This window comes from Mercurialis annua, linkage group LG1-X (assembly GCF_937616625.2).
Source record: "Mercurialis annua linkage group LG1-X, ddMerAnnu1.2, whole genome shotgun sequence".
NCBI classification, from domain to species: domain Eukaryota; kingdom Viridiplantae; phylum Streptophyta; class Magnoliopsida; order Malpighiales; family Euphorbiaceae; genus Mercurialis; species Mercurialis annua.
In genome coordinates this window covers 17984314-18049363 of record NC_065570.1, presented here as the reverse complement: position 1 = coordinate 18049363, position 65050 = coordinate 17984314, and the positions used below count along the sequence as shown (strand labels likewise).

At 36.7% G+C, this 65050-nt stretch overlaps 2 protein-coding genes across 2 annotated transcripts; both read left to right on the top strand.

Moving 5' to 3' along the window:
• Window positions 1-23245: 23245 nt before the first annotated feature.
• LOC126665354 (zinc finger BED domain-containing protein RICESLEEPER 2-like) lies at window positions 23246-26528 on the top strand. The gene is made up of 4 exons (XM_050358127.2): window positions 23246-23346; window positions 23892-26013; window positions 26119-26167; window positions 26336-26528. Exons 2-3 carry the CDS (start codon window positions 24846-24848, stop codon window positions 26157-26159), a joined length of 1209 nt encoding a protein of 402 aa, XP_050214084.1. The 5' UTR covers window positions 23246-23346; window positions 23892-24845; the 3' UTR covers window positions 26160-26167; window positions 26336-26528.
• A 2838-nt stretch (window positions 26529-29366) lies between these two features.
• On the top strand, window positions 29367-35823 carry LOC126666369 (protein SHORT ROOT IN SALT MEDIUM 1-like). The gene is made up of 2 exons (XM_050359391.1): window positions 29367-29395; window positions 35424-35823. The coding sequence occupies exons 1-2, from the start codon at window positions 29367-29369 to the stop codon at window positions 35821-35823; spliced, it is 429 nt and encodes a 142-aa protein (XP_050215348.1).
• Window positions 35824-65050: the final 29227 nt, after the last annotated feature.

Here is a 65050-nt window from a genome sequence, read left to right as displayed (position 1 = left end):
GCTTAAAAGTGCTAAAAAGGGCTACTAAAGTCCTATGGGTTTGGTCAGGATCAATTCCAGTCCGTAAAACTTGCAAATTGGCCCATAAACTTCTAAGATATGGCAATTAGTCCAATTTCTAGACATAGATTACAATCTCTTTGGATTTTTATGGGCTATTCACTCCTAATTATGTTTTAGTCCTCCAAGTTTGCAGCTGTGCACAGATTACACCTGCTTATATTCCAGCAAGCAAATCAAAAGCTCGTGACCCGGACAGATTTCTCTGGAAATCATCATTGGACGCTTCAGTTCCTTATCTCGTTTTACATGTCCGAAAAATAGGTGTCTACAGTTTTCCCCATCTTTAACGAGAATTGATGAAGTAGGTCAAATTTTGTTAAAGAAGAGACTTGTTGTTAGACGAGCGATAAGGATACTGCCCACCATCGGAGGCTCTCGCTCGCCTGGTGGTATGTTAATGCCCTAGCCTTAGCATTACCTGCTGTGGTGCATGTCTCTGGCCTCATGAACCTCTGGTTCTGGCCTACTCCGCATCTGGCTGGCAGTGGTTTTCTCAGTTGCCGTTGAGCCCGGGCTGCCTGAGTGCGTGCTCCGTGGAATGGAGCTACAAACTCTCGGCCGTCCCGAGAGTGGTTCGGTGGCTCGAACCCTGGTAATTGTCCTGTTCGAGGCTTTCTTATAGACAGACAAGATCCCTTGGTCGTCCCAAAAGCCACCTATATTGCATAGGCGTCTGGATTCCGTTAATTATTCCATGCTTAACGGATGTTGGTGTCTTTCTACCAAGCTTCAGTGTCTTTCTATCGTATGCTGATGTTTTCCATCAAGCTTTGGCGTCTTTCTGCCACTTATGGTGTCTCCCTACCATGTTTCGGTGTTTTTTTACCGTGGTTCGGTGTCTTTATGCCATATCTTGGTGTCTCTCTACCGTTCTTTGGCATCTTTAGGCCGTATCTTGGTGTCTCTCTACCGTTCTTTGGCGTCTTTATGCCGTATCTTGGTGTCTCTCTACCGTTCCTTGGTGTCTTTATGCCATATATTTGTGTCTCTCTACCGTTCTTTGGCGCCTTTATGCAGTATCTAGGTGTCTCTCTACCATTCTTCGGTGTCTTTATGCAATATGAAGAGTCTGACTCTTTTGGATCCCGTCTTCTGGGCCATTTCCCTAATTCTTTATGTTTATTCAAAAGGCTCTAGTTCTTATCTGAAGGCTCTGGGTGTTGTCTAAAGGCTCTGGGACTTGTCTGAAGGCTCTGGGTCTTTGACTGAAGGCTCTGGGTCTTGTCTGAAGGTTCTGGGTCTTGTCTGAAGATTCTAAGACTTGTACGAATCGTCTGGGTTGGCTGTATTTTTGACTTTTATCTGGGGTAATTCCGGTCCTCTATATGGGGTTTCTGTATTGCTGAATTCTACCTATTCATCCTCTGGGATTACTGTATATCTATCTTTTGTATGTTCATCCTTCGGGGGGCTTCTGTTCTTCCGGTCTCTGACTTCCGTTTTCTGGAACTTGTTTAATCCTCTGTTACTCGTTTTGAAAGCTCTGAGGCTTTTTTTGAAGGCTCTGGGGCTTGTTTTGAATTTTTTGTGAAGCCTTTTGGTTCTGGGTTTATTAGAAGAAAAATGGCCCTAAGTAGCCTGTCCATGGAAGGCATGTGCTTATAAATACCTCAGGGGAAAGTGGATACATCCTTATTCAATTTAATCCGTCCTTTCTTAGATTTGGGTGATTCGGTCTGGCACTCATTAAGGATTTCAATCTTTTATCTGAGATAGATTTTCTGCTGTTAAGATTTTGGGATATGTTTTGTACTCTGACCCAGAGTCTAGGAGTTTCTTGTAAAGCGTAGTTGAATGAGCTGGCATGTATTGGGGTACACAACATACAATAAAATAGTTAGTGTTTAAACTGTATTTGACTTATATACTTACTTGGAGTATTTTGCGGATCACTTCGTCGCGGAATATCCCTCCTGGGGAGATTTGACCTCGCTGGCTGCAGGGTGCTACTGAGAGATTTGGCATGCGATATCTGATGCATGGCCCGAATTGTTGGTCCTAGCTTCTTGGTGAGCGCGTCTTTCGCTGGTGGATCCGGCCTAGTTCTCCTATGATTCCCGTAGGACTGCCATTGTCTATGCTGTGCGGGAGAGACGTCGTGCCCTCTGCTCTTTGTCCTTGTCTTTTAGGTAAGTTGCCTCCGGTTGGCGTGCCAGGGTTCCATATTCCGTACGGTGCTGATGCACTCCTTTCTTGTATTCGTTTAACATTCTAGATGTTTTACTACCTTGATAGTATTCTTTTGTTTTTGTTTCTGTCTGGTGGGAAACCTCTGTTTATTGACTTCTGGCTGGTGGAGACCTGATGCCCCCGGTTCTCTAGCTGGTGGAGACCTAATGCCCTTGGTTCTGGTTGGTGGAGACCTGATGCCCCCGGTTCTCTGGCTGGTAGAGACCTGATGCCCCCTGTCTTCTGATTGGTGGAGACCCGATGACCCCATGTCTTCTGCTTTTGAAGCTAATATATTATACTTGTTCTGGTGTTAGAGTAGGGTTGGCGCCTTGTCCTTATTCGGAGCCTGGTGTTTCTGGGGAGTGATTCCTTGTACGCTGACCAGCTGTCTGACCTGTAGGTTGTCTGATATATGCGTTTGTGGGCTTGGCGCCTGCTGATTCTGGTGGTGGTTTTTGAAGGTAGAGGGATGACACTTGTTGGTTCTAGAATGGGATGAAGGCTGTGACCCGTTGTTCCTGGAGAGATCGGCTATGTACCGTATCTGCACAGATGAGGATAAAAATGCCAAAATGCAATATGGTCTATTCTATATGTATGCATATATGCAATTTTGTTTCTCTGACTGCTCTCTGTTTTTTTTTTGCAGTATTACATGGATGATTTGGGCCGTAGGTTGCAGCGGGCGGAGCTGGATCATGCTGACAGTGGAGCTGATATTCCCCTTGGGTTTGCTGGTGGTAGCTGATGTGACTTCTGTGTCGGCGATCGTGGACTTGGAGCTCGTGGTGGTCGTAGAGACCCTGCTTCTTCTTCTAACGGTGTGCAGGCTGGGCGCGATGACGATAATGACGATGAGTTCTCCGGTGGCGATGATGGAGATTTGGAGACCCTGGTGTAGGGCTGGGATTCTGACAACTAGAATTTTGTCCTTTGTAATGCCTTCTTATATGTCAGTACATCATTTCCTATGCGTGGACACTTTGCTCGCTGAACTTCATCGTCACTTTGCGTTCTGGATGTCTTGTTTAAATTTCTGGTTCCAAAAAGTGATCTGAGTATTCGTCTTTTGTTGTGTTTAGGAGCCCGTAGTCCCGTCATGACCAAATTGAGGGAAGCCTCGGTCCTGCGATGTTGCCATAATAGGAAACCCGTAGTCCCGCGATGATTGAATTGTGAGAAGCCTTGATCCCGAGATGTTTCCATGATTGGGAACCCGTAGTCTCTGGACGATTGTGAGAAGCCTTAGTCCTGAGATGTTTTCATAATTGGGAGCCTGTAGTCCCTGAGTATATGAATAGTGGGAACCCGTAGTCCCACGATGTTTGGATTGTGGGAGGTCGTAGTCCCACACTGTTTGATTGAGTAAATCTTTTGCCCTTCCTATTGTCTTGCTGGTGGGAAATCATAGTCCCATGATCCTTTGGTTTGTGGGAAGCCGTAGTCCCGGAGTACTTGAATAATGGGAATCCGTAGTCCCGAGATTTTAAACTAATGGAAAGCCATAATACTGTGATGTTGCTGTAATTGGGAGCTCGTAGTCCTTTAAGTGCTTGAGTCTTAGGAGGCCTTAGTCCCATGAACGATGCCCCTTGTTGTGTAGTAGCAGAGGTTTGTTAACTTTCGTAGAGAGGGGTCTGATGCCCATTGTTATCCGTATTTTTGTCTCAGGATAGTAGAGGCATCGTGCCTGTGTTTAGATACTCTCGTCTTGATTCTAGGGAAGAGGCCCAACGTCTGTCTCGGGTACTTTTGGAGGTAGGAGGTCGGCAACCTGTTTTATCTCTTGGAGGAAGGCCCGATGCCTTTTCTGCATGCTTATGGGGGAAGGGGGCTAGAAGCCTGTCTTGATTTCTCCTGGGGTAGGAGGCTCGACGCCTTTCTCGAGGTATTTGATGCCCTGTTCTATCCGGATGTTTTCTGTAGGACAGTAGAGGCATAATGCTTTTAGATGAGTAGAAGGCATGACACATGTGACGAGGGTTTCGATGCCCCTAGCTATCCGGATCTTCCACCTCGAGATAGTAATGGCATGGCGCATATTCCGAGTTGTAAAGGCTTGTAACCCGTGGCTCTTGAGGATCTTCTTGGAGTAATGGGGTTAATCCTCCTACTATATAGGATGAGGGATTTGGTACCCCCTGTCATCTAGGAGTTCGTCTCAAGATAGCAATGGCATGGCTATTCTGACTCTGCAAGAGAGTACTTTGACGTTTGCATCCAGATTTCCTTTTCCGGGTAGTAGAGGCATGTTGCATGTGGTTTTCGAGGCGTATCTTTCTTAAGGTGTTTCTAGGTCTATGCTGATTTTGTAGGAGGTTGATGGCTTGTGCTTGATTCTGTAAGAGGCCGGAAGCCTGCTGTGGAGATTCCGATGGTCCCTTGCTATCCATATTTCCTTCACTGGATTGTGGCGGCATGGTCCCTGTTCTGCTGTACTAGTAGAGTGGTGGGGACTTTAAGTCTCTAGAATTTGGATAGAAAAGAGTTCTTCCGTCCTCTACTGTTATCTGTCTAAGAAAGTCTTTTGCCCCCTACTGTCTAGTTGAGGAAGTTTTCTGCCCCCTATTGTCTGGCAAAGGAAGTCTAATGCCCCCTGCTGTCTAATTGAGTAAGTTTTCTGCCCCCTACAGTCTAGCTGAGGAAGTCTTCTGCTTCATGCTGTCCGGCTGAGGAAGTCTTCCGCCCCCTGCTGTCTGGCTGAGGAAATCTTCTGCCCCCTGATTGTCTAGCTGAGGAAGTCTTCGGCCCCTACTGTTTGGCTGAGGAAGTCTTCGGCCCCTTGATTGTCTGGCTGAGGAATTCTTCTGCCCCCCTGCTGTCCGGCTGTGGAAGTCTTCGACCCCTTGATTGTTTGGCGGAGGAATTCTTCTGCCCCCTGTTGTCCGGCTGAGGAAGTCTTCCGCCCCTGCTGTCTGGCTGAAGAAATCTTCTGCCCCCGCTGTTTGGCTGAGAAAATCTTCTGCCTCATGATTGTCTTGCTGTCTGTTAATGAAGGAGTTTGTTTCCCATCAAGTTTCTGGTACTCTCTAATTATGGAGATTTATGAGCCTTTTCGGGGTGTCCAAATTTGCGAAAACTGGCCCTATTTTTCATTTTTCTGTTCTTGTCCATTCTAGACTCGGTATTCTAGGCCTTGAAGGGAGTTCAAATTTGCGAAAATTGGCCCCATTTTTCATTTTATGAGCTTTTCTATTGTAGACTCAGTATTGCCCCCTCATTGAAGCATTCATTTTTTTGGTGGGGAACTGGGTGGTTCAATGAAGAGTCTTGCTCTCATTTTTTTCATTCTGGACTTCGTAGTTTAGTTTCGAACGGGAACGATATGTAGTTCTTATGACAATTAATGTGCGTTCACAGTGTTATTCAAGAAGAGATATATAAAAATTTTGAATTTCAAATTTAACATAAAGGTTTTGTTCCATTGTCTCCAAAATCTATGCTTTTAGATTTATGGTCATTTGAATGTCCTTTCTGAGAATATGTGATGGTCAATAAGCGATGTGCATGTTTGATTGAAGATCTGCATTGTCGGCTCATTCAATGTCTGGTACATTACTTGAGATATTTTCTGTTTCAAGCGGTCATACTCCTGTCGTCAATTTAGTCCTTTTGAAATTCCATGATTGACTATTTTTCCTCTCTTGAAATAATCCCTAGGAGGACTTTTATATTTGTTTGGCGCTCGGGTGCTTTACACCATTGGTAGGAAAAATCCTTTTCTCTTTTTTTGTATTTGATTTTGATTTTGAATTTTAATTTGATTTCGAGCACCGCCTTTTTCTTTTGCCCTATTTTTTGGCCAAGAGGTTCTTGTGGATTCTCTTTTGGCAGGCTATTACTCCCTCTCCTTTCAAGGGTAGAACCTATTGAAAGAGAATTATCTCTGGACTTCGATTTTATCGTTTCCCTGTACCGGACATTGAATATGCTGGTTTATATACAGCTCGATTCTATCACTCATGCACGTATGGTGATTGAAGAGAATATTCCTATTGATCAAGACATCACATAAATGCATATGATAGATTTCACTATTGACTCTGGAACTTGAATGCATTAAATAAAATTATTCAAAAATCTTCAAATGCGGAAAATGAATAAAACCGGAACGATAAATTGTTTTGGAAAAACAGATCTCCGAGAGCCTGAGACTTGGGGTGGATCCCTGTGCTCGTCTTGCTGGAGATGTCATGGACGTCGAGTTTGATGCGGGATGCCAATTCTTCTTGCTTCTAACGTCGTTGTAGGACACTGAGTATATAACAGGAAAATATGGGGCCAATTTTTCGGGGATGGTTTCTTGGGACTTGAGCAGGTGGTCGATGGGCGGTCCTTTGATGGTGGAGTCTTCTATTACTCCGTCTGGCTTTACCGAGATTTCTCCTATCCCATTCGGTTACTTTGGGAAGATGAGACCTCCATTGTTTTGTCCGGTGGAAACATTTGGTTTTCTTTTTAGCTGTTATGGGTTACTGATTCTGGAGTCGTGGAAGACCCATTCTAATTTTGTCGGAGGCCGGAAGCATGTTCTGACTCTGTAGTAGACCGAAAGCCCGTTCTGATTCTTTAGAAGGCGGGAAGCCCGTTCTGACTCTGTAGTAGGCCGGAAGCCCGTTTTGATTCTTTAGGAGGCCGGAAGCCCGTTCTAATTCTTTAGGAGGCCAGAAGCCCGTTCTGACTCTCTAAGAGGCCGGAAGCCCGTTCTGACTGTATTCTAGGGTTGTGGACGGCCTGGTAAAAATCTCCTTCTGCTCTGTCGACTGTTTGGGTTGCTGCTTCTGGAGTCATAGTAGAGCCATTTGTCTGGTCTGTTGGATGTCTGGGTTGCCGATGTTGGGGTCGTGGTAGGACCGTTCCAATTTGTCGGACTCGATTTGCTTGACATTCTGGATGTTGACTGGGTACTGGATAGAGCAGTCATTAGAATGGCTGCAAGACAATGGGTTAGTTCATGATGCATGTCGCTGCATCCACAAGGGGTTAGTATGATGCATGAGATGCATGATATGCAGATGCGTGAGATTCAGGGTTAGTTTTGAACACATAGCACGTAGCAAGTTTGACACATAGAACAGTTTAATATCACAGAGACATGTTGTTCCTTCCAACCTTATTTCTCCCACACGTGTTCCGGACGAGGTTTATTCCTAGGTAGTTTGGTCTAGACCCTCGCATTGCAATGCAAGAGTCGGCGTCCTGCAAAAAGCTCTCTTCTAGCGATTCTAATGCAGATAGACAACATTTATCGATGTAATGACTCTAAATCCCTTTCTGGAAGGAGTTTGAAAACATGTAAGGTGGACGTGGAAGTCCGTTTTGAAATCTGGAATTTGATTTAGCCTGGCGGCTGTATCTAGCGAAATGAGTTTTCACTAGACTGGTTATTGGAGGTTCGATTAAGCAAAGGTGTATCACTTAATCAGATTTGTTTTAGGTCTGGCCTAACTGGAAGTTTTGAAAATCTGGTTTTGAAACTGGAAAATTTGTTAGGTCATACCTAAGATTAAGATTGAAATTGTAGTTTTTGAAATATTGGATTTAGAATCATTACATTGACAGTCATGCCTCAAGTACAATCATTATATCGAGTATTTTCCTAGAGGGACGTGTCTAAGCTAGAATGCATGTGGGCTGAGTCATTGGGTTTTGGTAGTAACCAATTTAAGGCTCCAACAAACAGATATACCTTAGATAGGTCTCCTCAATCACAAGTACAAACGACCGAGATACTGGGCTATGAGTGATACTGCTCCGCATAAGACGTTACGGGCAGTGGATTGCAAAGCCAGAGCGTGAGAGCGGCTATGAGTATAGAGGCTGGATAGGGACTCCTAAAGAGTAGGTGAGAAGAGAAATATCTAATACAATGCAACATGTGCGAATATGTCTGGAAAATAAAGACGGTGATCGATAGGGCGCAAACCGTGCGGTTTAGGTCCATGGCAACCATTTTTAAAAACAATTCCGAAAACGTTTTTATGTTTATGTTTTAAAAATAGTTGATTTTAATCCCCAGTGGAGTCGACACAGTGAGCGGAGCGGGGTTCGGGGGCCGCTCGCCCAAGGCTTATGGCTGACTTCTCGATTTGGAAATGGTTTGAAATATGGAGTCGCCACCTAGTTCAAATAGGAAATGCCTTTTAACCGGCTAGATAGCCTTACTCGCCTCCGGTAAGACTATCGTGCATCGGACCAAAGACTAGGATTCGTGGACCTCCCCGAGACTCTTGTGCTTGGTTTATCTGTTACCGGCTTTATTTTCTGGACATATTCATTTTATATCTCATCTCAACAGTGTATGCAATTCACAGGATATGAAAGCTGTAAAAAACAAGTATGAAAGCAGTGAACACGTTTGACGTGCATATGACTCGATCTGGACTGGCATTTGAGGCAAGTAGCAGGTACTCCTAAGCATACATCTAACCTTAGAGGTTTCTAGAAAACAGTCATAAGTCTGGCTGGTCTGGATTGATTACATGCACAAAGCCTAAAACCGGATGTATAAGTGTGATTGATTGACTTTATTAGGTGAGTCTTGAAAAACCTATACAACCGTTACTACTTTTTCGTATTAGTCCTACGATGTCTGAGTGATGGGCTGAATTTGCATTAATGGGCCAATTTTAGATGATTAGCCCTTTAATCGGTTCATTATTAGATTTGGATGCTTTTGGAAAGCAGTAAACAGTATCTGCATGCTGAAGGGCAGTTGGATATACATACAAGGTTAGAAATACTTTTAAACCTTGTTGACTTTGAGTGCCTGGCACTCGTGCGGGTTTTGACCATCGGTCTGGTCAGAATTGGCTCTTGGTCAGTTCACGGGAGTCGTGCGTCTCCTCGATTCGGTTTTACTAGTTTGATCCGGAGTCGATTCCGAGTTCGGTTTGGCCCGCAATCGGCTCTGGAAGTTGCTGGTTTGCTGGGCCTCGGGCTCGTGGGCCCAGTATATACACTATGTTACATTTTGGGTCTTTTGATTCTGTTTTACACTGGGCTTAGCCCATTATAAAGCAGAAACATAAAGTACACGAAAAATAATATATGTGGATCAAAACAGAATCTAATTCTGAGCTCAAACGAGCCCGGAAACCTAATTTGAAGATCTGGGAGTCAATCTGGAAACTGGATTCATCAAGAACACGGCGCCAAGAGGAGTTGGCGGCACCGGCAAGTTGGAGTGGTGGTGGCGCCAACTTATTCAGGCGGCGGCGCCGGTTTCAGTGGCGGCGGCGCCGGTTCGTCGGCAGGTTTAGAACTCGTTTTGTTTTGCATCGTTCTCACTCGTTTTAGGTCAGTTTTTCATGAAAAAGTAGTCAAAACTACATAAAATCGAACAAGGAATTCAAAAAACATATAATCAGAGTGTTTAGAGCACATCCAGTCAAATTTAGTTTTTTGGGCAGCAACTCGTTTTTAGAGTTTACTTAAGGCAAAATTAGCTAAAATCTACCTAAAGACATGCATTCTAAGGTGTTCAATCGATTATTTTCTGGTTTTGAGCATTAAAAACAGCTAACTATAGTTATTAACATGCTTTTTCATCGAATTTTATGGCGGTTATTGAAAGCATCAAATTAATTATTGTGGTAATTTTTAATAGTAAAATTAACAAAATAATCTAAACATGCAACCTAAGATAAATTACAGCAATTATGGAAATCATATGTACAATGAAAAAATCAAAGGAATTATGATAGAGGGTCCTCAGAAGTACCATTCTGAGTTCTTGGCTCGTTTGCCAACGAAGTGGATGTGGAATTTGGCTTCGAATCTGGTGCTTGCGTAGCGTTCTTGGAGAATTAACACGTACTAAGGTGTTTCAGGACTGGATTTTTGTGTGTGTGTGTGTGTGAATCCCGGGTTTGCTACACTAATGATGGCCGAATTTGATGTCTGATTTTCTAGGATTTGTGTGCCACCTTTAGCCTGGATGGATTAAGGCTGTATTTATAGGGATTAGGGGTGACCTATGGTTTGATTAGAGTCTTATAGGGTCTAAACTGTTAAGTGATAAGTCATTAGGTGTTAAAATTAGCTTTAAACTCTATTTATTTAATATTTCCTTTTACTTTTTGGATTTTGACTTGCTAGCTAAGTAAAAAGATGTTAAATGTCTATTTTGGTGCTAAAAAAGGCTACTAAATTCCTATAGGTTTGGTCAGGGTCAATTCCAGTCCGTAAAACTTGCAAATTGACCTATAAACTTCTAAGATGTGGCTATTAGTTCAATTTTTAGACTTAGATTACAATCTCTTTGAATTTTTATGGGCTATTCACGTCTAATTACGTTTTAATCCTTCAAGTTTGCAGCTATGCACAAATTACGTCTGCTTAGATTCCAGCAAGCAAATCAAAAGCTCGTAACCCAGACAGATTTCCCTGAAAATCATTATTGGACGCTTCAGTTCCTTGTCTCTTTTTACCTGTCCGAAAAATAGGTGTCTACAGTTTGTAATTGAATTTATTTCACCATTTTTTATTTAAATTTTTTAAATTTTTTTAAATAAATATTAGTTTGATTTCACCATTTTTTATTTAATTTATTTATATTTTTTTATTCCCTTCACATTTTTATTTTTTTTATATGGTCCATGTATTTTCAAAAATAATTTTATGAAATTCTTCTATTTGTTTACTTGGACCTTCTACTTTTGAAAGCACTATTACTTGATCATTGAGAGCGCACCACACTTACCGCACTTTTGTTAACAAAAGCACTTCATAAAACAGTTTTCGTAAGTACAAGAATAAAGTAAAAAAAAGATATCTCTTTGAGACAAAGTAAAAAAATGAAAAATATAAGGCTTACTATATAATTTGTTCCATTTTAATTACTAAATTTTAGTTTTATTTCGGTTAGAAATGTATATGTGGCAGTTAGATATTTTGTTTACTTGAATGATTGTCATGTATGCATAATTTTGCCTAAACACTCTCCCTTTTATATGAAATTATGCATACGTAATAAGTTTTTAAGGTAAAGGTAAAGGACAAATTTAATTGTCACGTGTTAGAATCTGAATGCCATGTATGCATTTGGCCAGAAAAACTTCATTTCAAATAAAATTAAAATTTAGGAAATAAAAAAAAGAAATCAATGTTTGATCATAAAAAAAAAAGCTAAATCCCCTCGAGATCATTTCATGGGGGGTCGTTGTGGCCTCCAAAACTGCTAATTTGATTATTGTTTCATATAGTTAAGATATTTTCGTTGTGAAATAACAATTTTTCAAGAAAAAAAATGAATATCGCAACATCAACTTGCATTAATACAATCAAAATTATAAGAATAATTTAACAAATCAAAGGTGAATTCATTGGAGTCACCTTGGTTGATGAATAATAAAATACTAGTTGAGCTACTGAAGTAGAAATTATATTTTACTTGGTTTGACATTACTAAAATTTCTATCTCAGCGCAAAGGTGATTCTCAACGACAGCCCCAGATCTTTAAACTTATAATCGAGAATGTCCATCATCTTTAAATTTTGATCATTTGCATTCTTTTTGGACATTTATGTCAATACTTTCACATAAATATTACTATAAAAGACAAGTTTGGTTCCTAGATATTTTAGTATCAATACTGACCAGTATAAAAAGAAATAACATTTTCAGCTAGTCCACTTTTTTTTAAATGCTCAAATAGTTAAAAAATAAACATCCAAAAGGATATGAAAATTACTAATTGAATAATAATTAATTAAATTAAGATTAATAAAGATAGTTTAATGGGTGATCCAATAGAGAGTTCGAACTCTAATAATAGTGATTGACCTCTTTGCATAACGTGAAAAATGAAGTGCACCAACTCCTTAAGCAATTCCATACAAAATGAATTTAGGTGAGTCATCATAAGAAAAATATAATTTAGCAAACAAAGTAGAAAAACTGGAAAATGAAAAGTTAGATATAATTAAAAGGTAAAAGGAGTTAAAACGATAAAAGGACACATCATTGGAAAAAAATTGTTCAACTTAGAAAAGAAAAATTATACCTTTTATTGCAGATCCTATAACGAAAAAACCTAATAAAACTAATATTAATATGGCCCAGGACCGCTTAAAATCCTTAGATATGGTAGATGAAACTCGTTTGTATATAAATGACGAAACTTTTAATAAGCTAGTATCTACAAAAAGAACTATATACAAACCTAATTATCTTCATTGGAAAAAAGAAGAATTTGTCCTTGAGGGTAACCCTAAGAGATTGGTAATTAGTGCGGCGACATTTTTCGATTTAGATTATGTAACACCCCGTACTTTTGCGGCTAGTTCTGATGAACTTTCCGATGTGTTTTTGTTCGTTTTCTTTGTTGTTGTTTGATTCCCTGGAATTATGGTATGGTTTGCATAACCTTTAGTGTGTTGATTTGATTGGTTTTCGAGCTTACTCGAATCAGTGTTTGTGTGAATTCTAAATCTGTCATGCTTAAATAAAACGTTCATATCTCCCAATTTCACTTTTGGATCAGGCCACCCTTCGGATGTGTTTTTCCTTAGAGGATTTGATAAAATTTGGTCGGTGGGATCATTTTTTTATTGAGTTCGCAGGCGTGAACTATAGTTAGCTGGCGCGAACCCACACTGTCAGTTTTGTAGAGTCTATAAATATAGCCCTGACTCGACGTAACCCGCCTCCTTTAGACCTCAAAACCCTAAAAACGACTTGTTTCACTCAGAGAACATATTTTATTCATTCTAACAAGCCCGGGTGGGTTTCCTTTCCATTAATGGGTGATTTTACATCCTCATTATAAGATCTATGCATATTCCACGTTTGTGTTCTTCGTTGGAATGTTGGTGGCATTGTATATTTCGGTTCAACCTTATTCCTTGGGTTTAATCTTAATGTTACCCTATCGTTTACCAGTATTAGGTAATTTTTTCATGTCCTTATGATTTATGATTAATTTATTTTATAGTTTTGTGTAATATCCCAAGAGATTTTAATTATCTAATTGGACCACGTGTCCAGCTCTGGGTGGCCGGAGTGACGATATCGGAAGGATTTCCAAGAGATTAAAGTGAACACAAATCTAAGTAGGTCGGTTTCGAGAAGTTAACGATGAAGTATTTAATATTATATCCTAGCTGGAAAGATGGAATTGGAATTAACAGGAAAAATGTCAAGAAAAGTCACAGAATGAAGTTCAGGGACTAAAGTGGTGATTTAGCCACTACGTCTCAAAAATGGAAATTTATAATTGTTGTTTATTGGATATAAATAATACATATAAGTTATGATGAAAGAGTTAATCTATTTAGTTATGGACTAAATTGAACAAAAAAAAAGTTTAAAGGATAGTTAATAACAAAAAAATAAAACAAGGATCAAAGAGGCCTTTTAGTCATGATACATAAGGAATTGATTATGAAAGAAAAGGATCAGGATGAGAAGAGAAGAGAAAGATCGAGAGATTGAGTTCATTTCGCCGATTCACTTCGTCACTTCGCCGTTTCGCCGTTCGGCGTCCGTTTCAGACGATTTTCATGTCGATCTCTTCGGAATTCAAGCCTCTATCTCTCCGAAGCATCAAAACAAGGTGAGTTACACGTTTTTACCACAAAAAATGAAGATTAAGGGGTTGTTTTACCGTTTATATCGTAATTATATTAAATTCGACGTTTTGAGGCATTTATGGTTTATTTCGAAGTGATAAAAGTGTTTATGATATGTTTAAATGATCTCGGTATGTTTTGGAGTAATATGGGGTTTTGGAAATGGTCCAGGAGCCTCAAAAACGTTGCTCCCAAAGTGTGCACGACGTTCTGCATTTCAGCACGTCGTGCTGGTGCGCGACGTGCACCGCAAGGGTGCACGACGTGCACCATAGGGGTGCACGACGTGCACTAGTGAAGGGCACGTCGTGCCCTTCATGAAAAAGGAAGGGCACGATGTGCTAAGCTGGCACGACGTGCCCTACTTCGACACCGATCGTCGGGGACTTCCGTGAGCGAAAAATGGCATCCGGTAGCTTGATTTGGGAATGAAACTCAGTCAAATGTTTTGAAATGGATATAGAAAATTATAGAAATGAATGTTAATATGATAAGTAAGAATTCGGTTAAGAAAGTTATATAATTCTCGAGTACGAGGAGTAGTACTCGATAAGTCGTAAGTACGACTAAGGATTATCGAATACGTGAATAACATTAAGAACGAAACCAAAACCTAAGATATAAAAGTATTATACATATAAACATGAGGTCCACATCTAGTTATTAAACGTTAAATAATTTGTGTCAGACACGTCAACGAGAAGTGAGGGCATCAGACGTGGAGTAGCAAGAGCATAGCATTTCATCAAACACATCATAGATTGGATTGCAGTTTCTGTGAGTGGCACTTTACTTTTGTGTATTGTTATTTAAAAGTTATTATTTTGATATATTACGAATAACTACATCGCATAGTACATGATTTGATATATCGCTTATCGAATTGCTTTTATTGATTATCGTTTATCGTTATTATCGATTATTATGTCGTTTATCGAATTATTATAGTTATGAAACCAATGTGTGATCCGAGGAAACGTGCTACCTATTGGGAGTCAATAGGACTATGTGATCACCGGTAAGTGTGTCAGTCTAGCGTGTTTAGATTGTTATCGTGTCATGAAATTATATCGAATATCGAATATCGAACATCGTTTATCGAATTGTATCGCATCGTATCGAAGTTGGAATGTGTATATCGAATGGGATAGGAGGTTTAACTCGGTTGAACTTTCTCGGGACCCGTATCCCGTGGGTTTAACTCGGTTGAACTATCTCGGGACCCACACCTTAAGATTAAGAGACGTTAGTGGTTCAACTCGGTTGAACTATCTCGGGACCCTACCAATCGGATCGATCGAATTAATTATTATCATTATGAGTCGTATATAAGTTATAGATCGTATTGAGTATCGTGAATAGTGTTTCAATCGGATCTAATACTTGGATTATATAATAGCATGTTATATTATTTTAATATTGAATATTGATTTTATTGATACGTTTTATCTTATGCGATGTTATATTTTAGCAATACTATTAGTAATGTGCTTACTCACTCAGTATTTTCCCAAATACTGACCCCCCCACTTTTGATGTCTTTCAGGTACTTATTGTCTGGACTGAACTAGAAGCCAGTTTTGGAATCCGGAAGTCAGCTATGTATGTATATTTCTCTGACTTCTGTGCTGCTGCAGTAGTGGTCCTACGTCAATAGAGTCGTAGCCTAGACAGCAGTAGATTTTGGTTATATATATTATTTGTTGTCTTGTGTATATCTTTTTTGTAGGCTACGTACATTATATTTTGTTCACGACACTAGGTGCCAATGATAAGTTTAATACACTAACTCATGCCGCGAGGCCAATTTGTACAGAGTACGGTAACGAGAGCCTGCGAGGTTAATAGATTAGTTAGTGTTAATATTTGTGTATATATGTTATATATGTTTTCTTTCGTCGTGTTGATGTTATTTATTTATTATTTGCGAAAAATAGATAGTGGTTTTAGGCTTGCTACGGGTTCCGGAGCTACCACTCTCGTTCCCTAGCGCCGGTCTCGGCTCAATATTTTGGGTCGTGACAATGTTGGTATCAGAGCAGTTGGTCTAGTTACCACTACAAGTTTGTTTCAGTGTTTGTTTGAGAGCAGTTGGTCCAGTTACCACTGCCAGTTTGTCGGAATGTCTGTTTGACTTGGGATACTCTGTCAGTAAGTAAACCTAGGAACTACTGCAGCAAGAGAGTCGGATCTTAGTTGCTTGAATTTGTTTGATGTGTGCATTAGTGGTATGTTATAGAATGCGCGCGAACCAAGTTATTAAGCTAATAAGTGAATAATATCTTCGTATACGAACAGTTTAGGCAACTAAGTGTTTGATAATAGCGCAAGGAGTGTTAAGTGATTATATGCTTGTGAACTACGTGCGGCGGGATTGAATGTCAAATGTTTACATCCATTTATAAGGTGATATTGGTATATTGCGTGGAAATGGGCTCCGATGGTCTCTTACGCTTGAAATTGTTTCTTTTCAGCATGTCTGGGCAGAACGGAGCTCAGTCACATGCTGCAGAAGAACGGGAGGAAGCGCCTCCTATATTTCAAAATGGGTTTCACAACGAAGTAGGCGGACCATCTGAAGTCCATCAGAATGGATTCCACGCAGATATTAGGAGGTCGCCAGAAATCTATCAGAATGGCTATATGTCTGTATCAGAGATTGGTAGTTCTTCTGGAATCAGAGCTAGAACACACTCGCCAGAGATAGAGAATAGTGAAGAGGATGAGAATGATTATGAGGAAGATCCAGAGGAGGATCTTGAGGAAGATCTTGAGGAGGATCCAGAGGAGGACCCAGAAAGAGGTTCTAGAGGAAGAATTATAAGAAGATCCTCAAGAGGAGGACTTTGAAGAAGAGGAGCTGTTAGATCAGTTAGACATTGAGAAGTATAGAAGTGAGAGTTTCTGGTCTAGTGTGCTGAGATACCGCAATTTGAGAGAAGATGCAGAAATAGCAAACGGTCAGGCACAGATAGCTCTGAACCAAGTTAGGAGGCAAATGCGCTCCTTCTGTAAAGGAATATTACCAGTGGGACAGTATTCCACTAACTTTTTGCGCATGGTCGAAGGAGTCCCAGATCTAAATGAAGATAAACGAACAATCAACCGTAGATATGTCAGGGGCTTAGGACCTGAGTTTGCAGACATGTATGATCACGTTGGTCAGCACTTTGGGACGCTCACTACGATGGCCCGTAGGATCGAGACTGACCGAGAGTGGGATGGCAATCCCGTTCAACCCTACTTCTTCAGACGTGAGTTCCACCATGACTATGTTAGTCCTGCTATCAGAACCAACCCCTATTTTGTGCATAGAGGCGGAGGCAACTCCGATAGAAGAGTTAGGGGCCGACACACTGGCGTAGTTATTAGGGAACCTAGCGTTCCACATCAGGCACCCCCAGGTATCAAGTAATTTATATGTTCTCTGTATTTGTGTTTATATGTTTTGTATATTGTGTATATATGTTGCATTGCATAATAAAGTATAGCAATTAGGATATGCCTATAGGATAATACCTCGGATAGCTAGTACCTATAGGAGGCGATTTCGACAAACAAGCGCCGATCAAAAGAACATTGTTGGAATATGCGGAAATTAATTAGGATCGTTCTTGACATACCTTTTGTCGATTCCACAAGTTTGATTGAACTTTATGCACTAAGTCTCAAGTATTTTTCACAATGGAAAATACCTATGTTTCACAACCTAATGTACCTATTAATTGTGTATATTTTGGTAGAGAATTGATTTATGATTCATTAGTTTGTTATGTGGTATCACTACGTATATATATATATATATATATATATATATATATATATATATATATATATATATATATATATAAACATATAATGGGTGCCATGAATAGGTGTAACTTTCCATTAAGTTACCACCTTTCATGGAGTTGCAACTTTTCATTAAAGGTTGCAACCCTATTCCATGCAAACCCATGCAAACCCAAATATGTAATTGAATTCGGGTCAATCCGTCATGGGCGACCCGACCCAAATACCAACATCTCCCACTCGCATATGACGGGTTAGACCTCATTGCGAGATTCTCTATTATCAAAATATAAATATAATTTCATACTAGTATATAGGTCGTGCGACCTAGAGAGTATACCTGCACTCGAGAGCTTATAGTTATGCATCTGTTAGGAATGACATAACAGCTTCTACCCTTTAAAAAATAAATCATTGTTATTCTCGCAGTACCCTAGATTTATCCTTTTGAAATGATAAACTCTATTCCCTCCCAGAGTATGTTAAAAAACATATATACTTGTCTATTCATAATCAAGTCACATTTCTTAAAAAATTGACAAGATTGGCCGACCAATGAAAACACTGAATCAAATCTTCCTTTCTTACTCGAAATTTACAATTTTATACACAGCTGCTTTTCTAGACATGGTCCATAGGCCGAATCATCCATAACCATAGGTAGCAAGCTAAGATAGCAAACACCATGAATAAAACATAAATAGCAGTAAAAAGTCTGAGGGTACAATCATAAGGATATATACTTATCCTATATGGTCTCACACAGTGGAGAAGCATGGAATCATTCTCCCACTATCCATGTGGTCGTCCTAGCACACATGGTATGAATCATGTGCTACAGTATTCTTTATATCTTTGATGTCAAATAAAAATACTGTACGGATCTTAGTTCAGTCATTTCTTAACGCCTAACTTGAATTCTCAAAACTCTTACTCTTAACAGGTAATAATGAGAACTCACATCCGGCTATCACAGATCACTTGGATTCGGGCAATCCAAAACGGTTATAAATATAGTATATAACCTCATCTCATTCTCTTGAGGCGATAAACATAACATCATATCTCATCTCCACTCGCTCATCTAGCGCTAGAGGCGACCGCTCGTGTAAGTGAGCCGATCTAAAATCTGTGTGACATCTTTGTTGAGCCTTTAACAAATAATATTTGTGATGTGATGATATGACAAAAAAATAATATAATATTCATTTTTGCATACTTATGATTAGTACAATATAAGCTCAACAGTATATTTATAGATAAATATAATTATCTAAATTATACGCAATTCAAGAGATTTCACATGTGCAAGAAATACATCTCTTGGAGATCAACTACCACTTCAATGCGTAGAAATATATTGTACTACTACTTCTGTTTAGGCAATTATGTCTCTAACGTAGTTATACTAGCTAACTTTCCCATAAACAATATATATGTTTGGGTGAGTACATATCATAGCATACATTAGACTTTCTATAGCACTAGCATATGGTATAATGGACGTTTCTTTTTATTCTTGTCGATTCTTAGAACATATTACTGGACTTAAAACTTCATATTTCAACACTGGAGTATCCACTGGCTTGCAAGTACTCATATTGGAGTATTCTAGAACCTTTTGGATATAACCCTCTTGTGACAGAGCCAAAAGTTTCTTAGAACGATCTCTTTTCAGTTTAACTCCCAATATGAAGTTTGCCTCACCTATATCTTTCATATCAAAGTTTATGGATAACCATCTATGGTGTCATGACATACTCTTTGTCATTTCCAGTAATCAAAATATCATTAGCATAAAGAGATAGAATCGCAAATTTATCATTCGATCCTTTTATGTAGAAAACAGTGATCTTCATCAATCATCTTAAAAATCACAAGTCAATATGGCCTTATAAAATTTAAGTTACCACTGTGTGGATGCAATTCTAAATCTAAATTCGCCAAAATAGATTTTATTTCTTCTTCCATTGCAACTTTTCATTCTTTCTTTGCAAGACACTCAAAATGTCTCTTTCATTGTTTTGGATTTATTATCATTAGTGAGAGTAACAACTAGAGTTTTTGAATGCACACTCTGATGCAAGTGATAACATTCATCTTCACCAATTGAAATTGGTTTGGATTCCTTAACTCTCCCACTCAATTGAAATATGTGAAGCAACCAATGTGTGCTCCCACTATCAAAAATAGGATTAGATACCTCACTTTTGAGGTTCAAATATTAGTTTATTTAGATCAACTTATCCTTCTTCTTGAATCTTATAAAGATGATAATAACTATCCAAATTTCACTTTGTAAGAAAAATTATCTTCAATGAAAATGACATATTTAGACTCAATTTCTGTTTTCCTTTTAGCATTATCCTTACCAATAAAAGCATAACCTTTTGAGTTTTCAGAGTATCGAATATAGATACATTTCTTCCCTTTTGGTTTTGATTTACCAAATTTGTGGGAAGAATCAAGAATGTATGTTGCAGATCTTCAAGGACGCAACTCACTCAAATCGGGTTTTCTTTTAGCCCATAACTCTCATAAGGTGTTGAGGATACTGATTTTAAAGATACACAGTTAAGTATATAGGCCGCTATCAACAATATATCACCTTAAAAATGAACTAGGAGATCAGCTTGAGCCATCATGCACCTAACCAATTTAAGAAAAGTTCCATTCCTACACTCGGCAACACCATATTGTTGCGAAGTTCTAGGAGTTGTTAATTACCTCAATATACCTTTTTCTTCACACAATTCTTTAAATTGGTCCGATAGATACTATCTACCTCGATTAGTCCTTAAGTTTTTCACAGTTTTATCTAATTGATCCTCGACCTCATTTGAATGCTTTTCAAACAATCTAATGTTTCAGATTTATGGGAGATCAAATAGACATGAACATATTGAGTGAAGTCATCTATAAAGGTAATGAAGTACGAAACAACACGATTTTCTTGAACATTCATTGATCCAAAAATATCCGAATGTATAAGTTGCAAAAAAGAAAATTCAACTCGTTTACCCTTTCAAAAAGGTTTTGCTAGTTGTTATTTCTTGTAAGAAACAAGTGAACGAAATAAATTTTGTGGTTGATCCTAAAAGATCATCACGTGTCAATCTATTCATTCTATCTTACCCAATATGTTCTAATCTAGCATGCCATATCATGATTGCTAGATTGAGAAAATAATGAAAAACAAACATCGCTATTATTAAAATAACATTTAGTGTTTGACACTATAAAGAAATCCACATAAAATCCACAACCATAATATAAAGTGCCACTAGAAGTCTTAACATAAACATCTTGAAAAATAAACCAAATTCTAATTTTAACAAAGCAATAACGGAGACCAAGTTCCGTCGAATCTCCGGGGCATAAAGGACATCATGTAAACATATAATCTAGCCTTCTTGGAAAATCAACTTTGCATGTGCTAATTCCTTTGACTTCAACTCTTGCAATGTTTCCTACATATATCACTTTAGAACCACTTGTAATTCGACGAAAATCATTTATGTCTCTAGCTACTCGGTCCGTGGCTCTTGAATCTACACTTTATATAGGATGAGATTCAGTTAGCAAAGAAGTACTAGAAACATAAAAAAAAAAAAAAACTTCTCTTAAAGAAGTAAGACAAGACTTTACTTTTTTAGACTCAGTGCACTCACGAGCATAGTGACCCATGTTTCCACAATTATAACAGGTCGACTTAGTCTTATCCCATTTTTCACCACGCTTTTGGTTCTTGTTTCCACTTTTTGGTCCCAGTCGAGCTCCATTTATCTTGCCTTTATTTTTCCAACTCTTTTTAGACCATTTACGCTTATGACCACCTTGTTTGAAATTAGATTCAGCAACATATGCTTGAATATCAGGTTTAACAGCCTCGATGCGCTCATCCTCAAGTTCCAAGTGGCGCACAATATCACTAAAAGTCTTAATATTCTCATTGTGAGTCATGTCCACTTTCATGTGCTCCCAATTATTAGGCAAAGATCGAATGACCGCTTGGACTTGCTGTTCATTTGTGACGTTATGTCCAGCTGATTTTAGCTCCATTATCATATTCGACATATCCCTCAAATGTTGTTTTATTGTCTTATTAGGGACTTTCTTATAAGTGTCGAATTTGATAGTCAGCTGCCTAAGTCTGGAGACAGTAGTTCCTCCAAATTTCTCGCGCAAAGCGACCCACATGGCATTAGCATTAGTATACTGCTGATACTCATACACCAAATCATCATTCATGGAACTGATAAGGATTCCTCTTGCAGTTGAATCCTTTTTCTTCCAAATAGTGTACGTAGCCATGTCGCGCTTAAATTGCGCATCATTGACATTTTCCTCATCGGCCATTGGTTCATCCATTACATTATTAACAACATCAAGAGGTTCTTGCTCCTCAAGCACATAATGTATTTTCATATGCCATATGTTATAGTTGTCGTCATTGAGTTTCTCACCCTTATTAAGTTCGGCTATGATATTTTTCGAAGCCATTTCAATTCAATAATAACTACAAAGAGACATATTTAATGCAAAAAATAATCTATTAAGTAATCATACACATCATCATCATATTAATCTAGTCGCGATTAGAAAATAAGTTATTGAAATTTTTTCATATGAACTAGAACCAAAAGTTCACTATGTTCCCAATCAAATTCATCATTCAAATGTTAAATTTTCTTTAACTTAATTTACAATTGCGCCATTTAATTCTTTGATGAGAATAACAAAATTCTACCAATAATAGAATGCCCATCTCATAAAATATTTATTAGAATAATTATAATTCCATAATATTTTAATGATCATAAAATATTTATCAAACATTTAAACACACCATAACTCAAGAATAGTCACTAAAAAATAAACATTTACTACTGTGGGGTATAAATTTAAGTTTAGAAAATTAAATTAAATAATTAAATAATTTTCTAACACTTACATACAATTTTTGTAAATTTTTCAAATGAAAATTCAAAAAAATTGCATTTAATCAAGTAAATGATTAAAAAAAATTCAAAACACATAGGTAGAAAAAAATTTCTCCCACTGAAATTCAATAATATTTAAAATATTTTCTGAAATATATTAAATATTTTTCTATATTTAATTTGTGTCAAAAATAATTTATTTTGAATTTTGAACTAATACTCAATAATAAATTAAAATTAAATAATAAGTATTTCTGAAAAATATAAAAAATATACTAAAAATTCAGAAATTAAATTTACATTATTTCAGTGATGTTTCAGAATTTTTTCGAAAACGCGCCTCCACGCGCTCCACTAGGGGTGAGCAAAAACCGAACCAAACCATTAAACTGAACCAAACCAGACCGAAATTTATTTTGGTTTGGTTAAAATGATTAAAATGGATTGGTTTGGATGTGAATTAATAAAATATTGGTTTTTGGTTTTGGTTTGGTTTCTATCAGTGGTTAACCGAACCGACCGAAAAACCGAACTTTAAAACGACGTCGTTTTATTTATATATATATATATATATATAAAAGAAAAAATATATATAATAAATATTTATAGACCTAATAAAAACAAAAGAAACCCTACTTTTTCTTTCTTTAATACGCATGCGCCGCCTCCTTTTACTGTTCTTTTGTCCTTGTCCCATAAAACATAATTTTCTCAACTCTTCTATTTCTCTGTTTCTTCCAAATTAAAACCAATCATCTTCTTTAATCAAATTTTCAAATGGTATAGTTGCTGTAAATTAAAGGTATGTGATTTAAGATACTAATAAATTTGTTTTATATAATAATCATTACCTTCTTTTATTTTCAATGTTATTCGGCAGTTTTGATGAATCAATTGATTTTTTATGGATCAATTCTTTTATTTGTGTTTTTAGCAATGATAATTTTGTTCGTTTTTAAATTTATATTACTAAACTCATCATCAATCTTTAAGTTAACAGTTAAGTGTTGTTATTTTGTTCATATTTAATTATCTTGATTTTATTTCAAAATTTATGAAATGAGTTTTGTTGTAGTATATATATATATATATATATATATATATATATATATATATATATATATATATATATATATATATATATATATGTATATATATATATATTTATAACTATTGGAAACTTTCTCTTCAATTTTTAATGTAATAATTTTTTAAGTTCAATTTTTTGTTCACATAATAATGCCAATAATTTGTTGGTATATTTTTTGCCATGTTTTAATTATTTATTTAGTTGATGAGTTTATAATGCATGCTTTTCTAATTCAAACCAGTTACTTGTTTGTACAGTATATCTATAACCAACAAGGCAACAATGGAGCAAACTGTTCTTGATCAAACAATGGCTACTCCTAACCAACCTGCCTCTGTCCGAGAAGCAGATACCGGTGGTCAACTTGTCTCTGGCCGAGAAACAGCTACCGCTGGACAAGCTGAAAATGCCCGAAAGAGGAAGGACGTTCAATCAAGATCAGTTGTTTGGGATCATTTTGAGACCATCAAAAATTCAAACGGGATTATCTTTCAAGCTAAGTGTCTCTATTGTGCTCGTATTTACAATTGTCAAGCTAAGAAAAATGGCACTTCTACATTGAGAAATGATATGCTTAGGTGTTTGAAACATCCACATAGTATTCAAACTAGGCAAACACTTTTAGCTTTGCAACCTGTTATAAATGTGAGGAAAGAGGGTATAATTGATATGGTTGATGTTGCTACTTGGAAATTTGATCAACAAGCTATAAGGTTATCACTTGCATATATGATAATTACTGACGAATTACCATTTAGATTTGTCGAGGGACAGGGGTTTAAGAGATTAATGTTGACTGCATGTCCTATGTTTAAAATACCATCTAGATGGACCGTGAGTAGAGATTGTTAAAACATGTATGTTGATGAGAGGCTGAAATTGAAAAATTTCTTTAAAGCACACACACAAAGGGTTAGTCTTACTACTGATGGTTGGACCTCTATTCAAAGAATCAATTACATGTGTATCACCGCTCATTTCATAGATGATAATTGGAATTTGCATAAGAAGATAATATCTTTTGTTCCCGTTTCTAGGCATAGAGGTGAGTATCTATCTAAGGCTTTAGAGAATTGCTTACTTGAGTGGGGGCTTAAAAATATTTTCTCCGTCACAGTTGATAATGCTTCTTCTAATGATTCTGCCATGGGTTTCTTTAAAAAAAACTTTTAAGTTGGGGTTGCACTCCTATTAGATGCAAATATGCTCATATGAGGTGTATAGCTCATATACTTAACATGGTAGTTAGTGAGGGATTAAAAGAGTCTAATTCTTCTGTTAGAAAGGTTAGGGAAATAGTAAGATACATTAGGAACTCACCTCTTCGGTTGAGCAAGTTTAAGGATGCATGTGATTTAGTTGGTATTGAATCTAAAGCTTCTTTGACTCTTGATGTGACAACAAGATGGAATGCTACCTATCTAATGTTATTCAGTGCATGCATTTTTGAGAAGGCTTTTGAGAAATATGATGAACAAGAGTCATCATTTAGGAAAGACTTGGGTGACGCTGTCCCTAATTCTAAGGATTGGGATTCTGTTAAGCAATTAGTTGTTATATTGGAGAAGTTTTATAGAATGACTCTGAGAATTTCTAGATGTTTATATGTGACTTCCAATTCTTTTTTTCATGAAATTTCTGACTTGTGTTGTCTTTTAAAAGATATGACAGTTAGTAAGGATTTAATATTGAGGGATATGGGTTTGAATATGAAATGCAAGTTTGATAAGTATTGGGGTGATCCACTTAAGATGAACAACTTGATTTTCATTGCTAATATTTTTAATCCTATAGATAGGGTGGAATATATGGAATTTACTTTAATTGAAATATATGGAACTGGAATTGGTGGAAACTTGTATCGTTCTGTTATTTCCGACCTTCATGAGCTGTTTGATGATTATATGATGGTGTATACGCCACGAACTGATTTCAATTCTCGAAGCAACTTCTCCGTAGAGACTATTAGCCAATCAAGTGTTGTCTCTTCCCAACCAATGTCTATGTTGAAAGCTAAATTCAAACAACAAAAGTTCGAGACAGGTTTGGTAGGAAGTAAGAAATCTGAATTGGAATTGTACCTCAATGAGGCAATAGTTGAAGAGGAAGGAGATTTCGATATTTTGAGATGGTGGAAGCTTAATTCTGAAAGATTACCTATCCTGTCTAGACTTGCACGCGATGTAGTTGCAATACCGGTCTCCACAGTTGCTTCTGAGTCCGCTTTTAGCACTAGCGGAAGAGTACTTGACGCCTTTAGAAGTTCGTTGACTCCGAAAATCGTAGAAGCTTTAGTTTGTTGTCAAGATTGGCTTAGAGACTCTAATAAGCCAATACAAATTGAGGAGATTCTTGGGGAGATGGAAGATTTTGAGCAAGGTAAATAATTTTGTTGTTAATATTTTCTTTTTCTTTTTTGCTCTGTACATATATGTTTACTACTTATTTTTTTCAATCTTCTAAATTACTTCCCATTCTTTTTAGGTTTGGCAGCAGTGGGCAATGGACCAGCAATTCAACAATAGCATAAAATGTATGTTTAAACTTAGTATATTTGATTCTGTCTCTTATTTTTTCTATTACATTTTATATTGGTTTGGATGTTTAATTTTGACTTCTCTTATTTCTATGTTGCATTTGTTTCTTACTGTTGATGCAATTTTTTATTTAAATCATGCTTGTTTTGATATTTTCTTTACAGGGATGACAACATTTTTTGGCGGGACAAAGTGGAATACTATCCTGATTTTTGCTTTTTGTGAAGAATTTTTTGTGTAAACAGCATAGTGCTTTTAGGCAATATATATATGGCTGTATATATAGGTAGTTTATTGCAAAGTGCAATTTTTGTTAAATTGATACTCACAATTTATAATATAGTTATGACTTTTAAATTTGAATGAATGTTGAGCATATTTGTTTTAAGTATATGTATAGTGTCCCTGTTACAGGCTACAAGCCTACAACAACAAAAAATACAACATTACAAGAAAACACAGTTTAGTTTCACTTTAGTTATTTTTGATTAAATTTAATCTAATATTTAAAATAAATATTTATTTAAATTTAAATTAACCAAACCGAGCCAAACCGAACCGAAACCGATAGTAAATTTTGGTTAACCGAACCGAAATTTTATAGAAATATTTGGCGTGGTTTGGTTTTTCTTTTATTCCTTAAAGTTTGGTTTGGGTTTAGATTTTACTAAACCAATCCGAACCGAACCGAACCACGCTCACCCCTACGCTCCACTACGCGTGGGGCTATTTAATGCACTGGCTGCACGCGCCTCCGTGACTTTACATTCCGACTCCGAAATTCTTCCTACCCCCCCCCTCCATTTATGTCCATTCTGAGTTCAACGGTGCAATCGGATTTTAATTCCGACATCGTTTGATACGGGTGTGAATCTCAAACTTTATCAAAGAGAGTGTAAAATACACTTTATCTTCAAACATCACACCCTTTAATAAGAAAATTTCCAGATTTTGCATTTCATGAAGGTAAGTTCAAAAATTCATAACTTTCATTATACAAATCCGTTTTGCATGATCTTTATGTCATTTTAAAGATGACATTACGTAGTTTTCAAATCTATAACTTTTACAAAATTATCTGCCATACATATAGTTCGAAAAACGTGCCAAAGTTTCTGAAAACACAAAAATTCGAAATTTCCAGAATTGAAATTTCAACTACCCAACTTTGAATAATCATAACTTTCTCTACACTAATCCAAATTTCGTGTTCTTTATATCGTTTTAAAGCTTGAACAACATAATTTATAAATATATAAATTATATATCATAAAACACAGAATTTGGATATTTTAAATTTCATACGAAATAGAGCAAATTATAATGCATATAACATTGAAAATTCATTTTTTCAAATATTATGAATTTTAATCAATTAAAGCATGAAAATCAACATTATAGGCTCCGATACCAATGTTGGAATATGCGGAATTAGGATCGTTCTTGACATACCTTTTGTCGATTCCACAAGTTTGATTGAACTTTATGCACTAAGTCTCAAGTATTTTCACAATGGAAAATACCAATATTTCACAACCTAATGTACCTATTAATTGTGTATATTTTGGTAGAGAATTGATTTATGATTCATTAGTTTGTTATGTGGTATATATATATATATATATATATATATATATATAAACATATAATGGGTGCCATGAATAGGTGTAACTTTCCATTAAGTTACCACCTTTCATGGAGTTGCAACTTTTCATTAAAGGTTGCAACCCTATTCCATGCAAACCTATGCAAACCCAAATATGTAATTGGATTCGGGTCAATCCGTCATGGGCGACCCGACCCAAATACCAACAAACATAATGTACGAAAACAACAATATAATAAACAATATATGATATATTATTGCGAACGTAATTCCTATTTACGTTCAGGAAGTCGAGAAGGAGAAGATGGATTATTAAAGAAGGATCAATGAGAAAGATTAATACTGGTACTTGTATATGTTATGATACAAGTATAGTAAAGAGGAGAAAGTAGTAATTACGGCTATAAGAAGCTTCAGATGGAATTGGGTTATTGGAGGCATGAAAAAGGAGTGATGTAACAGAAGAACACAAAGAAGATGACAGAAAGTGACGACAATATTAAGATAGTATAATATACCCAATAATAATAAAGAAAGCCGTTAAATTGTCTCCGAGTGTACAATCTGGAGTAAACTTACGCTTTTATGAAAGCTATGAAAATTTTTAAGATTTTTTTTCAAAGTACAATTGTGCTCAGACATCGCATATGACATTGCATAATCACGATAGGAATGCAGGAAAGAAAGATTTTCAAAATGTAAATCATACATCATATCTTCACAATGATAAAGAAAATGCGATTTCATGCAACTATTTGGTGCTGAGAGGTGTCATCACTCTTAGCTACAATTGTACTACCGATTTCAAACTACTTATAAAAAGTGGTTTAAAGAGCTGGCCAGCCAAAAAATGTTTTGAAATCTTTCGATTTTATAATCGAACTCAGACGTACAACTCTGTGACAAATAATAAAAGATCCTTAATAAGTAAGATTAAAAGTTTATGTAATGCAACCCCAATAATAAAATTAAGGCATGTTAATAATAGATTATAATAAAGACTAACGAAACTGAGGTGAGATGAAAATAAGAAGTCAACACCGGAGAGCATGCGCGGTCAAGATGGGATACGCCAGCTATGTCTGGAAAATACAATGTTTAAGTTATATCAGTACGAAGGACATAGTAACAGAGAATCACATTAGAAAGAAGTAAAGGATACGAAACGACGAAGAAGATGATCTTGTAAGATGTAAAGATTTGAAGTTAGATGGATCAAGAGATAAATGATGTTATATGACTGATATCAAGTGAAGTTACTAATATCAGCATTAAGAGATATAAGTTGCGTTAACAGAAAGGAGAAAAGTTAAGTTGCAGAATTCCGGTATAAAGACAAAAATAATGCATATGGATATGAGCTGCAATGAATGTAAGAAGAGCAAGGAACAGAAAGAAAGCGTAGTAAGATACACACATATATTAAAGACTTCGCAAAATGAATAGAGTAGTGAAAGTTTAAGGAATACGTTTGAAGGATCATTAGAATAAGTACAACAACAATAAAGCTGTCATGGACAGATGGAAAATACAGTAGCTACAACATGTAAGGGACAAGACGATACTTCATTACTATCGAATGGACAATAATGAATTATGCTTATGAGGCCACCACAATGTAAGGAAGAAAGTTCATATTAGTACAGGAAAAGTCAAGTTCCTTAAGACAATTAAAACTACGTTATAAGTACTATGGAAGCATAAGGTGTATAGGACGACAAAATTGGAAATATTTTCTAATTTTGGAAGTTATAAAGTCAGGTATAATCTAAATGTTAAGTATAGTCGGAAACTTTTCAAGAAGATGAGAGACGGTATAAGAATAAATTAGAAAATGATTGTGACAAGTATAACGCTGATACCTAACAAAAGTAAGAGTACAGTAAAACAAGCATTAACAAGGAAGAAGGAGAAATCTTAAGTAGAAGATTTCAACTGTTTACACTACAAGGAGAAGTTATCAGAAAGGATTTGATGAAAACTTATAGAATTGTTGGCTCTAGGACAATTAAAATACAAAAGTAGATAAATTATTAAAGATCTATCGGATCAGATAAAGCTTAAAGGTAAGAATGAAGTTAAGCGAAGGTTAGTCAATGAGAAAGATTCTCGAGAAAGTTAAATCTTAAAGAAACTTATGAGGTCAGCGTAAAGAAGGAATGGTGACATAAAGGAAAGACAGTTTTGACTGATAAGTTAATTAGAGACTCAAAAAGATCTTTAAAGGATCATATAAAGAAAGATAAAGGATATAAAAGTACAGATAGTACTGGTTAACGAAGGTAGCTGTACAAGCTACACGATTTAAGTTGACGGGAAGCGGAGCATTTATTGCAATGGTGAAGGGATAAAGGTCACGACTAACAAAACGACGTGAAGTTTACGATAGCTTAGAGGAGCAAAGGGAAGAAAAACTAAAGATAACAAAAGGTGTATCAGACTCAACTATGTTGAGAAACAGTGAATATTATAGATAAAGTATAACTCAAAAAAGGATTAATTGATAAAAGGAACTAAGTATCAGAAGTGACAAGGAGGAAAGTAAGAGATGAAGATAGCCCGGTGAGAAAGAAAAGTGGCAATGAAGAAGGCCAATAAGGACTGAAACTACCAACTTAAGATTGTAAAAGTAAATAACCATCGAAGTATGAATAAAATAAGTTCGTCTTAATGGATCAAGGGAACATTAGTCAATGATTAATGACAGCCAAGAAGGGAAATCCGGACTAAGTAGTGATGACACAAGGATTACGATATCAATGAAATGTCTAAGGTCACACTACTTTGAGAAGATTCTCAGCTACGCGATGGCAAGGAGATACTATAAGCAAAATAGATAATCGATTAACAATAAGTTCAAAATCACATCTATAGGTGGAGAGCTAAGAGTTAAAGTAAAAGAAGAAACTACGAATGACGCGTAGCAATGGACGTCAAGAAAAGCATAAGTAAAATTTTAAGATCTCTACAAGTCTTATGAAATTAAAGTAAACACAAATTTAAGTAGGTCGGTTTTGATAAGTTAACGATGAAATATTTAATATTATATCCTAGCTGGAAAGTTGGAATTGGAATTAACAGGAAAAATGTCAAGAAAAGTCACAAAATGAAGTTCAGGGACTAAAGTGGTGATCTAGCCACTACGTCTCAAAAATGGAAATTTATAAGTGTTGTTTATCTGATGTAAATAATACGTATAAGTTATGATTAAAGAGTTAATCGATTTAGTTATGGACTAAATTGAACAAAAGAAAAGTTTAAAGGATAGTTAATAACAAAAGAATAAAATAAGGATCAAAGAGGCCTTTTAGCCATGATATTTAAGGAATTTTTTTTTCTCGCCAAAGATGATATATATGGAATTGATTATTAAAGAAAAGGATCAGGATGAGAAGAGATTGAGTTCATTTCGCCGATTCACTTCGTCACTTCGCTGTATCGCCGTTCGGTGTTCGTTTCAGACTATTTTTGCGTCGATCTCTTCGGAAATCGTTTGGAAATCGTTTCCGTTTAAGCTACGGACGACTAGTTTAGAAGTTGGTTTAAAGTGCATGATTGAGCTAGTACTAAACAGCACTTTAGCCAATCATATATATATCACATTAGGTTACAACAATTAGGCTCAGAGGCCTATTTTTCATTTCCTTTCAAAGGAAATAAGGAGAAGAAGCTCTCAGTGTGACGGCGAAACTAGGGCTTCCGTCCGTTCGATCCGTTTCTCGTTTCTAACTCAATTTCTTCAACGATTACTCACGTAATCGAGGTATTATATCCGTATTAAACGTTTATTTCGATTTATTTCGAATATAAACTCGTTTACAAACGGTTACCGTATCGAATTATCGTTTTAAACGTCCATATTGATTTTGGATTGTGTATACGTGATTTTGGATGTTATTTGGACGTTTTAAGTAGGACGGGAGGTCCCGGAAATTCGTTTCCGGGGCTGTGCGGGCGCACACTATGCTGTGCGGGCGCACAGCATCAGCTGTGCGGTCGCACAGCATGAAAGCCAAGCTGTGCGACCGCACAGTTTGTACTGTGGGACCGCACAGTACAGCTGTGCGGGCGCACATCAACCCCGACGGGTTCTCGGGGTTCGTTTCTTTCGGGCTTTTCAGGGGACTTTCCGGGGGCGATTCCGACGTGCTTTCGCCTAATAACCCGAGGTATTTTCCAACCGAATCTAAAACATTTTTAATAAATGTTTTTAAACTAAAGTTAGATATTTTAAAATGATAACTTGTGATAGAAGAAAGTGAAAAAGTTTTATATACTAAATCTAAAGACTTTTAAAAGGAGATTTTAAAAGTAAAGTTAAACGTTTATAACGGACTTTAAAAGAGTTAAAGTCAACGTTTAAACAGTTTTAAATATTTAACAATTGAGTTGCTAAATACTTAGTATATGACCGAGAATTGTTTTGACAATTAGGTCTATACTATAAATGGTTTTCTTTAGGTATAGCGATACCTAAAATAACTTCTAAAGTGAAGTTAGAACGTTTTCTCAAAACGAGAATTTATAATATGGTTTTAAAAGAAAACAGACCATAAGTGCTATATGTTTAAATGATTATATGTTTGACCTAGATCTGGGTTTAAGGACCAAGAAATTTTATAGGAAACATATATTGATATATTTTATCCTGTTTGCTTTGTGTGTTTAGTCCGACCAGCTAGCGAGCAGTCTGACCACAACCACAGGATTAAGTTCCAGACCTAGCGGTGTTTGTGAGTTCATTTGTTTACTTTTGAATATTAGTATTCAATTGTTTTTAAATCCATAAATCGCACTAAGTATGAAACTTAGCCAAGGAAGATCCACTGAAACAAGCTATCTATTGGGCAACAATAGGACTGTGTGATCACCGGTGTTAAAGAACTAGATGAGAGGTAAATATTATAAGCATACATACTGAGATTAGGTTTTAAGCCAGATGCTTGCCAAGCGGCTTAAACCTAATGGGTAGTCCTGAGGTGGCAGTGATTTAAGTTCCGGCCCAGCAACCCTATACAGAGTCAAGATGGCTGTGATACATATGTATACAGCACATCCTGTATTAAACAAGAGTTGTGCATATGCATTATATATATGATAGCATTATAACGTAATCAGGACTAGGGTTTCATATGGATCGAGGACTGGTAATATTTTTATATACCGATATTTTGTCTATACGCGATTTTGGTATTTAACTGTAAACCTATCTACTCACTCAGAAATATTTATATTTCTGACCCCGTTGTTGTTTATCATTTTCAGGTACCTAGCTACCGGGTCTGGTCGAGCTTCCACCCTTTTCCATCAGGGAAGCTTATTCTGTTGTTATGTAAATAACACTTTAAACTCTTAGATGCTCCAATAGTGTATATATGTTTGATATGCCTGTGGCCACGTCATGGTTCCTCTGTTTATATACTCTGATAGGAACCTGACTTTGTCTAGCTCTAATAAGTGGCTACTCAATAGGCATATGGTGTTTTATGGTGTCCCCTACGGGTGGGCCAAGCTTCGTGTCTTTGGTCTGCAAAGACACTATGTGTAGTTTTAGCTGGCCTTACGTTTGTGTGCCTGCTGTGCATGTTTTTAAATATGTTTGATATAACGCTTTGAAAAGGAAAGTGTTCGATATATTTTATTAAACATATTGTTCGGGTGCGCGGTTTGAAACAGGGCTGCCTGCGAGGCAAGGCACGTGAGCTAAGTCCCTGTACCACCGCACCGATTTTCAGAAATGCGCGTGGGTCAGAATAACTAGGGTTATTCAACCAGCATTTCTGAAAACGCGATTTCACCTATATGAATATTTTCAGAATGTGATTTCCACGTTAAACGGAAAAATGTTTTAACGGTGTTTTCTGAAAACGGGTCGTACGCGAGGTACGATCTAGATTTATATATATTTATATTTAGGAAGCGAAAAATTTATAGAGGTTTTAGGCTTGCTACGGGTTTCGGAACAACCATTCCCATTCCATAGCGCCGGTCTCGGCTCGAGTTTCGAGGGGGAAATCGGGTCGTGACAGGCACGACGTGCCCTACTTCGACGCCGATCTCTGGGGGACTTCCGTGAGCGAGGAATGGCATCCGATAGCTTGATTTGCATATGAAACTCAGTCAAATGTTTTGAAATGGATATAAAACATTATAGAAATGAATGTTAATATGATAAGTAGGAATTTGATTAAGAAAGTTATATAATTCTTGAGTATGAGGAGCAGTACTCGATAAGTTGTAAGTACGAGTAAGGATTATCGAATACGTGAATAACATTAAGAACGAAACCAAAACCTAAGATTTAAAAGTATTATACATATAAACATGATGTCCACATCTATTTATTAAACGTTAATTAATTTGTGTCAGACACGTCAACGAGCAGTGAGGGCATCAGACGTGGGGGTAGCAAGAGCATACCATTTTATCGACCACGTCATAGATTGGATAGCGGTTTCAGTGAGTGGCACTTTACTTTTGTGTATTGTTATTTAAAAGTTATTATTTTGATATATTATGAATAACCACATCGCATAATACATGATTTGATATATCGCTTATCGAATTGCTTTCATTGATTATCGTTTATGGTTATTATCGATTATTATATCATTTATCGAATTATTATAGTTTTGAAACCAGTATGTGATCCAAGGAAACGTGCTACCTATTGGGCGTCAATAAGACTGTGTGATCACCGGTAAGTGTGTCAGTCTAGCGTCTCTAGATTGTTATCGTGTCATGAAATTATATCGAATATCGAATATCGTTTATCAAATCGTATCGCATCGTATCGAAGTTGGAATGCGTATATCGAATGGGATACGAGGTTTAACTCGGTTGAACTATCTCGGGACCCGTATACTGTGGGGTTAACTCGGTTGAACTATCTCGGGACCCATACCTTGGGATTAAGAGATGGTAGTGGTTTAACTCGGTTGAACTATCTCGGGACCTGTATATAGTACCGCGAGGCCAGTTCGTACATGGTATGGTAACGAGATCCCACGAGGTTAATAGATTAGTTAGTGTAAATATTTATGTATATATGTTATATATGTTTTCTTCTGTTGTGTTGATGTTATTTGTTTATTATTTGCGAAAAATTGATAGTGGTTTTAGGCTTGCTACGGGTTCCGGAGCTACCACTCCTGTTCCCTAACGCCGGTCTCGGCTCAATAATTTGGGTTGTGACAATGTTGGTATCAGAGCAGTTGGTCCAGTTACCACTACAAGTTTGTTCCAGTGTTTGTTTGAGAGCATTTGGTCATGTTACCACTGCCAGTTTGTCTGAATGTCTGTTTGACTTGGGATACTCTGTCAGTAAGTAAACCTAGGAACTACTGCAGCAAGAGAGTCGGACCTTAGTTGCTTGCATTGTTTTGATGTGTGCATTAGTGGTATGTTATAGAATGCGCGCGAACCAAGTTATTAAGCTATTAAGTAATTAATATCTGCGTATACGAACGGTTAAGGAAGCTAAGTGTTTGATAATTGCGCAAGGAATGTTAAGTGATTATATGCTTGTGAACTACGTGCGGCGGGATCGAATGTTAAATGTTTACATCATTTTATAAGGTGATATTGGTGTATTGCGTGGAAATGATCTCAGATTGTCTCTTACGCTTGAAATTCTTTCTTTTCAGCATGTCTGGGCAGAACGGAGCTCAGTTACATGCTGCAGAAGAACGGGAGGAAGCGCCTCTTATATTTCAAAATGGGTTTCACAACAAAGTAGGTGGACCATCTGAAGTCCATCATAATATATTCCACGCAGATATTAGGAGGTCGCCAGAAATCTATCAGAATGACTATATGTCTGTATTAGAGATTGGTAGTTCTTTTGGAATCAGAGGTAGAACACACTCGCCAGAGATAGAGTATAGCGAAGAGGATGAGGAGGATCTTGAGGAAGATCCAGAGGAGGATCCTGAGGAAGATCTTGAGGAGGATCCAGAGGAGGACCCTGAAGAGGCTCTGGAGGAAGAATTAGAAGAAGATCCTCAAGAGGAGGACTTTGAAGAAGAGGAGCTGTTAGATCAGTAAGACATTGAGGAGTATAGAAGTGGGCGTTTCTGGTCTAGTGTGCGGAGATACCGCAATTTGAGAGAAGATGCAAAATAGCAAACGGTCAGGCACAAATAGCTCTGAACCAAGTTAGGAGGCAAATGCGCTCCTTCTCTAGAGGAATATTACCAGTGGGACAACATTCCACTAACTTTTTACGCATGGTCGAAGGAGTCCCAGATCTAAATGAAGATAACCGAACAATCAACCGTAGATATGTCAGGGGCTTAGGATCTGAGTTTGCAGACCTGTATGATCACATTGGTGAGCACTTTGGGACGCTCACTACGATGGCCCGTAGGATCGAGACTGACCGAGAGTGTGATGGAAATCCCGTTCGACCCTACTACTTCATACGTGAGTTCCACCCTGACTATGTTAGGCCTGCTATCAGAACCAATCCCTATTTTTTGCATAGAGGCGGAGGCAACTCCGATAGAAGAGTTAGTGGCCGACACACTGGCGTAGATATTAGGGAACCTAGCGTTCCACATCAGGCACCCCCAGGTATCAAGTAATTTATATGTTCTATGTATTTGTGTTTATATGTTTTCTATATTGTGTATATATGTTGCATTGCATAATAGAGTATAACAATTAGGATATGCATATATGATAATACCTCAGATAGCTAGTACCTATAGGAGGCGATATCGACAAACAAACGCCTGATCAAAAGAACATAATGTACGAAAACAACAATATAATAAACAATATATGATATATTATTGCGAACGTAATTCCCATATTACGTTCAGGAAGTCGAGAAGGAGAAGATGGATTATTAAAGAAGGATCAATGAGAAAGATTGATACTGGTACTTGTATATGATATGATACAAGTATAGTAAAGAGGAGAAAGTAGTAATTACGGCTATAAGAAGCTTCCCATGGAATTGGGTTATTGGAGGCATGGAAAAGGAGTGATGTAGTAGAAGTACACTTAGAAGATGACAGAAAGTGACGACAATATTAAGAAAGTATAATATACCCAATAATAATATTGAAAGCCGTTAAATTGTCGTAGAGTGTATAATCTGTAGTACACTTACGCTTTTATGAAAGTTATGAAAATTTTTAAGATTTTTTTCAAAGTACAATTGTGCTCAGACATCGGATATGACATTGCATAATCACGATAGGAATGCAGGAAAGAAAGATTTTCAAAATGTAGATCATGCATCATATCTTTACAATGATAAAGAAAATGCGATTTCAAGCAAGTCTTTGGTGATGAGAGGTGTCATTACTCTGAGCTACAATTGTACTACCAATTTCAAATGACTTATAAAAAGTGGTTTAAAGAGCTGGCCAGCCAAAGAATGTTTTGAAATCTTTCGATTTTGTAATTGAACTCAGACGTACAACTCTGTGACAAATAATAAAAGATCCTTAATAAGTAAGATTAAAAGTTAATGTAATGCAACCCCAATTATAGAATTAAGCCATGTTAATAATAGATTATAATAAAGACTAACGAAAATGAGGTGAGATGCAAATAAGGAGTCAACACCGGAGAGAATGCGCGGTCAAGATGGGATACACCAGCTATGTCTGGAAAATACAATTTTTAAGTTATATCAGTACGAAGGACATAGTAACAGAGAATCACATTAGAAAGAAGTAAAGGATACGAAACGACGAAGAAGATGATCTTGTAAGATGTGAAGATTCGAAGTTAGATGGATCAAGAGATAAATGATGTTATATGACTGATATCAAGTGAAGTTACTAATATCAGCATTAAGAGTTATAAGTTGCGTTAACAGAAAGGAGAAAAGTTAAGTTGCAGAATTGCAGTATAAATACAAAAATAATGCATATGGATATGAGCTGCAATGAATGTAAGAAGAGCGAGGAACAGAAAGAAAGCGTAGTAAGATACACACATATATTAAAGACTTCGCAAAATGAATAGAGTAGTGAAAGTTTAAGGAATACGTTTGAAGGATCATTAGAATAAGTACAGCAACAATAAAGCTGTCATGGACAGATGGAAAATACAGTAGCTACAACATGTAAGAGACAAGACGATACTTCATTACTATCGAATGGACAATAATGAATTCTGCTTATGAGGCCACCACAATGTAAGGAAGAAAGTTCATATTAGTACAGGAAAAGCCAAGTTCCTTAAGACAATTAAAACTACGTTATAAGTACTATGGAAGCATAAGGTGTATAGGACGACAAAATTGGAAATATTTTCTAATTTTGGAAGTTATAAAGTCAGGTATAATCTAAATGTTAAGTATAGTCGGAAACTTTTCAAGAAGATGAGAGACGGTATAAGAATAAATTAGAAAATGATTGTGACAAGTATAACGCTGATACCTAACAAAAGTAAGAGTACATTAAAACAAGCATTAACAAGGAAGAAGGAGAAATCTTAAGTAGAAGATTTCAACTGTTTACACTACAAGGAGAAGTTATCAGAAAGGATTTGATGAAAACTTATAGAATTTTCGGCTCTAGGACAATTTAAATACAAAAGTAGATAAGTTATTAAAGATTCATCGGATCAGCTAAAGCATAAAGGTATGAATGAAGTTAAGCGAAGGCTAGTCAATGAGAAAGATTCTCGAGAAAGTTAAATGTTAAAGAAACATATGAGGTCAGCATAAAAAAGGAATGGTGACATAAAGGAAATACAGTTTTGACTGGTAAATCAATAGGAGACTCAAAAAGATCTTTAAAGGATCATATAAAGAAAGATAATAAAAGTGCAAATAGTAATGGTTAACGAAGGTAGCTGTAACAGCTACATGATTTAAGTTGGCGGGAAGCGGAGCATTTATAGCAATGGTGAACGGATGAAGGATCAGGACTAACAAAACGACGCGAAGTTCACGATAGCTTAGAGGAGCAAAGGGAAGAGAAACTAAAGATAACAAAAGGTGTATGAGACTCAACTACGTTAAGAAACAGTGAATATTATAGATAAAGTATGACTCAGAAAGGGATTAATTGATAAAGGAACTAAGTATCAGAAGTGACAAGGAGGAAAGTAAGAGATGAAGATAGCCCCGTGAGAAAGAAAAGTGGCAACGAAGAAGGCCAATAAGGACTGAAACTACCAACTTAAGATTGTAAAAGTAAATACCCATCGAAGTATAAATAAAATAAGTTCGTCTTAATGGATCAAGGGAACATTAGTCAATGATTAATGACAGCCAAGAAGGGAAATCCCGACTAAGTAGTGATGACACAAGGATTGCGATATCAAAGAAATGTCTAAGGTCACACTACTTTGAGAAGATTCTCAGCTATGCAATGGAAAGGAGATACTGTAAGCAGAATAGATAATCGATTAACAATAAGTACGAAATCACAGCTATAGGTGGAGAGCTAAGAGTTAAAGTAAAAGAAGAAACTACGAATGACGCGTAGTAATGGACGTCAAGAAAAGCATAAGTAAAATTTTAAGGTCTCTACAAGTCTTATGAAAATTCGATGACGAATTTTTATAAGGGGGGAAGAATGTAATACCCTAAAAGATTTTAATTATCTAATTGGACCACGTGTCAAGTTCTGGGTGGCCGGAGTGACGATGTCAGGAGGATTTCCGAGAAATTAAAGTGAACACAAATCTAAGTAGCTTGGTTTCGAGAAGTTAATGATGAAGTATTTAATATTATATCCTAGCTGGAAAGTTAGAATTGGAATTAACAGGAAAAATGTCAAGAAAAGTCACAAAATGAAGTTCAGGGACTAAAGTGGTGATTTAGCCACTACGTCTCAAAAATGGAAATTTATAAGTGTTGTTTATCGGATATAAATAATACTTATAAGTTATTATTAAAGAGTTAATCGATTTAGTTATGGACTAAATTGAACAAAAGAAAAGTTTAAAGGATAGTTAATAACAAAAGAATTAAACAAGGATCAAAGAGGCCTTTTAGCCATGATATATAAGGAATTTTTTTTTGCCAAAGATGATATATAAGGAATTGATTATGAAAGAAAAGGATCAGGATGAGAAGAGAAGAGAAAGATCGAGAGATTGAGTTCATTTCGCCGATTCACTTCGTCACTGCGTCGTTTCGTCGTTTGGCGTCCATTTCGGACGATTTTTGCGTCGATCGCTTCGGAATTCAAGCCTCTATCTCTCCGAAGCATCAAAACAAGGTGAGTTACACATTTTTACCTCGAAAAATTATGATTAAGGGGCTGTTTTACCGTTTATATCGTAATTATATTGAATTCGACGATTTGAGGCGTTTATGGTTGATTTCGAAGTGGTGAAAGTGTTTATGATATGTTTAAATGATCTAGGTATGTTTTGGAATGAATTTGGAGTAATTTGGGGCTTCGAAAATGGTCCAGGAGCCTAAAAAACGTTGCTACCGAAGTGCGCACGACGTGCTGCACTTAAGCACGTCGTGCTGGCGCGCGACGTGCACCACAGGGGTGCACGACGTGCACTAGTGAAGGGCACGTTGTGCCCTTCATGAAAAATGAAGGGCACAATGTGCCAAGCTGGCACGACGTACCCTACTTTGACGCTGATCTCTGGGGGACTTCTGTGAGCAAAAAATGGCATCTGATAGCTTGATGTGGGTATGAAACTCAGTCAAATATTTTGAAATGGATATAAAACATTATAGAAATGAATGTTAATATGATAAGTAAGAATTCGGTTAAGAAAGTTATATAATTCTCAAGTACGAGGAGCAGTACTCGATAAGTCGTAAGTATGACTAAGGATTATCGAATACGTGAATAACATTAAGAACGAAACCAAAACCTAAGATTTAAAAGTATTATACATATAAACATGAGGTCCACATCTAGTTATTAAACATTAATTAATTTGTGTCAGACACGTCAACGAGCAGTGAGGGCATCAGACGTGGGGTAGCAAGAGCATACCATTTCATCGACCACGTCATAGATTGGATAACGGTTTCAGTGAGTGACACTTTACTTTTGTGTATTGTAATTTAAAAGTTATTATTTTGATATATTATGAATAACCACATCGCATAGTACATGATTTGATATATCGCTTATCGAATTGTTTTTATTGGTTATCGTTTATCGTTATTATCGATTATTCTATCGTTTATTGAATTATTATAATTTTAAAACCAATGTGTGATCCGAGGAAACGTGCTACCTATTGGGCGTCAATAGGACTGTGTGATCACCGGTAAGTGTGTCAGTTTAGCGCGTCTAGATTGTTATCGTGTCATGAAATTATATCGAATATCGAATATCGAACATCGTTTTTCGAATCGTATCGCATCGTATCGAAGTTGAAATGTGTATATCGAATGGGATACGAGGTTTAACTCGGTTGAACTATCTCGAGACCCGTATCCTATGGGTTTAACACGGTTGAACTATCTCGGGACCCACACCTTGGGATTAAAGAGACGGTAGTGGTTTAACTCGGTTGAAATATCTCGGGACCCTACCAATCGGATCGATCGAATTGATTATTATCGTTATGAATCATATATAAGTTATAGATCGTATTGAGTATCATGAATAGGGTTTCAACTGGATCTAATACTTGGATTATATAATAGCATGTTATATTATTTTAATATCGAATATTGATTTTATTGATACGTTTTATCTTATGCGATGTTATATTTTAGCAATACTATTAGTAATGTGCTTACTCACTCAGTATTTTCCCAAATACAGACCCCTCACTTTTGATGTCTTTCAGTTACTTAGTGTCTGGACTTAACTAGAAGCCAGTTTTGGAATCCGGAAGTCAGCTATGTATGTATAGTTCTCTGACTTCTGTGTTGCTGCAGTAGTGGTCCTGCGTCAACAGAGTCGTAGCCTAGACAGCAGTAGAATTTGGTTATATTATTTGCTGTCTTGTGTATATCTTTTTTGTAGGCTACGGATATTATATTTTGTTCAAGGCACCAGGTGCCAGTGATAAGTTTAATACACTAAATCATGTATATAGTACCGCGAGGCTAGTTCGTACAGGGTACGGTAACGAGAGCCCGCGAGGTTAATAGATTAGTTAGTGTAAATATTTGTGTATATATGTTATATATGTTTGCTTCTGTTGTGTTGATGTTATTTGTTTATTATTTGGAAAAAATTGATAGTGGTTTTAGGCTTGCTACGGGTTCCGGAGCTACCACTCCTGTTCCCTAGCGCCGGTCTCGGCTCAATATTATAGATCGTGACATTTTGCCTAAAAATGCATGTCTAGGGTGATTTATGGATTTAATCAGTTCTTTTTCTATACCATGTTATGAAATCTGAGTTGTATGATATATTTAATGTTGTTGGCATGTATTAACTGATGTAATATAGTTTAACAACAATTGGGTATGATTTATTGATGTTAGGGTGTTTCTAGAGATTTGTGTATTCTATGATTTTGGTTGTTGAATCCATGCAATTGAGATGTTGTGCTTAGGCTTTTGAATTGTATGATATATATGGAGGTGGTATGTTTATGATCTGAATTTATAGGTTGTTTTAGTACTTTGATATGTTATCAAATGCTTAAGCCGTAATGGTGTTAATTGGTGAATTCGATCACGATTTTCCAAATGTTGTAATTGTTTAAATGGTACGTATTGGTGTATCTATGGTTCTAAGATGTTAACTATGTTGTACATATGGCATAGGATAAGTGGTTATGCTTTGGTTCTTTGAAAGCATGATTTGTATTGATTGGCATGTTTAGAAAATTTCTAACAAAATTGTGAAACTGTAATAACCCTAAAAATATTAAGATACTGGATTGTGCCACGAGTCCTAAATTATGAAATTTAGACCAAGTAGCTCAAGAATGGAAATTGACTTAAGAAGTATAATTGAAATAGGATTAATACATGGATCAAGAAATAATAATAATTATTTGAAGTAAAGATTATTATTATTTAAAACAATTAAGAAATTGATTGGAAAAAAGGCTTTCCGAGGTGGTTTGAAATTTAAGCACGTCGGGTAATCTAATGAGTTAAAGTGTATATTAACCGAATCAAAATAGACTTTTAACACGTACATGATGTCATCAACTTGTTCATTAAGGGATTGATATCATTATCCATTTCTTCAAAATAGCAAGAGAAAACCAAAAGCTCTAATTTTGTTCTTCATTCGGCCGAACCCCATCTTCTAAGCCATCACCATCATTTCTTCACCAAAGTCTATAATTCTTGAGGCAAAAGATCACAAATTTAAATGTGAGCAAGGTAAGCTTATCAATTTGTGATTTCTTTGGTTGATTTTGGTGAATTAAGGTTAAGAAAAGCTAGGGTTTTTAGGGTTTAATGGTGATTATAATTGTTTGATGATTGTAGTGAAATTGGAAGCTTAAATGGAGGATGTTGATGGTGAATTTTGATGCTAAACCTTCGGCATACGAGACATCAACCAAGGTGAGCTATATTCTGAAATTTAATTGAGTTTATTTAATGGAATTGGATAAGAAATTGTCTAGGGTATTCGACAATTTCATGGAGTCTATAGATTTGTGTTCTTATTGATAAATAATGGATGAAATTTTGAGATTAAATATGGCTAGGGTACTTGGAAACCAAGCTAGGATGATGACGTTGATTCAAAATGTTAATTGTAAGCTTTGATTTAGATTTGTTATGGCTGAATTGTAGCTGAATTGGATTGTTATGTTTTGGATGTAAATGAAGTGAAGTGTCCGGCCATTATGTGAAATTCATGTTTAAATGACTTTGATAATGTTTCAATCATGAATTGTGAGTGGTTATGATTGAATATTATGGCTGAATCATGTAAATATAGAAATATGATTGCGATAGGATTATTGACCTCGACACGTAATAAGTTTCGATTCGAATCTATATGAAAGACCCTATGGGGTATGGCAAACCGGATTTAGAGTTGTGAATCGAAACATTAAAAATTCTTTAAAGCGGAAATAAGAATTTAAAAGAGGTTAAGAGTTTAGAGGATTGACACAAGAGATTTAGAGTGGTTCGGATCACAGATCGATCCTACTCCACTACTAAATCAAGGATTGAGATTTAGAATCCATTAAATGAGATTCACAAGAAGTTTTCTCAGCTAACTTCAAACTTAGTGCTTTATAGCTAAACACCAACTATGAGATTTTCCAAAACTAATCTCTAACTTACAAGGGTTGTGTTTTCTCAAAGCTAAACTCTAACTCACACTTGATATTGTAAGGCTAATCAAGAACCCACAATGATTTAGGAGTTTACAAGCTTACTCAAAAACTACAACAAAACAAATGTAAATTTAAGATGTGTGTTTGTTGTTTCAAGGTTTGGAAATCATTAACCTTGAAACATTGCAAATGGGTTCATATTTATACCCAAAGAAATTGTGCCTGTCGCGCTCGTCATGCTTCATGTCGCGCTCGCGATATATGCCAGGTCAGCAGATCTTCAACAGCTCTTGACACATGGCAACTTCTGACTCGAGCATCTCAAATATAGCCGTTGGACAGCCAACAGTCACAAGAGTCGCGCCCGCGCTCTCCTTGTCGAGCCCGTGATACCTCCAACGGTCACCTAGGGTTTCATCATATATGAATGTCGCGCCCGTGATATAATGTGTCGCGCCCGCAACACATGAATCTCGCCCGTGATGCAGAAGGTGTAGCGCCCGCAAAATGTTACTGGACAGCTTGAGATTGAAAAACTCAGTTCTCGCTAGAAGACTCTGAATCGACTTCTGATTGATCCTATGAGGTCCTAAACACTAATAAACAAGATTAGAACCCTCAAAGTTAATTGTCAAAGTCAAAACAAAGGAGTTTGAAAGCACAATGGTCCAACAATCTCCCCCTTTTTGAGTTTGACAATCAACATGCTAAAATGCACATAAGATAAAAGCAATATGTAAGGCATAAGCAAGAAATTTTGAAAATTCTTAGCAATTATAGCATGGAAATTTCTCCCCCTTTGACAAGCAGAAAAAGAAGCAAAGCATGTTTAAACATAGACAAAGGAGTTAATTGTAGGAGATTTTGAAATCAAATTTTAGTTTGTCATTCAATTGAGGCGCAAGGCACTAATTTGATATGCATATCAAGCCTAAAACTCAATTGATTGAACTAATTTGATTTTGAATGATAAAAAATAGGCAATAATTCATCAATTGAATTATACAAACGCAGAGTCCAATCATTAAAAAGGTTTTAAAACATATCAAAACTTTTAGGAAAATAAGATTTGAAAAATTGATTCTCCCCCTCAAAACAACAATTTTGGAAAACATGGAATAGAAATTGATACAAATTTTACCTATATTGCACCATAAGATATTAAATTTGATTTAGTGGACATCAAATGTACCTACAAAGCAAATTACTTAGGTACCCAAACAACTTTGGGTCCTTGAAAGTTAATGCTTGAATAGTTCAAAGGGATTAACCTTAATTGAACTTTTTCACATAGGAATGGACATTAGTGTGACCATATTTCATGCAATAAAAATATTGAATTCTATGGTTCACATTTGATTGCATTTGAGGTGGCTTGGCTCTAGAGGTCTCATAAGAACAAGCACAAGCTGGTGAACAAGATTTGACATTTGAAGATGAATGAACATGTGAGTTCTTTCTAGTCTTCTTGTTCCATTTTTTACTATATTGAGAAGTATAGCCATGTCTCAAGGGTCTTGTACCCTTGTTGCTCTTAGCCTTTTTAGCCAAGAATGGCTTAGGCCTAGGAGCTTGAGCATGCACCTTCTTTGCCTCAATTAGTTTGACCAATTTCGGAGAAACTTCTATAGAAGAGGTTTGAGGCAAAGTGGACTTCACAAATTTAATCCCATTGGAACTAGAAGAATTTTGATTATAGCCAAGTCCAAATTTTATGGTTGGGCATCTTTGAGATATAAGAATTGTATCCAAAGTTGCCTTCCCTTTTTGAAATCTTGAAAGTGAATCTTTTAATTTAATAATTTCATTCTTTAGTTGATCATTTTCCTTAAGCAAGTTATCAACATTCAAACCTTACTTAGGGATGCATTCTAAAGATGACTTGAGAGCTTCATTAGACAATTTGAGCTCATGAAATTCTTTAGTTAAAACAAGCATTTCATTTTTAGCTTTTGAAGCTTCATTTTTGAAAAATAACATCTTGGCTTTATAATCACCACATTTAATTACTAGTTCATCAAGCATGCTACTAGTATCATCATCATCATCATCAACAATATCATCAACAATATCATTTTTAACATTAATGCATGCATCATGTGATTCAACACCAATACCATCCTAAAATATAAAAGATTGGCGATTTGCCTCTAGTGTTGGGTCCTCCTCAAAAGACACGAGGCACAAGTTGGCATCATGGTAGCTTTCACATTCGGATTGAGAATCATTATCCCAAGAGGCCTTGGATCCCCCTTTTTAATTCTTCCTTGAAGAGGAGGATCTTCCATGATTGCCATTTCCCTTCATTTTGAGCTCCTTCACTCTCTTTGTGAGCCTCAATAGTTCTTCCTCATTGCTTTCCTTCTTGTTCTCTTCTTGAAGAGCACTTGTTGAAGCTTAAAATGAAATGTTCTTCTCCTTTGCCATTTCGGCTTCAATGAGCTTGATGTAAGACATCTCATGGAGAAGAAGATTCCCAATCAACTCATCCGTCCTCAAGGTGGACAAATCATGAGTTTCAATGATGGCGGTGGTCTTAGGTTGCCATAGAAGAATATGAAGGGATCTTAGAATTATATCATTGATTTCATTTAGCTTGAAGAATTTCCCAAGTTTCTCAAGACTATGAACAATCTTAAGAAGCCTTGAAGTCATAGAAGAAACATCTTCATTAGGCTAGCCTTTGAAGCCTTCATACTCTCCAAGAAGCAACTCAAGCTTCTTACCCTTGACTTGTTGTGTACCTTTATAGTAGCTCTCTAGAGTCTCCCACATTTGCTAAGCACAATTCAAGTGTTGAATTCTACCTTGTTCTTCTCAAGAGATTGAGGAGAGGAGAGTAGTGATGGCTTTTCTATTCATGCCATATTCCTTCTCTTGCTCTTTTGACCATTCTACTCTCTTCAAAGGAACTCCATTCTTGTCACATAGAGGTGTCCATCCCCTTAGGAAAACAGTCCATAAATCAACCCCTTGCATATCAAGATAATTTTCCATCATGTATTTCAAAATTTTGTAATTTGAACCATCAAGAAAAGGTTTGAGAGTGATGAAAAAAAATGTGTTGCCATTTTTAATCGAAAACTCTAGCAATTAAGCGAAAAGAAGAGCACCTTGATCTGGTACCAATTGAAAGACCCTATGGGGTATGCAAACTGGATTTAGAGATGTGAATCGATAGATTAAAAATTCTTTAAAGTGGAAATAAGAATTTAAAAGAGGTTAAGAGTTTAGAGGATTGCCACAAGAGATTTAGAGTGGTTCGGATCACAAATCGATCCTACTCCACTACTCAATAAAGGATTAAGATTTAGAATCCATTAAATGAGATTCATAAGAAGTTTTCTAAGCTAACTTCAAACTTAGTGCTTTATAGCTAAACACCAACTATGAGATTTTCCAAAGAAAATCTCTAACTTACAAGGGTTGAGTTTTCTCAAAGCTAAACTATAACTCGCGCGTAATTTTCTAAGGCTAATCAAGAACCCGCAATGATTTAGGAGTTTACAAGCTTATTCTAAAACTACAACAAAACAAATGTAAATTTATGATGTGTGTTTGTTGTTTCAAGGTTTGGAAATCATTAACGTTGAAACATTGTAAATGGGTTCATATTTATACCCAAAGCAATCAATCACAAAAGCATAAACAAACAAAAATACTTTGACTGAAATTGTGCCTGTCGCGCCCGCGATACATGCCAGGTCAGCAGATCTTCAACAGCTCTTGACACATGGCAACATCTGACTGGAGCATCTCAAATATATTTGTTGGACAGCCAACGGTTACAAGAGTCGCACCCGCGCTCTCCTTGTCGCGCCCGTGATATCTCCAACGGTCACCAAGGGTTTCATCAGATATGAATGTCGCGCCCGTGTTATGATGTGTCGCGCCCGCGACACATGAAGCTCGCCCGTGATGCAGAATGTCAAACCTCGCCTTACTTAGCACAAGATTGACTGTTATTTAAAATATATTTATCTCCAAATCAACATTTTAAAACGTGTTCATTAAATAATTAATCATAAATATATGAAAAAGTTTTATGCAACATTTTATTTAAACCACTATATGAAAACTAAGTATTATTACAAAATTTTATACATATGATTCAAAATATATATTTAGGTACAAATAAGTTTATTCTAAACAAAAACATCAAGGCATCTCAAAATTCGGAGATGTGGCCAACCTCTATGTCTCAAGCCCAAACTCTAAGCCCAACTCCTTCTGTAGTAAACTGTACTATAGAATTCCTTGCTAACTGAAAAGGTTTTAAAACAACTAAAATGAGCGAAAGCTCAGTGAATAGACATAACAAGCATAAAACATTTATATACTTAAAGTATATCATATAATAACTTATACTAGAAAACAGTTCAATGCAACAAAAAATACTTGTAAAATTCATCACGAAAGCATTTACAAATAAAAACGATATCAAAACAATTTCACTTCGTATCAATCATCAATTATAAGATTGATATATTACCCTGTAACAATAATATAAACCATAGACCTGTAATCAGGAACACAACACTGATCTACAGTCTAGCCAACATATCTAGGAACACTTGATGGCTAACCCTTCTTCATCATTAGCACGGCTCAGCCCTTCTCCTTTCACTGACCATCAATTAAGTGCCCTGTGTCAAATGCGCATAGACACTCACAATATCTCACATGTGCATATAACTAACTCAGCACATAACCAGGTGCATATCACAACTCAGCACCTCCCAAATATATTGTTATAGAGTAGGCATATCATATAAAAGAAATCTCAATTCATTTTTATCAAAACTTAATACAATTCAATAACAAAAACATTTCAATTTATCATTCAAAACATAACCATAATCAAATCCACATTGTGATTTAAATCAACACATCTTTCATTTATAAACAACATTGCATAATGTATCATTTAAAACGTTCAAAGAAACCTTTTATCGAACACCTTTCATGCATTACCAAAACAACCATATATAACCATTTAAAACACAATAAAACTTAATATTTTGAATTTCAAAATAGCATATTGATTTCAGTAGAAAGGGCTTGTATATCTACTCACCGCACAACAACCAAAACTACTCCAAAATCACGTCACAAGCTGACTTACTTTCTACTTGCACCGTCGTTGCCAAAACGAGCACCTAATTGAGTAATGTAAATCACAAAACACCATCACAATCACATATACATACCTATACAGATATCTAATACTCATTTAACCTAAATTCAGCCCCTGCAAATGAATTTCTATATGATTTATGCATGATTATAAACTTGGTACCAAAACTGCCTTAGTAGGCAGAACATTAAGCCTCTATTCAAACATATCAATTGAATAGTATAGACATTATTTTAACAAACCCTTCAGTGAACCTTTAGCCCTTTGAGTCTAGAATCCAAATCTAAAAGAATTTCATAATTTCAATATATAAGCAATGAGTTATTCCAGTTTTAGTGAGGTGTGCTCAGACTGTCTTCACAGCTGAAGCAATAAAATGTCATGGACAATTAAGGTATCAAAGCGACAGAATCAGATCAAACTCAAAGAATAGAAGTTGTAGGAGACACTCTAAAGTTTCTGTAGAATTAAAACTCAGAGAATTGATGTTTTAGGGTTTAGTTTAGGTCTGAATAAATGAAATTTTGTTTGAATATGTTCCATATTTTGTATACATATACTAATTAACAAATTATTAAAATAAGAATAGGTTATTAACCTAACTTGGACACATAATCAAAACATAAGGGCATTATTGACATTTAGACTATCTAGATATACTCCAAATATAAAGTTCTTTTAGGCCCTTAATGATATACTTACCATATCTTTTAATTCTTGAGTCTTTTATTTCGTTCAATTACATCAACTCAATTTAACTAATCGTAACTTTTGTTTTCAATTTAAATTTTGACATCTAAAATGCCTATATCCTTAATTCAATTTCTCTTTTACAATAATTATACACGATATGCAATGAATAATGAATTCTAAATAAAATTAATTAATAAATTATAAACGAGATTAGGTTACGGTTATGACACAGAAGGTGTAACGCCCGCGAGATGCTACTGGACAGCTTGAGATTGAAAAACTCGATTCTCGCTAGAAGACTCCGAATCGACTTCCGATTGATCATATGAGGTAACCTCAAAATTCATTATAAAATCTCCTATAATAGTTCATCCTGGTCCAGATCTGGAAGTATCATCAATGGTCTGTTTAGCCGTAAACCTTATTGCATTAGATCTTTGAACTTTGCTATTCCGTTGGAAATGGACAATTCCATTGTGGATCCACCATGATCTTGGAATTCACTAAGAATGGAAACTGCAACTTTAGTCGCCATCTCCATATCTCGTTAACTTGTGAACTCGGTTCGGAATAAGGAGCTTCCCGAGCGATGAATGAAAGGATCTTTTTTCCGGAACTTCAGGTGCGATCTGCCCGGAGATAGCCAAATCTCCCCAACCTTAAGGTCGATACCAATCCTTGAATGTAGAAACCAATGCTTCCATCTGATCGTAGTTTCTAATTATGGAGCTAGCTCCACGGATTCCAGAGAAGAAAGAATAGAAAGATCTTTATTAGAATGAATATTCAGCTGAAGTGGAATGTGATAGATTGGAGCAATGTAAATTCATATTTGATTACTTGTTCTTTAGTTGTTGGATCTCTCACCAACCCAGTTTTTCCTCTTCCGCCCTTCATTCCATTTGGGCATCTGGTCGATACCAGAGAAAACATCTCAGAACAAGGTCCCAGCACCAGCCTGCCTGATGTGCTCAAAAAAGAAAGGAAGAGACGATCAAATGTAGAATGCCCGAAGGGGAACAAACCCCTAAGACCACTATGGAAAAAATCAATTTCAAAGGCGATCTGATCAATTTCACCTGCACGTCTATCATCTTTATTTACTGGGATCACTAGAACTGGGCCCAGTGAATAACCAAATATATCACTAAACAGTGACACTTAGTTACTTGTTCGACACCAGATCTTGATCTTGCTCTTCCGGGGAGGCTGTTGCAATTCCTCCTCCCATAAAGGTTTCATGTTTCGAGGCTAATCCTTTTTCTTGGTTTAGGGGGCAACTATCCGATTGACAAAATATGCTTGCTCGAGTATGCACTGGGTCCCGCACCACTTATTAATGAATCATGGATGGATCACATGAAAGATTCCCTATGCTACCTTCCATGATTCCATTCACTTTCTCAGCCGGCTGGGGCAATTCAATGAGGGGCCTTCAGGTCCTTTCCTTATCCGGAGCGAGAGCGATCGACTCTGTAGCTGAGTCGATCTAAGATCAGAGAGTCAGTTGAGGTTAGAATATGCTCAACCAAAAGGCTATAAAATACGCTCGACTTAAGGGGTCGATGGAATGGAGCTCGAACAGAGGGAGAGGAAAGGGGGAGGAGTGTTTTCGAAAGGTATTGGACGGACTGATAGGATGGAGAAAGGCATTGGGCCAAGCAAAATAAGAAGGGGAAAGCATTAGACCTTAGTCGGATTGAAGCACGACAACCTTAAGCTTCCTTTCTACCTTCAGTGAGGGCCATCAGGTATTCCTGATTGTGTAGATGACCTATATAATGTGGAGGGAATATGATTGGAAGCTTTTCCAAGAGACAGGGAGACATGTGGAATACCAGACAATGAGATGTACCGATTGGATGGGGGCTACAAAAAGTTCTGAGAGAAGCTCGATCTTGGCATTAAAAAAAATGGCTGGAAAGAAAGACGACTTCGCCCACTGCAACGAATAGAACAATAAGACTATAAGGGCATGCGACTAGACATACCTGCAAGAATCGCTTTGGCTTACTCCACTGAAAGGGAAACCAAAGGTAAGGGCATTTCCCGATCTATGAAAACAAGGGATTAGATTCGAGCAAAGACTATTAGGCATGGGCTGCTAGCGGAATGGAAAGAAGGACTTTTTACATCCTAAAAAGACTGAGAAAGTACCTCAACGAATAGAGAAAGTCAAGACAAGAAGAAAGTCTAGCCGGAATAGACTATTTTACCTACGCAATAAACTACATGAAAGCAAGCAGAGGAAGCGTAGAGGTACTTGAGATAATGGAGGGCAGGGACACCTAATCGAAAGAAAGGTGCGAAGCGGGAACCCTTCCTCGATACGGGAATGGGGATAGACTAATTAATCTACCTTTGGAGAGCTACGAATTCTTAGATTGCTACCAACTAGACTAAGAGATAGAATGCATAGAGTGCTAGACTTACATACGTTCTTTCCTATAAGACGGACTAGAGTAAATGTGCTTCTTTATATCTTAATGTATTAGGAAGCACCTCTTCATCTTAGATCGATTAAAGGTAAATAATTTACACCCTCTTATACATCTATGTGGGAGATAATCGAGAGTGATACACCAAAGGATCAAGCACAATACGAGAACTCTTCTTAAAGACGGTAAAGGTAGCAGGGGCAGACTTTCGCTCCTCTCCATCTGGTCAAGTGTGTATGCTCCTTCTTTAATCGAAGAAAGGATAGGGATCAAGATCCTTATAAATATCGAGCTTTATTGGTAATGAGGTAACCCGAAAGTAGAGAATCAGGATTTTGGTAGAGGGGGTATATGACTGAGTTAAACTCTTTTGATTCTTTACCAATTAAGCCGTTCGGAAGAAAACAACTCAACCTTGCTCTACTAAGAAGCCGCTGAACTCGAGGTGGGTCTTTCCTCACAAGATAGATTCTTAATCAGGCCCCCTTTACTGATAGATTGGATTGAAAACAAATTAGCATGTATCGTACCGCAAGAAAATTGGTTCAAACGGAGGATTAGCACTCCCATTATATGGGGAAAGATAACAAAGTGATAATCGAGTGATCGAGGTCTAGCACTGGAGCGTAACATCTAGAATAATCTCAGTAAGTGGATTGAATATAGAGTCAAGAAGAAGACGAGAGGATATCAAATGGATTGAAGGAAGCTGACTCGATACGGACTCGCCGCACTTAGAAAATAGGTGGCTTCGCACCTTCTCAAGCGCTATGCCCCTTATTGGCTTTCTGTTCATTGGCATCATTTCCCATTGCCAAATTCAAAAATCTCTTTTTAGAGAAGCAGAAGCCAGAGAGAAAGCCGCGAGGAATATTCTCATCGGTTTGCAGGGACTGAAAAAGAGATTTTCAAAAATGAGAATCCCTCATGGAGGGAGGCGAATAGAGCGAGGTGGTGCCAAAAGTAGTCGGAGTCGACCTTGGGGAACAGATGGCGTCTCAAGGCCCCTGCTCACTTATCTGGATTGGGTCATAGACTAGTTGCTTTAGCGCCATACAAAGGGTAAAGACTGGTAACACCTTAAGTTAAGCAAGACAGCTCATTAAAGACATAAGGAAATCATGGTTGCTTCACTGAATGAGATAGTTTCCGCAGGTCATATTCTATTACGCAGCCACCCACCTATTCGTGATAGGTAAACGAATCGCCCAGGTGAAAGACTTCTATAGAAGACCATGGCTTCAATTTCTCTATTCTAAGGTATACCCCAGTAACAGGATACTCTGGTACACTGCGCAAATTCGTCGACATGCAACATCTTAGTTTGTACCATCTCAAAGGTATTAAAGTCGATAGATTCAAAAGTGTGCCCTTCTATCGCGGTTCTTTACCATCTGACGCAATCCAACTTATCCCTGATAACCCACAACTAAAGCACCATGACTCTTTGATGGAGAAAGGTGGGCGAGGGCATTCCATCAGAACGGACACATCAGACACCCTAACTCCACGAAGGGAAGGAATAGACAGGCACAAACCGTTGACCCGGTAAGATCCAGATGGGCACACAAACTATTTAGGAAGTGAATGAAGCAAGAACTCGTCCATAAGAGCAATTTCAAATATCGGTCAGAGGCGAATTGAAAGCGAAGTAGCGGAAGATATTGATTTCGCTAAAAAAAATAGGATCGGCGTAGGGAACTTACGCTTCAACAAAGGTGGCGATCTTAATCCATATAGATCGTTGTCTGATATATTTTCGGTGGGATCAAGAAAGCAATTTGAACTCTAAGGGCATTAGCGTCATAGAATCGATTCTGATAAAGCTATATTATTAGTCAGCCACTTAAAATCTTCGTTGTACATATTCACCGCGGCATGCCGATCCGCGATTACTAGCTATTGGAAAGGAGCAAGGCCTGTCTTATTATATTTATCGGTGGCCCCTAAGGAAAGTGATCACAACAATCAATTCAATTCTCCTCATTTTTTCCAGGCATGAAGTGGCTAGATCGATAGAGCTAGGAGATCGAAATTTAACTAAACACCTAGTGCTTGAATAAGAGGCTAATCATAGTGAATCCGATGGGACAGAGGACTCATCTGAAGGTGAACCAGACTCGGAAGGGGGGAAGGAGGAGGGGATACATTACCTAAGCTAACACTTACATAAGGAAAGACATAACCTTATGGTAGCTACGTAACTATGCTTTCTCTCTCCATTTCCTAGTTGTAGTAGAGGCAGTTTAGTAGCAGCCGTGATAGGGCTATTCTCTTTCGCGCAGGGCCACAATACAATAGTTGTTGTTCTCTTCTCTGTTGCATAGGCATAGATGGGGTAGGCAACTCAAGCAAGACAGAACTACATAAGTAACTAAGCAGTAGCCACCTGAAGATAGAAGAGAACCTTAATAAAGAGCCAACCATCTTACAATCGCCCCGTAGTTTTCCTCACTGGAGCGCACGTTTGGAAATAAGAATAGAAAACGGGGCTTGTTGAAGCTATGAAGCATGAAGGAGTATTCCTATCCGTTTTTCAGCTAGATCCGGGCGGCCTGAAATAACTTTTCTTCATTTTATAAACATAGAGGGGCTTTTTTCAAAAGGCTATCAACGTTTACGTAAATAGATAGAGTGAGTGTGCGTGTTGGGTGTAGGTGTACCACTTACGAGAAAGAACCCCATGTCAGTAAAGTAGTTAACCAAACAAAATTCAGTAGTTCGTCAGTCCTTCCTCCGACGCCTCTCATTCATTCTTCTTCATTTAATGATGTTTGTTGTGTTGTTCTGTTCATAGGTCCCAAGCCCTCCTCCCTCTCCTTAAGTAAAAAAAACAAGAATGCCGAACAAATTGTAAGAACCTTTCTAACTGAAACTCCAGTCATAATGCCACCAACGTCTTAATTTTCTTTTGAAAAAAGAGGCAAACGCCTGAATAATCCTTATTTTTTTTTCCTTTTTTTAGTCCATAATGACTGGCAGGTTCCATTAATGAAAAGAAAAGCGGAGGCCCGCCATCTTCTAGCATTGCGGTTTGAAATTGATTCTTTATCAATGGCCCACCCTTTCTTTGAATCTTTGCAATGATCGAACTTAAAAATATGAATTGAGTGCCATTTGATGAGTAACTGAGAACATGGGAGAGGGATATAGAAAGGATGAAGTAATGAAAGAGGAAGTCATTGCTAGTAGTAACAACCTGTTACGATCCATTATTTCATATAGAATAAATGTCCTAGGTGCATCAAAAAACATTCTTTTCGCTAAGGGTATATTATAAAATAGAGTGAAAGAGTCCATCCCAAAACCAAGGGGGTACTAACTAACAACTGAGTCCTCTCCGAACCGCAAGAAATAGTTGCCCATCATACGGCTCACAAACTTCACTTGCCTCTATGGGAGGCACGCTCCGGATAGGTTCCAATCACTTACAATACACAACTCTACGAAGGAAGGGGTTGGGTTAGGAACGTTGTCAATATGAATTCTTTTCCTGTATTTGTTCTATAAGAAATGCTAGTCTGTTTTGTCAACTTTATACATACCCCTCTATAAAAAGGATAAAAAAGGAATGTAGTCTTTCTTATTCTCGTGTTCGGTCTCTTTCATCTCTACTCTCCCCCTCCCCCCCGAATAAATAAGGCCTCCTTCCTTAGCTTGGGTGAAGATGGGGAGAAGAAATAAGGATGAAGCCCCTTAGCTCTGCCAGGCACTGGACATGGGTTGGCTCTCTAAATGTGAAGATCCAAATGTAGTATGGTATAGTAGTAGGCACTTCTAGGCCCCTTCCCGGCTACTAGATCGCTCTAATTCTTTGGGTACTACGGACCCTCTGCCATCCATTGCAGCAGAGCCGTTTCATGAGCGGCGGGGCTTAGCGCAGTTTTTTGAATCAAACATTGAATGAAATCTCTTTTTTTTATTATATAAAAAAAGAGATTTCATTAACTAAGTAGCGTAGCAAGAATCCCCAAATCCTTGATTTTCTCAGAAAAGATTGCACTGCTTTGGGCCCAGGAATCAAAGGGAATGAACTTGGTTGCTTCTCCTCCACACTTATTTATCTCCGTACCCGTTCCGCATGCGCTTCGCGCACCATTGGCGCTTTTTTCTCCTCTTATTCGTCATTGGAAGGTCCGGATGGAATTTGCCGTTCTTTCCCAAATAAAATAGAAAAGGTATTTTCAAATCCAGATGTTGATTCTCGCCCCAAATGAGATGGGGAATTTGTAACCCCCTTTTTTACTTTTTGGCCCGAATTGATAGAGGTGCGTAGCAATCAAGTTATCCAAATACTAAGCATATTAGAGATCAAGGGTAAAGATTTATAAGTGCACAAGAGTACGGCATATATAAACGTTTTAAACGTTTGGCTTAAATCGCAAAAAAGGTGAAACGTTAGGCTTTGTTTCGTAAAGTTCTAAACGTTTGGCTTAAATCGCTAAAAAGGTGAAACATTCAGATTTGTTTAGTAACATTTTAAACGTTTATCTTAAATTGCTTAAAAGGTGAAAAATCTACCTAAGGGGAAAAAATCCCGGGAAAGTCCATGTGGCCTTGATGATTAGACGAAGAGAATACTCCATCGTGCGCACCAAGGAGTTGCATTCTTCTTCTATATACGCAACCTCTGAGATACAGGTATGATCCATGTCACACTGGGATCAGCAATTGGAGGAAGAACTACTACTATTTCAACCGCGAAAACTCGTTTATTAATGCCAACAGAGAGGTTTATTTTCCTTCCGATTAGAAGATGTGTGCCATTAAGACAATGAAAAGGAAGTAGTTGCATTAACAGGAACAATAGGAATGGAGGAACGAAACAGATATTGAATTAACGGAAAGGCTCGTTGAGACCTGCTCTGATCCCTGTTTAAATCAAGTTCATATCCAGTTTAGACCGTCGGCAAGGAAAGCGAAAGGCTCCCGACACTAACCTATATCGCCTCATTGGCATTGGATGGCATTCATGACGGACTTTTTGAAATTGAAGATATAACCCCTACTAATGAAGAAGTGGGAAGAGCAAGAAAAAGACTTTTGAGCTTACTTCGTAAGATACTTCAGTCTGATTTGACACTCTACACGAAAGACAAATTTCAGGTGTGCTAGACTATATAAGATCTATCCTTATCTGGCAGGTTCACAAGCACAAGTCAACCCAGTTTAATACATCATCATATAATGAGACCTTCCCGACCATAAGACTGAAAAGATAGATTTTACTAATAGCCTTTGATAACACTTAAGACCATGCAAAAGTATTCTATCGCGGGTTTAAGTATTCTATCATTCCATAAAGCCCATGCAAAAGTAAAATCCTTAAGATGCCTAATAGACAGCTCTATAGGCAATTGGAAGACTACACATTCCTATGCACGAAAGACTTAGGAGTAGAAAGAACTTGCTGTATATTGAAAGCTTGAAACTAGCTTTCTTCTGCTAAAGGCTTAAACCCATTATCCCGATTATGCAACCTATGTCATATCAACTCCTGGGATTGCGACTAATGTCCTTAAGCCCACCCCGAAAGCTCGATGGTAGAGCGGTCAGTATTTTCACTGATAGGTCGTAGGTTCAAACCTTACGCAGGGTTTCCGATTTATTTGAGAAGGAATCTTATGAAAGAATCCTCATTATGTATCCCACGCGTTGTCCAGTGAGCCTATTTTACATGTGAGAATTGGAGCTTGGGGGTGGGTTCCTCGAGGTCTTTGACTCACCAGTTCTGGATATATTCTCTTCCTTAAGGTGTAAAAGTTCTCGTATGTCTTAGTTTTCTCGTCTAATTCAGGGTCATTTGGTTATTCTTCGTCTTTCGTCTGTATTTCTCTAGTGTGCATCCTTTTATCTGTATCAGTATTCTTATTAGCATCAAACTAAGATTTCATCTCTTTGTATCTTTCGGCTTTCACTCTTTCTCTTTGAGAGAATTTTTCATTGAGAAGGTTCTTTTCAGTCTGTAGTTGTATTACATAATTCCTTAGTGATTTGATTATTTGTTTTCCTATGTGATCTAGGCAAGACAAGTCATTGACATCAATTGGATCAGTATCCACCCAGACATCTCTGTGATATACGGGTATCCTCTTTGCCCCCAGCTTAATCCAAAGCTTAACCAGTGTGTCCTTCCTAATGATGTTGAGAGTCTGCCAACAAATCCGGAAGTTGGCTTTCACTGGTACCAGTTCTATACGACATGAGTCTGCGTACTGTGACTCTAACGATTCTGGATAGACTTGGTTTTTCGCTGGTCCCTTGTACTTATGTACATTGATACCATCTATTGCGATTTAGAAATAGGATTTCGGTGCTAAAAAGTATCCTTTCATGACTCTTTCCTCTAGCTTAAACTTTCCTAAGATATAAGACAAACTCACTTCTTCAGGTAGTGGGTGACCAAGCACAACAGAGTCTGTGTCTGCGTAGTTACAAGTGTTACGAAACAAATCCAAAAGTTTCACCTTTTTAGCGATTTAAGCCAAACGTTTACAAACGTTACGAAACAAATCCAAACGTTTCACCTTTTTAGAGATTTAAGCCAAACATTTAAAACGTTACGAAACAAATCCTAACGTTTCGCCTTTTTAGCGATTGAAGCCAAACGTTTACAAACGTTACAAAACAAATCCAAACATTTTATATTTTTAGCGATTTAAGCCAAACGCTACAAACCAATCGAAACGTTTCACCTTTTTAGCGATTGAAGCGAAACGTTTACCAAAACAAATCCAAACGTTTCCGCTTTTTTGCAATTTAAGCCAAAATGTTTACAAACGTTACAAAACCAAATCAAACGTTTCAAACATTACGAAACATATCAAAACCTTTTACCTTTTTAGCGATTTAAGCCAAACGTTTACAAACATTATGAAACAAAACAAAACGTTTCCCCTTTTTAACGATTTAAGCCAAAGAATTAAAACGTTACGAAACCAATCTGAATGTTTACAAACGTTACGAAACAAAACAAAATGTTTCACCTTTTTAGAAATTTAAGCCAAAAGTTTATAAACGTCACAAAACAAATCCAAACGTTTCACAGTTTTAGCGATTTAAGCCAAACGTTTGCATACGTCACGAAACAAATCCAAACGTTTCCCCTTTTTAGCGATTTAATCCAAACGTTTACAAACGTTACGAAACAAATCAAAATGTTTCACCTTTTCAGCGATTTAAGCCAAACATTTACAGACGTTACGAAATAAATCCAAACATTTCACATTTTTAGGGATTAAAGCCAACGTTTACAAACGTTACGAAACAAATCCAAACGTTTCACCTTTTTAGCGATTGAAGCCAAATGTTTACAAACATTACGAAACAAATCCGAACGTTTCACCTTTTTAGCGATTTAAGCCAAACGTTTCAAACGTTACGAAACCAATCAAAACGTTTAAAACGATATGAAACAAATCCAAACATTTAAAACGTTAGGAAACAAATCCATATGTTTCACATTTTTAGCAATTTAAGCCAAACATTTACAAACGTTACAAAACAAGTCCAAACGTTTCACAATTCTAGTAATTTAAGCCAAATGTTTACAAACGTTACGAAACAAAACCAAATGTTTCACCTTTTTAGCAATTTAAGCCTAACGTTTACAAACGCTACGAAACAAATCGAAACGTTTCACCTTTTTAGCGATTTAATCCAAACATTTACATACGTTACGAAACAAATCAAAACGGTTCCCCTTAGTAGCGATTTAATCCAAACGTTTAAAATGTTATGAAACCAATCCAAACGTTTAAAACGTTACGAAAAAAATCCAAAAGTTTCACCTTTTTAGCGATTTAAGAACGTTTAAAACGTTACGAAACCAATCCAAACGTTTAAAACGATACGAAACAAATCCAAACGTTTCACCTTTTTAGCAATTTAAGCCAAACGTTTACAAACGTTACGAAACAAAACCAAGTGTTTCACCTTTTTAGCAATTAAAGCCAAACATTTACAAACGTTACGAAACAAAACCAAACGTTTCACTTTTTTAGCGATTGAAGCCAAATGTTTACAAATATTATGAAAAATATCCAAAAGTTTCCCCTTTTTAGCAATTTAAGCCAAACATTTAAGACGTGACCAAACAAATACAAATGTTTAAAACGTTACGAAACAAATCCAAACGTTTACAATCGTTAGGAAACAAATCCAAACGTTTCACATTTTTAGCGATTTAAGCCAAACGTTTACACACGTTACGAAACAAATCCAAACGTTTCACCTTTTTAGCAATTTAAGCCAAACGTTTACAAACGTTACCAAACAAAACCAAACATTTCACCTTTTTAGTTATTTAAGCCAAAAGTTTAAAACGTTACAAAGCCAATCCAAACGTTACGAAACAAAACCAAACGTTTCACCTTATTAGCAATTTAAGCCATACGTTTACAACCGTTACGAAACAAATGCAAACGTTCCACCTTTTTGGCGATTTAATCCAAACGTTTACAAACGTTACGAAACAAATCCAAACGTTTCCCCTTCTTAGCGATATAAGCCAAATGTTTAAAATGTTACGAAACCAATCCAAACGTTTAAAACGTTACGAAAAGAATTGAAACGTTTCACCTTTTTAGCTGTTTAAGCCAAACATTTAAAACTTTTCGAAACTAATCCAAACGTTACGAAACAAATCCAAACGTTTCACCTTTTTAGCGATTTAAGGCAAACGTTTACAAATGTTATGAAACAAAACTAAGTGTTTCACCTTTTTAGCGATTAAAGCCAAGTGAAAACCAAAGTCTTAAATCAATCCTTAAATAAAACCAAGTTTGAAATGAGAACTCATTCCCTCACTTAAAATAATGGCAAAAACATAGAAAGCAATAAAGCCAAATAAGCTTGCTAACGCTTAGCAATAACACTCAAAGTATATACAACTCGAACACGTCAGCATCAATAGAATACATAGATTCGATCACCTTTCAAGTATCAATTTGAAACTAAAATAGCTTAGCCAAACATCACATAACAATATAACACCTTACATGCTTTATATCTCATTCAACAATTTGATAAAACCACAACCTAAGATAAAGCTAACTTCTTTTACATGTTCACAATGATTTGAATAAACATGATTTCAGCCCCTTCAATTTAGATTTAAATCACCCTAAGTAAGCCACATAACTAGGAAAATAAACAACCCAAGTCATCAGATAGATTACCAACAATTTAACACCCAAAGTACTAGTTTTATCTCTTTCAAAAAAATCCTTTGAAAACATTTATAGCCACTTAATTACCTTTTAAAATCAGTGAATTATCAGTAGAAAAGCCTCCATTTACATCATTCATAATTCTAGCCAAAAGGTTACAACCATACAACGTATAATCTTCGATTAGCAACCTAAGATCAACCCTTATCGAATTTCCAGATTTTAGTGAACGCCCAAAAATGAATTATCAAGCCAACAAACAAAACTGATAATTCAATTAACTATAACAATCGCTCCAATCCACCCAAGGTACAAGTGACATACACAAGCCAATTACAACATTAATCAACTAATTCAAGATTTTAACTTCAAGTCAAAACAGAAAACACAAGCCAATCACCTAAGGTATTGAATCAAAACAATATATATCAATCTCAACAAATCAAAAAAATAAATTAGAGCTACTAACCTCTTAAAATAGATTAAGAATGATTCAATAAAGAAAACACAGAAATATATTATCCAAATAAGCCTCCAATCAAATCATACGATAGCTAATGAGTTTATAATAGATAGAGATGATAAACAAAGGATTAAACCACAAGGAAGTGAAGGAAAACACTTACCAAGTATCAAAATACACTAAAGAATGATGGGAGAATGATTTTCAGAGAGCAACAGTCGTTTTAGGGTTTTAAAAAAAGAGCAAAATAAGTTTAGGTCGAGTTTAGGGTGTTTAAGTAGAAAACTGCGATCTGTATAGTACATGCGTCGCGCCCGCGATATATGAGTCGCGCCGCGATCTAGGCATGTCGCGCCTGCGATATCCTTCTGCCTCCGATGAACAATTAAAATTTTGAAAATGAAATCGAAACCGGTCCAAACTCCGAGACTACTCCCAAGGCATCTTAAAACACAATGTAAAAGGTTTGGAACCTTCTTACCACGATTCTAAGTGGTCGAACCGCTCGAACGAACTCGAAAGTACCCTTTTGGCTTAACGGAACTAGTCGGAACAATACGGGGTGTTACACAAATCCAAACGTTTACAAACTTTACGAAACAAATACAAATGTTTCACATTATTAGCGATTCAAACCAAACATTTATAAACGTTACGAAACAAATCCAAACGTTTCACCTTTTTAGCAATTTAAGCCAAACGTTTACAAATGTTCCGAAACCAAACCAAACATTTCCCCTTTTTAGCAATTTAAGCCAAACGTTAAAAACATTACAAAAGCAATCCAAACATTTAAAAAGGTTACGAAAAAAAACCAAACGTTTCACCTTTTTAGCGATTTAATCCAAACGTTACGAAACAAATCCAAACTGAAATACTCTATGGGCTATAAGGCAAACCGGTTTTTGAGTTGTGAATCGGAAATTTAAATTCTTTAAAGCGGAAAAGAGAATTTAAAAGACACAAGAGATTTAGAGTGATTCAGATCACAAAACGATCCTACTCCACTACTCAATCTAAGATTGAGATCTTAGAATCCACTAAATGCGATTGTGCTTTATAGATAAGCACCAACTTTACAAAGAGATTTCTTATTGATAATCTCAAACTCACAATTGATTTTTCAAGGATAATCAAGAACCTACAAAGGTTTGAGTTTTTCCAAAGATAAACTCTAACTCACAATGATTAGGAGTTTCTAAGATTACTCTAAAACTACAACAAAACTAAGTGATTTGAAAATGTGTGTTTGTTGTTTCAAGGTGTGTAAATCATTAACCTTGAAACATTGCAAATGGGTTTATATTTATACCTAAACCCCCCGAGACGAATGCATCTCGGGCGCGATAAATCAGACCGTTGAAGATCCAACGGATATATTTTTGAAGACCCAATGACGCATTGACATGTGGCACTAGCCGTTGAAGGTTTTGTTGTAGTTTTGGAGTAATCTTGGAAACACACATTTCAATTGGTATCAGAGCAAGGTGCTCTTCTTTTTGCTTAATTGCTAGAGTTTTAGATCTAAAAATGGCAACCGAAATTTTTTTTATCACTCTCAATCTTTTTCTTGATGGGTCAAATTACAAAGTTTGGAAATATATGATGAAAAATTATCTTGATATGCAAGGGGTTGATCTATGGAGTGTTTTCCTAAGGGATGGACACCTACATGTGAGAAGAATGGAGTCCTTTTGAAAAGAGTAGATGGTCTAAAGAGCAAGAGAAGGAAAATGGCATGAATAGAAAAGCCATCACTACTCTCCTCTCCTCAATCTCTAGAGAAGAACAAGGAAGAATTCAACACTTAAATTGTGCTAAGCAAATATGGAAGACTCTAGAGAGCTACTATGAAGGTACTCAACAAGTCAAGTATAAGAAGTTTGAGTTGCTTCTTGGAGAATATGAAGGCTTCAAAGGCTTGCCTAATGAAGATGTTTCCTCTATGACCTCAAGGCTTCTTAAGATTGTTCATAGTCTTGAGCAACTTGGGAAATTCTTCAAGCTAAATGAAATCAATTATAAAATCCAAAGATGCCTTCCTATTCTTTTATGGCAACCTAAGACCACCGCTCATTGAAGCCGAAATGGCAAGGGAGAATAATATGGGTCTCAAGCCTTCAACAAGTGCTCCTTTAGAAGAGAACAAGAAGGAGACCAATGAGGAAGAACTCTTGAGACTCACAAAGAGAGTGAAGGAGCTCAAGATAAAGGGAAATGGCAATCATGGAAGATCCTCCTCTTCAAGGAAGAAATCCAAGGCTTCTTGGGACAATGATTCTCAATCCGAATGTGAAAGCCACCATGATGCCAACTTGTGCCTCATGTCTTTTAAGGAGGAACCAACACTAGAGGTAAACCCCCAATCTTTTATATCTTGGGATGGTATTGGCGTTGAATCACATCATGCATGCTTAAATGTTAAAAATGATATTATTGATGATATTGTTTATGAGGATGCTCATGATGATGATGATGATGATGATGATGATGTTGATAGCATGTTTGATGAACTAGTAATTGAATGTGGTGATTATAAAGCCAAGATGCTATCTTTTAAAAATAAAGCTTCAAAAGCTAAAAATGAAATGCTTGTTTTAACTAAATAATTTCATGAGCTTAAATTGTCTAATGAAGCTCTCAAGTCATCTTTAGAATCCATCCCTATGCAAGGTTTAAATATTGATAACTTGCTTAAGGAAAATGATCAATAAAAGAATGAAATTCTTGAATTAAAAAGATGTTCTTTCAAGATTTCAAAAACGGAAGGCAACTTTGGATACAATACTTGTATCTCAAAGATGCCCAACCATAAAATATGGACTTGGCTATAATCAAAATGCTTCTAGTTCTAATGGAACTAAATTTGTGAAGTCCACTTTGCCTCAAACTTCTTCTATAGAAGTACCTCCTAAATTGGTAAAACCAATTGAGGTAAAGAAGGTGCATGCTCAAGCTCCTAGGCCTAAGCCATTCTTGGCTCAAAAGGCTAAGAGCAACAAGGGTACAAAACCCTTAAGGCATCGCTATGCTTCTCAAGATAGCCAAAAATGGAACAAGAAGATTAGAAAGAACTCACATGCTCATGCATTCTCAAATGTCAATTCTTGTTCACATGCTTGTGCTTGTTCTTATGTGACTTCTAGAGTCAAATCACCTCAAATGCAATCAAATGTGAACCATAGAACTCAATGTTTTTATTCCTGAAATA

What these genes read in the sequence shown, in the direction of transcription:
- LOC126665354 (XM_050358127.2), top strand. Translation starts at nt 24,846, where the DNA reads ATGAGGTGTATAGCTCATATACTTAACATGGTAGTTAGTGAGGGATTA. An exon ending in GATGGAAGATTTTGAGCAAG is followed by an intron (nt 26,014 to 26,118) that starts GTAAATAATTTT and finishes CATTCTTTTTAG; the next exon opens with GTTTGGCAGCAGTGGGCAAT.
- LOC126666369 (XM_050359391.1), top strand. Translation starts at nt 29,367, where the DNA reads ATGAATTATGCTTATGAGGCCACCACAAT. An exon ending in GCTTATGAGGCCACCACAAT is followed by an intron (nt 29,396 to 35,423) that starts GTAAGGAAGAAA and finishes CTTTCTTTTCAG; the next exon opens with CATGTCTGGGCAGAACGGAG.